The sequence below is a fragment of the Nesoenas mayeri genome (genome assembly GCF_963082525.1).
Source record: "Nesoenas mayeri genome assembly, chromosome: 21".
In the NCBI taxonomy this organism is placed as follows: Eukaryota; Metazoa; Chordata; class Aves; order Columbiformes; family Columbidae; genus Nesoenas; species Nesoenas mayeri.
In genome coordinates, this window is record NC_137571.1 from 3257061 (window position 1) to 3325495 (window position 68435).

Below are 68435 nucleotides of genomic sequence, written 5' to 3' on the forward strand. Positions count from 1 at the left end.
TGGAGCATCTCCCGTGTGAGGAAAGGCTGAGGGAGCTGGGGCTCTGGAGCTGGACAAGAGGACACTGAGAGGGGACTCATTCCTGGGGATCAATATGGAAAGGGGCAGTGTCAGGAGGATGGAGCCAGGCTCTGCTGGTGACAACCAGGGACAGGACAAGGGGCAATGGGTGCAAACTGGAACACAGGAGGTTCCACTTGAATATGAGAAGCAACTTGTTGGGGTGAGGGTGGCAGAGCCTGGCCCAGGCTGCCCAGGGGGTTGTGGAGTCTCCTTCTGTGCAGACATTCCAACCCGCCTGGACACCTTCCTGTGTAACCTCATCTGGGTGTTCCTGCTCCATGGGGGGATTGCGCTGGATGAGCTTTCCAGGTCCCTTCCAACACCTGACATTGTGTGACTCTGTGAAGCGGAACCTCAACACAAAAAGGCAGTTACAGTATCTTGTGTTCTACAGAAAGATGGAAAACCTCTGACATTTCTGAGTGACACTTTCATGGTGATAATTACACAAGGTGATGCAAAAACGCAAATGACAGCAACGTGCACACCTGGCGAAAGCGAGAAGTTTCATCCCAAAAGAATATCTGTGATTCAAGCGATGAAACTTTAATACTTCTATTGATTTATGTGTCCTACTTGTTTTTTTAAATGAGGCACACATGCCAATTAACACGAAACTTAAAATCTTTTCAGAACAACTTTGTCCTTCCAGAGTCCCAAACCATAACGGTGGGTTTATCATTCTGCTGGTTTCCAATATTATTTTGCTTCCCGCCCTCCAAAAATCGTAATGCTCCAGGAGCTGCAAGTGCAAACACTTTCTACCAATGTATAATATACATTTGAACATAAACCTTTGTGCAATTTCGGAGTTTCCTTTCAAACTCCTTGTGGCGACAGCTGAAAGATCTTCAGCTCAGCTTGTGGAACACGAGGTGATGTTGAGGGTATCACACTCGAATAAAATAATAATAATAATAAAAGAAAAACAACCCAGAACTGCAGCTTTTATTAGCCAGCTTTACAGTCTCTTGTATACAGTACATTGCACAGTTCCGCCTTCACAATAACGCTTCCTGCGGGAATATTGTGCCTTCCACGATGCAGTATAATCAAGGCAAGTTACAGAACACTGCGGAGTTTCTATCGAAATAAACAGAAGATGTAACCCTGGTTTATAATGAACATCCAAATTACCATGTACAATTTGCAGTAGACTCTGTAATGAGCTTGATATAGAAGCTAGATGACAGTGAAGGGGGAAAAAATAGTTTAAACTATCAAGTTTCCTCTTGAAATTGTCTTTTCCCAAGGCACTGTGAACGAGACTGTCAGCAATTCTCAAGGACTAAAACACCAATGGGAATATAAATATTTCACACAACAACCACCGTCACATCATCAGCTATTCGCTTATTTTGTCCCTTAAACGACGCCCCTGAAATTTGTTTGGTCCTTTGAGGGGTGATCAAATTATTTCCTGCGACATCACATATTTGTATTGAATACATCTATAAATCAAAGCTTTGTTGGATTATTTAACCCTTTCGCTGTAAAAACTCAAGGTGGTTTTTTTCCTCACCATTTCTCAAGGAATCTGTAAATTCAACTTGATTATTAAAATAAGAAAACAAAGGAAAGAAAGGGTTCAAAATCAAGCAAAGCCCTGTGTTTTTCAAGAGGAAACCATGCAAGAGTACATAAAAAGGCAAAATTGGCTACTTGAAAACCAAGAATTGTTTTGAATGCGTTGGCCAAGGAAAATAAATCGCAAAGTTCTGTGAGGTTTTCTCTAAAAATTTACAAGAAAAACGGATGGGCAGTTCTAGTCAATCCAGATGTTCTTTTTTGATCCTGTTTTAAATGACAATGAGGACGGTCTCACACGATACGACTTCATCTCGACTGCAAGAGACACTCTGGTGCGGCGCCTTCGGCAGGACGACATTACTGGGCAAAAAGAGAAAAGAACCTTGGCATTCATTTCTTCAAGGGCTGATAAACGGAGGCGTTGGGATCGAGTCCGGAAGGGCTGGTCTCCACAAATTTGGAAGAGTAATGTGGGGAAACGGGACTCAGAGTGCTGGTGGCCGCAGTGTACGTGATGCTGGGCATGACTGCCATGACTTCTGCAATCTTCTGTTTTAGGTCCTTGATTTCCTGATCTTTCTGAATGATTTGCCCTGGAAACAGCAAAGGAGAGCGCTCAGAACCAGTTTTCAAGCAAAACAGCCTAAGACAGCATCGGTAAGAACACAACTCGCAGAATCCCAGAATGTCAGGGGTTGAAGGGCCCTGGAAAGCTCATCCAGTGCAATCCCCCCATGGAGCAGGAACACCCAGATGAGGTTACACAGGAAGGTGTCCAGGCGGGTTGGAATGTCTGCACAGAAGGAGACTCCACAACCCCCCTGGGCAGCCTGGGCCAGGCTCTGCCACCCTCACCCCAAACAAGTTTCTTCTCATATTCAAGTGGAACCTCCTGTGTTCCAGTTTGCACCCATTGCCCCTTGTCCTGTCCCTGGTTGTCACCAGCAGAGCCTGGCTCCATCCTCCTGACACTCCCCCTTTCCATATTGATCCCCAGGAATGAGTCCCCCCTCAGTGTCCTCTTGTCCAGCTCCAGAGCCCCAGCTCCCTCAGCCTTTCCTCACACGGGAGATGCTCCACTCCCTGCAGCATCTTGGTGGCTGCGCTGGACTCTCTGCAGCAGTTCCCTGTCCTGCTGGAACTGAGGGGCCACAACTGGACACAAGATTCCAGGTGTGGTCTCCCCAGGGCAGAGCAGAGGGGCAGGAGAACCTCTCTGACCTACTGACCACCCCCTTCTAACCCACCCCAGGTCCCATTGGCTTCCTGGCCACAAGGGCCCAGTGCTGGCTCATGGTCACCCTGCTGTCCCCAGGACCCCCACGTCCCTTTCCCCTACGCTGCTCTCTAATAGGTCATTCCCCAACTTAGACTGGAACCTGGGGTTGTTCCTGCCCAGATTCAAGACTTGCCCTTGTTCTATTTCATTCAATTTTCCCTGCCCAGCTCTCCAGCCTGTCCAGGTCTCTGATGGCAGCACAGCTTCCAGTGTCACCACTGCTCCCAGCTTGCTGTCATCAGCAAACTTGCTGACAGTCACTCTATTCCCTCGTCCAAATCATTGATGAATATATTGAATAATATCGGCCCCAGCACTGACCCCTGGGGCACTGCACTGGATACAGGCCCCAACTGGACTCCTCCCATTGACCACAACTCACTGGCAGAGCTGAACGAAGGACAGACTGGGCAGGGTTTATACTGGTTTCATGCTCCCTCTGGTGGCTGCAGCACCAGTACCACACTTATCAGTGTCAAGTTTACAACAGGCTGGGTTATTATTTTCCCCCACATTTAGGTTGTATTTACTTCAGGAGCATCAAAATATTACTAGGATTCAAGGACAGAGGCTTAATAGATGGCAAATGTTATTTTATCTTCTAGTTGTTTAAAAGAAGTTCTCCAGCTTTAAGGTAATGGTTTACAGAAATGTAGAAAAACATGATAAATTAATTTAAATGCCCATCTTGACATTTATTGCCTTCAGTTCAATAGCTTGGGGGAATCAGGTCAGCTGAGGAGCCAGACTCTGAGGTTCACTCAGAAAGCTGGAATAGCCAAAAACACACTAGAAGCTGAAATGCTAAACGGGCACCATAGCCCACCCCGCAATATAACGCCAGGACATCCTTTCCATCATAATTTTGCAATTTCAGTCAGCGCTACATGTCGAATTAACCCCCCCCGTGTTACCTTGGGCAATCTCAAGCTGCCGTTTTGCGTCTCCCAAGGCGGAGAACAGATCCAGCTTGATCCTGGTCTCTGCGCTCAGGCTGTTCTCTAAGTGCTGGGTTTTATCCTGCATGGCTGACAGTGCTGACATCAACACCTCCGTATCCTTCTCGTTCTCCTTGTACTTCCGCAGCTCCTGCAGGAGTGATTAGGACAAATGTTTTATTCTCATCGACTTTACATGTGAGATACAGCGCGAAGTCTTTCCCTTCCCCACAGCACACCGCCGAGCCTGGAATTAATACTGGAAAATTAAAATGATGGTTAATTAAGGACACTGTAATACTACCTCCAGTAATTATACAAGACCATCATACAAGTGATTAAAGCCATATTGTACAATACATAATTACAGCGCGGTGAGCAAGTACCATTTACTCTGCTCCTCGCCCTCTCCCATCCGTACCAAGACCCCCCCGCCCTCCTTTATCTTGGAATATTTCCCACATTGAACCTAAATATGCTGCAAAGCCAGAAATCTGGAAAACAGAAAAGGGGGAGCAAGTACCCTGCACATAAGAGACAGTTGCCTTGTGGCTGGGAAGAATGCATGAACATTTCAGCTAATAAATAAAAATACTATTAAAAAACCCTATAATTTTAAATGTAGCAACAATAATACACCAGGGGAAATATTAATGCCCGCACAAAAAGCTTCTCTAATGGTTTGAAGGTGATAATAAAATTTTTAAAGCTTGATTGTAGTTGGGTTTAACACATGCTCGTGTTCTTAACGGGAAAACGACACTTGTCAAGGGCTCGGTAAAGCCAGGAACAACAAGACTGCATATGTTATTTGAAAACAAGTTCACAATGGCACCAGGTGGATTTTGAAGAGTCTATTAAAAAAACCTCAAGACATTAAAAACACATTAATGCAAACTGTCAGTTGACAGTCCAAGCACATCTTTAGTAGCACAGATTTTAAAGGAATAAAGTCAACTTGGACTCGCACATCACAGCGCTTAAACTAACATGCCAGACGCCGTGTCTGCTACAAGTCTACCGCAAGGGTGTGGAGCTGAGCCTATTAATCCTCCTCATCCCCACGTCCTTACAAAGCCTGATGCAAGACAGACATCTGAGCGTAACTCCTGAAGGTGCCGATTGCCTCGTATGTAGATCCGCCAGCTTCAGAGGGCTGAATGTGCTCGTTGGGATGCTGATCTAAGGCCCTGGCGCTTTCTCCTTACCTGAACTTTCATTTCTAGTTCTCGTATCTGATCTTCTTTCAGCTTGATGTCGATTGTTAGCTTCTTGCACTCTGTCTCCAGCTCTCGGATACGATTTCGTAAAGTTTCGGTACATTCTCCTCTGCATAAAGAAAAAGAAGATGAAATAAGAATGAGGTTGTCATTCCTGGCCTGTTTAACACGTGAAAATTAATACAAATATTGAAGGATAAAAGAAGGAAGATAACTTTGTTCTTTTCAGCAAGACAATTTCCCTTATGGCAACGTTATGTCTCAAGTATTAGGAAACGTGGAATAGTTATGAAATATGGAGAACACAAAAGCAGAAAGAATTCTTTTTAGCCATTAGGAGCGCTGCAGATTGAAGTCATCCGCATTGGTGCCACGCTTTCATCTTGGAGAACTCCCATCTCTACACGTGTTAGTGCTGAGACAGCCCTGTGGTGACCCAGTGATCACTGCCCGGAGCAGAGAACGCTCCAGACGTGAGATAACAACAATTTTGGCCAGTGTTGCTGCATGAATCCCTAACCACAGTTCCCACAGGGAAAGGGACGATCCTTTTTTGACAGCAGACTGACCCACACCGGGCACAGCGCCTCTGTCAGCACAATCGAGGTACAGCGCATTACTTAGAGCATGTCCATCTTTCCATCCTGTAAATGTCATTTGTATCAGTACTGAGATGCAGCTGCATGGAAGGAGATGTCCCACTCCCACCCAGGGAACAAAGTACCTTGTAGCAGCAGCGAACGCCACAGCACGTGCGGCAGTTGCTTCTTCCAACTTCTTCCTTTTCTTTTCTTCCATTAATTGCTTTTCTACAAAGGCTCGTGCCTCCTGCTCTGCCTTTAGCTTCTTCTCCAACTGGCTGATCATTTGTTTGTCTTTTTGCTTCATTTGTACAGCGTTGTGTAACCTGGAAGGCAACAGGTACGGGATTTAACGAGGGATTTGATTGACTAAAAATAAATGGCTGTCAGCGCTCCCAAACGAGCGTTGCTGGGTTCACGGACAAATGCCTCAGATTTTGTAGTCTTAAAGTAACACTTTTCCTTCCCCAGACTATCGGCAATGAATTGTCAGAGCTGCAGGAACACGTACTTGTTCTGGAGCAGTTCGTTTTCTTGGCGGAGCTGCCCGATCTCGGATCGAATTCCCCGCTCTGTGTTAGTCAGCGAGCTGATCTGACTCCGCAGCTCCTGTTCGATCTGCCTGCTCGCTTGCAGGTCGGCCTTTAACTTTTTAATGTCTTGTTCCAACCTAAGAAAAGACAATTGGAAAAGATCGTTTCAACTCTGTTGCCCGAAGGCTCAAGCGCATCACATCAAAATAGGCAGAGGAAACATCGCACCATCTGCCACCCCCAAACCCTTCATACTTATCACAGAATCCACTGGGTTGGAAAAGACCTCAGAGATCATCCAGTCCAACCCTTGGTCCAACTCCAGTCCGTTTACTAGATCATGGCACTAAGTGCCATGGCCAATCTCAGTTTAAAACCCTCCAGGGCCGGTGAGTCCAGCACCTCCCTGGGCAGCCACTCCAATGCCTGACCACTCTCTCTGCACAGAATTGCTTTCTCATCTCCAGCCTCAATTTCCCCGGGCAGAGTTGAAGCCCGTGCCCCCTTGTCCTATTGCTGATGCCTGGGAGAAGAGCCCAATCCCCACCTGGCCAGAACTGCCCTTCAGGTAGTTCTAGAGAGTGCTGAGCTCAGCTCTGAGCCTCCTCTTCTCCAGACTGAACAAGCCCAGCTCCCTCAGCCTCTCCCCATAGGGCTTGTGTTCCAGTTCCTTCCCCAGTCTTGTTACTCTTCTCTGGACCCTCCAGCACTTCAATCTCTTTCCTGAGCTGAGGGGCCCAGAACCGAACACAACACTCTAGGTGTGGCCTCCCCAATGCAGAGCACAGAGGAAGGATCACTGCCCTTGTCCTGCTGACCACGCCAGTTTGGATACAGGACAGGACACCACTGGCCTTCTTGGCCACCTGGGCACACTGTTGGCTCATGTTGAGCTTCCTGTCCATTAGTCCCCCAGGTCCCTTTCTGCCTGGCTGCTCTCCAGCCACCCTGTGCCCAGCCTGGAGCGCTGCAGGGGGTTGTTGTGGCCAAAGTGCATGACCCAGCACTTGGCCTCGTTGAACTTCATCCCATTGGAATCAGCCCATTTTTCCAGTCTCTCTAGATCCCTCTGCAGAGTCCTCCTGCCTTCCAGCAGGTCGACACTCGCTCCCAACTTGGTGTCATCAGCAAATTTGCTGATGATGGTCTCAATCCCCTCATCTAAATCATCAATGAAGATGTTAAACAGGACTGGACCCAATACTGACTCCTGGGGACACCACTAGTGACTGGCCGCCAGCTGGATGCAGCCCCATCCACCAGCACTCTATGGGCCCAGCCCTCCAGCCAGTTCTTAACCCACTTGTCCAAGCCATGGGCTCCCAGCTTTTGCAGCAGTATATTATGGGAGACAGTGTCAAAGGCTTTGCTGAAGTCTAGATAGACCACATCTATAGCTTTTCCCTCATCCACATGATCATAAAGGAGATCAAGTTGGTCAGACAGCACCTGCCCCTCCTAAACCCATGCTGGCTGGGTCTGATCCCTTGTCCATCCCGAAGGAATCTCAGAAGTTACCACTATCCTTGCTAAATAATGTTTAATACAGCCATACATATCTAGCTCTATGTATAGCTACACACACTTAATAACCTCTCACCAGAATTCGTTTCCTTCCATGTACTGCAGAGTTGTAAACCACATCCTATGGAATTAGATTTTGCCTTTAAGTCTGCGAAATTGTCAACAAGAACAGTTGCATATATGAACAAATGTCACTTTTCGCAACAAATTACAAGCTCCATTTGTTCGTTATAACCGAGCCACAGAACACACTGCTGAATTCTCACCTAAAAGTACTTTTTCTTGAAGTACACGATGTGCATGTTGAATAAAGATTATGCGTTAAGTCATCCACAGTTCAGGAGTCAGTAAACTCGGTTTTAATTGCTCCTGAACAGAGACCATCTGCTATACACTTAACTGTAGCTTCACAAAGTTCTTGATGACTCGTGCAAGCTTCTAATTGACATATTTTCAAGCAAAACTGGTGAAAGAAAACACATCTAAAGAGGGGCACCCTGCTCACCTTATTTCAAAATGCAGGGAAAAATATTAAAGATTGATTTTTAGAAGCAAAACACATCCCAGGGGAACAATCCACCATTTTTATGGGCACTTATTTAAAGCAAATACGTCTCTCGTCATTCACACATAATCCCCATTTGCTCTATCCATTATTGTTTATAAGTGTTCATAAAGGAGATAAAGATGTGTTTATTTCCTAAAGTTCCATACAGAATTAGCAGTAGGCGAACCTGGAGACTTAGGGAAAATAGTCACAAAAGCCCAAATGAACTGTCCTTGAACAGTCGCAGCATTTTCCTTGTAATGAAAACACTTATTGCAGGAAAACCTCAAATGCCAGTGAGAGATGGAATGATATGAGGGATGAGAACACCCCGCGTGAATGAATCAAGAGGTTAAATGTGGAATCAAGCATGTGGAAAGCCATAACATTCCATCTGTAATAGGCTAAACCTGCACCAAAGACGTCTGCTGGGCAGATCAATTCCTTTTGATACAGTCTAAATTGTGCTCAAATGTATCTTTAAGAAGAAAAAGAAAATACACTTAGCACTATTATTATTTCCCTTCTAAGCAAACGCACATTTTACAGTGAAGACCACAAATCATTTCAACCCCTTGTTCTCTGTTGTAGGAGAAAAAGGATTTGCAAACCTGACCAAATAGTCATTCAATCATAGCACAAAACCCCATGGGCAGACGTTATTCCGGGTGCATTTTCGGCACATTAAGTGATGGAGCTGAAGAGTTGTTGGGTGATGATACAATGATCCAATTTCACCTTCCAATACGCAGTAAATAAGCATTTTAGAAAGAGCAAACTTTGAATTGAAGAGAGTAAAGCGCTATAGGAAGCACTATCAGCCTGTTCATGCCAACAGCTCGCTGGTTTTAATAGAGGTTTCCATAAATAGCTGAAAAAAGTGGCTGGGAGGACAATGTAAAGGAACATACATAAAATCATACACACTTTACATTGACAAACACCCATAAATAATTTCAACGTACATGTTTACAATCAAGTGATAAGAGTGAAAATAAGACAGTTCCAGGGAAAAGGCTGGGTCAAGTTTGCTCAAATAACATAACCCAGGAAGCCTTGAGCAGGTAAAGCCCAACTGAACCCGAGCTGCTGGCACAGGACAAGCCCAGTTGGCGTTTTTGGCAATAGAGCATTGACATGAATTGAAGCTCCTTGAGCCATCTGGTGTGCGCTTCTCCTGCCGTGTCCACGGGCTCCGTCCCTGCGGGAAAACTGAACCGTGAACCCACTTGCTAAAATGAAACCTCATAATCGAGGAAAACCAATATAATGTCATAAAAGAAACGTCGCTGCAATGAGCACAGATAGCACGGGGCGCTCTCCCTCCTCAACAGTCCCCACTTCTATTACAATGACAAATGACCCAATAAGCCAGCACTTCTTTTTTTTGCACTATTATTATTCTTTCTACCGTTTCATTTTCTGCTAAAGTCTCTTATTTCTAGGCTTATTGGAAAAAGTTATTTGCAAGAGATGAAGAAAACTGGAGTTCTAGAAGATGCTTTTCGCTATTGCTGCACAAACTACAAGTCGTTTTGCCACGCAACTGTTTTTAAAATGAGGATTTAGTTGCAGATTATTACTTTGTGCTGTTTATACAACCAAGGCCAATTTCTTTCCGTCATTACTTCAAACACAGATTTACCCATTTTCCTTTCTCAGCACGACAACGTATCATTCCTGACCTCGCTGATGAAGAGAATTAATCACTAATCACCTCTGAGACAGAGTATTTTTCCAAATGCTTCAGGGAAGATTGATGGATCAACTTAAAACCAACTCACTTCAGCTTAATCCTCCTAAGTATCGATAACGGGTGAAAAATTTATCCTTGTTGCTCGCTTTCCTCGGTGAACGCAATTCTACGATCACCTCGCAATTACACACAAATTAAACACAATTGATGGAAAAATTAAAGTTTTCAAGGCCGCACAAGGCACTCGGATGCTTTTCTGAGACCCATTTTTCCCCTTTGTTCTGTTCTGGCACAATCTATTGCCACAAGCATCCCCACAGTGAACCCATTTCTCTAAAGTAGCCAAAGCGGCATCGACGTTCTGCTGGAACTAATATGCTGTTACGAGCGGCTCCTCGGAGCATTTTTCATTACCAAAAGGACAGTAATCCAGAGAAAAAGCCGAGTTACTACTTCTTCTCCTGCACAGAATTGATCTAAGGAGACGGCGTTTCAAACGTTGTTCTGCTCCTGAACAGGCCAAGCACTATGTTGACAGAGAACAAGGTGCTGGAAGGATCCTCTCCCAGCTTTCTGATCTGTCCTGTCCTACCCTACCCTATTCTATTCTATCCTATCCTAACCTACCCTACCCTAGCCTAACCAACCCTGTTCTACCCTATCCTACCCTATTCTACCCTATCCTACCCTATTCTACCCTATTCTACCCTATCCTACCCTATCCTACCCTATTCTACCCTATCCTACCCTATTCTACCCTATCCTACCCTATCCTACCCTATCCTACCCTATCCTACCCTATCCTACCCTATTCTACCCTATCCTACCCTATTCTACCCTATCCTACCCTATTCTACCCTATCCTACCCTATTCTACCCTATCCTACCCTAGCCTAACCTGCCCTATTCTACCCTATTCTAACTTGTTCTACCCTACCCTAAACTATTCTACCCTAACCTGTCCTAACCTACCCTAACCTGTCCTACCCTACCCTAACCTGTTCTACCCTACCCTAACCTGTTCTACCCTACCCTAACCTAACCTATTCTACCCTACCCTAACCTAACCTATTCTACCCTACCCTAACCTATTCTACCCTACCCTAAACTATTCTACCCTATCCTAACCTATCCTACCCTACCCTAACTTATCCTAACCTACCCTACTCTAACCTATCCTACCCTACCGTACCCTACCCTACCCTATTCTAGTTTTCCTTCATTTCCATCACATTGGATGAAACACAGACCATCTCAGCTGACAGCAGAACCTTCTGGCACAGTGATGCCACCCAGGCAGGAGGGATCAGGAACAAACAGCAAGTGCTCTTCGCACATCAACGGTACCACAGAAAACGTACAATAATCAGCACCAAACACACAGAAATTTACATTAAAACCTTCAAGCCTGGCTCTACAGGTACCGTCAAATCTCAGGAAAGCCAAATAAGACGTGGTAGACCAGCTCTTGCTTTGCAAGTGTTTTGCTTAGTCCAATTGCCAGAAGATGTCATCGTTATCTCTGAGAATAATTAGTACATAAGACAGCTTGTTTCAACACCTCACATGGCAAAGTCAAGACCTCTCTGGGTACAAACAGTATTGCCAAGCTGCACTGCCAGCTTTTCTGCATGCTTTTTTTGTAAGGGTTCAAACAGCTAGAGGCAGGACATGATGATTACCATGTAATCTGCAATTAAAAAAAAGCCCACAGCAATTACAGCTTGGACTCGTTCCATGCATTGAGCCCCCAAAACATGAACAGAACACGCTGCACCTCAGGAGTCACAGGGAAATGGTAGCAAGAAGTCAACCTGTTCTGTACCTACTGACGACAATTTTAATTGTAGGAGGTGAAAAGCCCCGAGGACAGAGATTTCTTTCCAGGCTGGTCGGCAGGGACGGAGCCCCTGGAATCCCTGTCGAGGTGACAATAACAAATATTCACGGCCATCCCCAGAGATGGGGATCAGTAAACTAAACACACGTGCACAAACCGTTTTACCAGACAAAGATTCAAACCTGCCGTTTCCAATAAGAATCATATTGCATATATAAGATATAAACTTCACGAGCAGTAGCCTTTCAGATGGAAATGTCACATCAAGTATTGAAGAGAAAAAGTTAACAAGCTCACAAGAGTGTCTTGTTCTCAAAAAACCTCAATTTTACTGTCTCGAATAACCCCTGTTAATCCCGAGTCCCCAGGAGTCATAAGACATACTTTACATTTAATACTGGTTAGTCAGCTCAGGGAAATCATTTGTGAGCACAAAAGGAAAGCAGCTTGGCTCTGACATCCTGCTGGGAGGCTGCTGGACAGGACCTTAGGAAAAGCGTCTTTATTTGGAAGCAGATCTGATCTGAGAGTTGGACACGAAGGCAGGATTTCAGGGAGCCCTTTTCAGCACTGATGCAGACTCCGGCTTTAATAGCGGGAATGAGTAACAGCGCTGGAAGTGGAAAAGATGACGAATAAACGCCTCGCACTCCAGGGACAGGATAACTGACAAGGTAAAACAATAAACAGGAATTTTTGAATTTAAGTGCATTCCACCCCAAGCAATTTGTCAGGTAAGTTTATGCTTCTCTGGGCGTGGGAGTTACATACTCGAGCTGCACTGAAACAAGATTTCATGAATGATTTCAGTCATCTACAGCTGTGAGGAACCGTAAACAACAACACACAGGCTGTTGGTGTTTTAAGTGCTCCTGGCTCGTCTGCACTGGGAAATCGGTGCTCAATAAGCAGCGATGTGAATTTGTAGCACAACAACCGCATTACGCCCACGCGTCACATCGAAACACTCGACAAACAAAAGACTGAAGTAGCTTAATTCACTTTGAGGGCAGAGTAAATGTGCGTCGCACAAAGGCGCTGTCAGAGCACGGCAATCGTGTGCTTGGCCCTACCAGTGAATTAGTGGAGCTGGAGTCCTGTAAGGGCACAGTCTGGTTTATCAAACACTCACTTTGGCATTAGAAAACCCGCTTTGGGCAATTCCAATGACCACCCAGTTTCAGCAATGCGGAATTTACAATTTAAAACATACAAGGTTTAAATCTCATTCCTCGTCATAGCTACACAGGACAAAATTCTTAGTTGGGCTGGTAATTCTATAAAGCTCTTCCCTTCTCTTTTCTCAAGACTTGTGAGCAATATTTGGACCATCAGCAAAGCTTAACTGCCCTGTTCTCTTCTTCAGCGAGCAACTAAGCCACATAACGAGTAAAGTTTGATGAAGACAAAGCCGTCTACATCCCATTAATCTTGGCTGAATGCAATTCACAGACTAGACTGATTATCTGGTTTCTTATTTGCTTCATACAAGCTCTCTACAGACATTAGGCATCAATTAGTCTGGATATTTAATTGGCAGAGGAGAAAATAATATTTTCATGGAAGTCACTGTATTCACACAGCACAGACCCCAGGGACAGACCGGAATCAAAGTCCAATTAGCGAAGGCACCTGAGTGTTCAGCACATGGGGAAAGGAAACAGAGACGGGGGCCAGGAATGGCAGGAAAGCACGACATTGCGCAACCATTTTGTTCTATATGTATCTCCATCCCCAGTGGAACAGTTGCGTGCTACCTCCTTCTTATATTAATATTTGTTTTGATAACATCCGACAGCACCATATGTCTCCTGGTTTATACTCTGTAAGTACGCAGCTGCATTTCATAAACACACCTTTACTTCAACTTCAGATAAGTGTATGTAAAGATGTGACCTTCTCAATCTTTACAGTTTACAAGACAGCTAAATTAACCCCCTGTGACCTGTATTTAAACCAACAAGGTATGCAGGTGGGAATCTGAACCTGTCACTTGAGGGAGTTACATCACAGTCGCTGCTGCTTCGCACCTACGCTTGTCAATTGGGGATTAAAACAAAAGGCAAACATTTCAAGGGGAAAAAAAATAAAACTAAACAAAAAATGAAGACAAACCAGCTGTTTGGGCACCACCAAACCCCACTGAGCTCCCTGCGGGTGTGAAGGTGACCCCACGGGAGGTTTGTCAGGAGCACACGCATTCAGCTCTGTAATAACAACCGTTGCATTTCTCTCGTGCCGGCTATCAAACGACTGGCCCAGCTATTAACTGCGCCTCACAACACCCCTGTGAGGTAGGTAACCATCATGTTCTGATGTAGAAAGGACACAATTTGCCCCAGGCTGTATAGCAAACCAGAGGCAAAAACCAAACCAGAACCCAAAAGGCCCAGTTCCCAATGATCTCCTTCCATCACTAGGACAATTCTGTTTTCTTTATGGGACCATAAGTTACATTTTCCTAAGACAAAACCAAAAGATGCGATGTACTGGAACAAAGGGAGGATAAGACGGGCTGTTACACAATGCTCAGATCAAACTTACCTTACCAGTGCATCTGGTTTGCTCAGCTGGTTATTAGGAATACAGTTTTCCATTAAGTCCTTATGTGTGCTGGGGCTCTTGCTCGCACACTTCTGTTTCTTCTCGTTTTTAGCGGATGAGGAAGGGATGCTCCCGTTAGTCGCACTGTGACTGCGAGGCGACGAGTTCACAACCCCACTGACGTTTTTGTAGTTTTTGGCCGAGGCAGTGCATGAGTCCTCTTTTAAGAGGTTTTCTGTACTTCCTACAAGATCATTATTTAATCTTTTACTATTGATATGGTTTTCCATATATTCAATTTCTTGTATTTTAGAGTCTACGGGTTGTAAAATGTTGTTGTTTATTCCAAGGTTGTGTTTCTTAGCATCCTTGTCCTTTTCTTTCCCTTTTTCTCTATATTCTAGCTCCGGCAACGTCGTGGATATTTTTTTGTTGGCTGGAATGCCTCCATTGTGCTGCAGAAGTATTGAGGAATCCATATCCGATAATCCTTTGGCTGCTGCAATACCAAAATAAAAGCATACTTAGTTCATTAAATCAATCAGTAGTGACACACAAAGAAAAATCATTAAGTACACATCAAGCATTTCTGCAGCAAACAATCATTATTAGGGCCAATCTAGAGAAGAAAATCGGAAGTCACGTGATATTTTGGGACTTTTTTCTCATTACAGGCAGGAAACGGTAACCTAGAGATTTAATAATAAATACTAGTGTTTCACAGAGCACTGACCAACCAGATTGATGCAGTTGCTAATAAAGAACTAAACAGAGAGGACATAATTCACTGCTACCGTCACACTAACCATGGCCAAACAGTTTTATTTCTGGCTCCTCTAAGTTCACTGCAGTTCCATCAAAACAACGTGGACTGAAGTAGTTCTTCCTTAGCTGGTTGGTTTTTAAATAGCAGATAGCAGCAAACACGTAAGTAACAAGCAGAACTTGCCTTCCTCTGCCTCCCTCTCTTGCCGCTGTAGCATCTGCTGTTCTGGGGGCAGCGCTTGCTGGAGAAGCTGCATGTAGAATTCATTTTCCTTCTGCACTTCTTTCTGTTTTCTTAAACGCATCTTGTAGCTGACGTAACTTTTAAAGCCAAAGCCCAAAGTCACAACAGGGTAGCCAATACTAAAAAAAAAAAAAAAGAAGGTGATATTATTATTCAAAATGTAACCATAACAGCAAATTAATACTTGGAATAAATGATATCGCTGTGAATACATGTGGATTACAACTTCTCATAGAAAATTATATAGTAAACTTTTTTGCTGTACTCAAATAAAGCTACAGTTACAAAATGCAGGCACTTCTTTATCAAGATCGGGGAAAGGAACCTGGGGGTCCTGGGGACAGCAGGGTGACCATGAGCCAGCACTGGGCCCTTGTGGCCAGGAAGCCAATGGGACCTGGGGTGGGTTAGAAGGGGGTGGTCAGTAGGTCAGAGAGGTTCTCCTGCCCCTCTGCTCTGCCCTGGGGAGACCACACCTGGAATCTTGTGTCCAGTTGTGGCCCCTCAGTTCCAGCAGGACAGGGAACTGCTGGAGAGAGTCCAGCGCAGCCACCAAGATGCTGAAGGGAGTGGAGCATCTCCCGTGTGAGGAAAGGCTGAGGGAGCTGGGGCTCTGGAGCTGGACAAGAGGACACTGAGGGGGGACTCATTCATGGGGATCAGTATGGAAAGGGGCAGTGTCAGGAGGATGGAGCCAGGCTCTGCTGGTGACAACCAGTGACAGGACAAGGGGCAATGGGTGCAAACTGGAACACAGGAGGTTCCACTTAAAGATGAGAAGAAACTTGTTGGAGGTGAGGGTGGCAGAGCCTGGCCCAGGCTGCCCAGGGGGGTTGTGGAGTCTCCTTCTGTGCAGACATTCCAACCCGCCTGGACACCTTCCTGTGTAACCTCATCTGGGTGTTCCTGCTCCATGGAGGGATTGCACTGGATGAGCTTTCCAGGTCCCTTCCAACCCCTGACATTCTGTGATGATCAAATTATAGCTCATTACATACAGCAATTATCTGTAGCATAGATTAAAGGATTACAACAACACAATTGCACCACGCATGGCACAAGCAGCTTTAGACAAGCACCAGGGCAGGAACTGTGCATCTTTTAAGGAGAAAACAGCCAAATACAGCTGAAACTCCCAAGTTTCGCTCCTAAAGGGCCATGTGATGTGCAATTAAGCTGGGAGATGTGTTAACAAATGTCGCAACGAACAGGCTTTGGAAATTCCTTGATTAGGAGACTGACCTTGTAGCTGTAAGCAAAAACCATCTGATCTCTAAACTTAGTTCTTCCACTTCTCTTACTGACAGATAAGATATGAAGAATTTCACTTCCAGCCAGAATCTGCTGTTCCATTTATTGACGGAGCTGACAGAATTTTGCAACTATTTTTTTGGGTATCAGCTTCATCATGCAGAATTTCGGTATTCTTATTAGCTTGTGACAACTGCACCGACACAGAACGCTAACAAATCGTGCCAGTGCGTTTATTAACAAGGACACTCAACCAATGAGCAAACATCCCTGCATAAAAATAAATATATCTTTGACAAGTTGTGGCAGAATGCAACCCCCACCTCTCTCCTTCGATACGGAAGGAGTAGACACATCTCCCTTTCTCTCTGCTGCTTGAGGCCAACAGCTTCTTTGGTTTGGCCTCAGAGCCCCTGGCCAGGGCCGTTAATAGAGAGGAGACGGGAGCGCCGAGGCGCCAGGGAGCCGCTGGGCACCCGCAGCCAGTGTGGGGATGTTTGGAGGCTTCAGGGGCAGCCACAGCCAGTGTGGGGGTGCAGAGAAGCTTCTGGAATGCCCACAGTCAGATCTGATCAGGCTATAAAAATGGGATTCTCATCAAGACTCTGCCCCTTGTGCGGATCTCTTGGAGTTACGAGCTGAGCCACTGCTGTCAGGAGCCACTGCCCGCACTCCTGCGATGGAGACTCCGCTTGCCTTGTGCCACCTGTGTGAGTAAATTAACCCTCGCAGGATTGTGAGTGTATCTACTTTCCGTGCACATTTGCACGTGTATTTATACTTTCCGTGCACATTTGCACGCGTACTTCCCGTGCTCAATATGAGCATGTGTATAAATTATTTCCTCACATAATCGCAGGTGTATTTTCCTCCCGTGCTTCCACATAAGCACGTGTAATATTCCATGCACATTTGCACGTGTATTTCTCCTCGCAGGATTGCGAGTGTATTATAAATTTACCCTCGCAGGATTGCGAGTGTACACTTTCCGTACTCAATATGAGTACGTGTATCCCTTTAAAATAACCCCACACCGTGTTCAGGCCAGTGTGGGCTCTTCCCAGACTCAGGGATGGCTCCAATATTGTTTTGGTGAAGCCACGTGCATGCACACTGTGGACCTCCTGTTGTATTAGTTGCTGCCCCTTGATAATTTACCTCGACTGATATCCGAGCCTGCATTCAAGTCACTTTTGGAGTGCTAAAACCCTGTTTCTCACTGGTTTAATACAAGTTGGTTTGGACCCTGTTGTCCCTTAGACTAACCCCAGGGTGCCTCCATGACACAGGTATTTTAACAACGCACAGCGAAGTCACATTTTAAACACTGAAGGTGTCCTCGATCGGGGAAAACTCAGGTGCAAATGATGATTAACCATTAAAACCTTCTCATTCTTTGCTCAATAATAGCACTGTGCAAACTGCATTTCTAAGGAAGCTGCCAGAACGCGGGACCCATTTGCACATGCACCTGATGTTATCTGTGCCAATGTTGCTTTTGTGACCCCGTGCGCAACCAGCTGCAGTTACAGTTCTAGAGCTCGGGTGACGAGCTGAAACGTTTGAATCCAATTCAGCTCCTAAAGTGCTTTTGTAACCTATTCTAGAATTTAATTGGTGTTTCAGAGATTTATTGGACAATGTAGACGATGTACATTAAAATGACACATGGCTAATTTATTGGAGAGTGGATCACATGGAACTGGACCAAATGACTCCAGGGAAACAGGACACGTTTTAAACGTAGCCTGATCAACACATACTAAAACACTAAAAACTTGCAGTGTATTTCTTCCAGAGATGGATACTCTACAGATGAGTATTTTGCCTGAAGTCAGTCTTGTAACTTTCAAAGTAGTGCAATAAGTACTGTTTGATTTGTATTTTTTGTCTCAATTTGCCACCTGAAGTTTATTCCCTTCCTCTGGGAATTATGAAATCAGATGCTCATGAGAACCCTTCTCATTGGAGGGGAAAGAGAGGAATGCTTTGTTACAGAAACATAAAATTGGAACAGGATACATAAATTATCAAATATTTTGAATATCCACGCTGCAAATTATCTCACACCTTCAGAAAGGCTGCCCTTAGTTTATGTTTCGCATCCATTTCTCATGGAATATTTAATGACGGATGTGTGATGGGAGAACCGAACAGCCAAACTCTGAACCAAAATAAAAAGCCCTGAATATTAATTTCCCTGGTGAAATAAATGTTAATAAGAAAAGGAGGAAGAAAACCACACTTACCAGTGTGCTGCAAATGGACGACAAAGGTCTACATGGAAGTTTTTTAGATCTTTAAATCTAATGGCTGCTTCAATATAAACGAAAAGTATCCACAGTGATACTGTTGGTAAGCACACGCCCCTCTCTATTGAGAGAAGAGAAAAACAAACACCTTACTTACATATTACAAGCAGCAAATACTTTCAAGTTATTTTTAAAACATTCCAAAAGCGAAGGGAAATTGTCAGACACTTAGAGAATTGGAAGAGGTTTTTTTTCAGAATAAGTAAGGCATTTGACACAGTCTCCCACAGCATCCTCACAGCTGAACTGAGGGAGTGTGCTCTGGATGAGCGGGTAGGGAGGTGACTGCGAACCGGCTGAAGGGAAGAAGCCAGAGAGTCGTGGTCAATGGGGCAGAGTCCAGTTGAGGCCTGTATCCAGTGCAGTGCCTCAGGGGGCAGTGCTGGGGCCGGTATTATTCACTATATTCATCAATGATTTGGACAAGGGAATAGAGTGACTGTCAGCAAGTTTGCTGATGACACCAAGCTGGGAGGAGTGGTGACACTGGAAGCTGTGCTGCCATCAGAGACCTGGACTGGCTGGAGAGCTGGGCAGGGAGAAATTGAATGAAATAGAACAAGGGCAAGTGTAGAGTCTTGAATCTGGGCAGGAACAACCCCAGGTTCCAGTCTAAGTTGGAGAAGGACCTATTAGAGAGCAGCGTAGGGGAAAGGGACCTGGGGGTCCTGGGGACAGCAGGGTGACCATGAGCCAGCACTGGGCCCTTGTGGCCAGGAAGCCAATGGGACCTGGGGTGGGTTAGAAGGGGGTGGTCAGTAGGTCAGAGAGGTTCTCCTGCCCCTCTGCTCTGCCCTGGGGAGACCACACCTGGAATCTTGTGTCCAGTTGTGGCCCCTCAGTTCCAGCAGGACAGGGAACTGCTGGAGAGAGTCCAGCGCAGCCACCAAGATGCTGCAGGGAGTGGAGCATCTCCCGTGTGAGGAAAGGCTGAGGGAGCTGGGGCTCTGGAGCTGGACAAGAGGACACTGAGGGGGGACTCATTGCTGGAGATCAATATGGAAAGGGGCAGTGTCAGGAGGATGGAGCCAGGCTCTGCTGGTGACAACCAGGGACAGGACAAGGGGCAGTGGGTGCAAACTGCAACACAGGAGGTTCCACTTAAAGATGAGAAGCAACTTGTTGGGGTGAGGGTGGCAGAGCCTGGCCCAGGCTGCCCAGGGGGGTTGTGGAGTCTCCTTCTCTGCAGACATTCCAACCCGCCTGGACACCTTCCTGTGTAACCTCATCTGGGTGTTCCTGCTCCATGGGGGGATTGCACTGGATGAGCTTTCCAGGGCCCTTCAACCCCTGACATTCTGGGATCCTGTGAAAGTGCCTGTGATGTGTTTATTTTAAACCAACTCTAAACTTTTGTCTCCTTATCTTGCTTTATTACTTTTATAAGGCACCAGTGAAAAATAACAGATGCACAGCTAATGAAATAGCTTGGCACAAAACCCTACCCGGAGAAGGAACACAAAGGGAAAGAAACAGCAGATGAGGTAATGTTAGAGCTTGTGATGTTTGAGTCAGAAGTGCTAAGCTGGGACTAAGTTTTCACTCCAAGTTGGGTCTGTCTTGGTAGCAGCAGCGAACAAATCCGCTGGGAAACCAGAATGAGCGAGCCCAGCGCTGGTTACTCCAGATACAGCAACAAAGAAAGGAGTGAGACTCAAAACTCCGCACCGGGGAACGTGTGAGACATGGAACTGATTCCTCTCCCCAGCATCACTGGTGAGAATGTAAAATAGTGGCCAAGCAAAACGAACGTCTTAATCCTTGGCTGATGGAAACGCTGCTGCTGCACGTGATACAGCCACAAATTTCCACAAATCAACTCCAGTTACATGCCACAAGCTTCATACAAATCTAAGTTCTTGATTACGTACTGATATCAACATATTGTGTGATGGTTTGGAAACGGGCCTTAAGTTTGAGACTAAAAGAGCATTATTCTGAGGGCCTCATGTTCCTGCCTGTGGTCTCTGCTGTGGTTTTTCTAGACTAGTTGCACTCTGTGTCAATGAGAAACCTACACAACATAAAGGGACTCAACATTTCAGCTATGTAGATAAATCATCTAAAAAGATCAGAACTGCCCTACGAAATACAGAGCAAGTTCCCATTGACTTAAGCGAACATTTAAAAAGAAGAATCCTGAAGGTTGCAGTGAATTAAAATATTAAACAAGCCAGAGTTAATACTGGCCCACAGGGTTTTTCTTTTAGAGCTTCTAAACATCAGCTCTGAGAACAACTTCAGATAACACTTTAACATCTGAATACAATCCTAAAAATAACTCCAGGTTTTGTATGTGTTTTAAATTGGGCAGCACCTGCTTCTCAGCAGCTCCCATTAGCTCCCACATTGTCATTATGATAAATGACTAATTTGTCAGAACGCTGCCTGCGTTCACCAGCAATCAGAGGAACGATCCACGCCATCCTGTGCGTTCTCGTGATCTGACAGCAAGTCTAATGTGAAATATTCCAAAAGCCCCAAATCCCAGGGACTTGGGTAGAGAAAAGTACCCAAAAAATCAAGTTTTATTCCTAATTTTTTTTGATTCAGAAAGACATACATAACCCATGTCAACTATCAGTGCTCGTGCAAACTAAACCACCTCCCAACAACCAAATGCTGCCCTAAACCCCAAGGATTTATTATAAAAGCCCCCAAACAACTACATATTAAAAAAAGAGGGATGGGAGGAAGGGAAAAGATTTCTCCATATATGTCCCAAGCTGTTGGGGCAGCCGCTGGCATTACCAGCCTTTTCACTCACAAACTGAACCCCATTGACACAAAGTTGACTCATAAGAATTTAAACTATGACAATAGTTAAAACAAACGTGGTAACAAATAAAAGAGAGTTTCTGCATGCTACTAAGAGCTGTAACATAGAGATTCAAATCAATATGTCGTAAGTAAAAAATAGGGACCTACCTGTGTGCCAGACGTACTGTACCCAGACATAGGTGCTGGCAGCAAAAAACAGCCATTGGATTGGGATGAAGAGCAGACATATGATATTGGATGTGAATGCTACACAAACAAAAAATACTGAAAAGGCCTAAAAAGAAAGGAGGGGTAGGGGGGAAAAGAAGGGTGGTTTGGTTTATTCCAGCAAATATTACCAGTTTGCTTATTAATGGTGACACCACAATGATTTCAATATTGAAAGGTTAGTGTTGTTTGTAATCAGAGCAAAGAAATGGAGCGGTCCAGCCAATGAAAGCAGAAAACTCAGCGAATTGCGGGAGAATGGGTGCAATGCGAGAAACTGTGCCCATCCACTCTCCCAACAAGGCTCCACACAGCTGTATTTATTCCTCATTACTCTGTTTGAGCACTTGCATTTTCCCTATTGATACAGTATTACCATTACTACATTCTCCTTCTGGAAAAGAAATGCAAACAGCAGCATCATTTACTCTCTGAAAGAGCCGTAAATCACTGAACAGGCAGGGGCTTCTGGTTTATTTTAAAGAAAATCCTGTTATCTCAGGAATTCAAACAATATTTTCCTAGAATAAAAATGCGATAGCTGTATGTTTCACTTCCACTTGCCACAGACAAAATAGGCAGAGCAAAGAGACTTAAGCCCAGCTCAGTCACTTGAAAATTCCTCCTCTTGTGAAAATCATCATTGGCACCACTAAGTTAGTCGAATAATGTTGAATATGCCCTGAAACATGGCAGGATTTCCCTGCAAAGGGACAGTGAGTTGGGGTTGTACTTACCAAACCCTGGTATCTGAAGGAATCGTAAACGCTCCTGATGAAGAGCCAGAACGGCCACAAATACTCAAATCGGAACTCCAGGACAAAATCCGCCAGCAGCACCAGGGCCCACACCACCAGGAACTTCAGATACAGAAACGTGCTGGGAAGAAAGAAAGAAAATCATTAAAAAAAGGTAATTTCACATCAGTATTTCCAATAGAGATGCTTACTTTTTAATTAAAAGTTGAGGAACGAAAGCCATAGACAACTATAATATAGCTAAGAAAACTTTATCCAAAATAATTTCACAAAATAAGTAGTTTTATTATGACGTTGTTACATGAAAATCAGACCTAGGGTAATGAAGTTAATGATCTTCAACTGCCTTTGTTTTTAAAGCAGCAAAGAACCAGAAGGGTCACTGCTCGTTCAGCATCAACCTCCCTTCACTGTGTGGGGTATTTTTATAAGGAGAGGCCTCGCCAAAGGGCCATGGGCCCAGCTCAAATGCTTCTCCTCCAGTCTGCACCCCTGGAGCTCAGACATGTCCGTGTTCCCTCTCACCACGCTGCAGATGTTCACTCATTTTCCACATTTAACACAAACGACAACACCAATAAACGGAGATACATTTTAAGCCTACAACTACAGCAATTAGGAAGACTGGTTGGATACTCAGCTGTCAAGAGTTAGATTTGAAAACATCCACATTCACGTACATCCACCCCTAAAAATAAAAAGAACACCCAACCACGCAACAGAAAAATGGAAGCACATGAGACTTGAGACCAGGTAGTTCAGCTTCTATTTTTCAATCATTTCAAAGCCACGTTCCCTTATTCTTAATCCTGCATTTTGAACCACTGATGATCCTTCTTGCCTGCAGAGCTCAGTAGATGTGGAGATCACGCCTGCCAAACACAGGAGCACTGGAGGGATCAGCCCAACCCATTCTGCCAAAGAGGAGGAAGCAAAACCCTTTTTCCTCACAAACCCAGCACCCAGAAACCTACTTAGTTACTCCAGTTCCCCAAAACACAATCACCTTCTTGCACTGTGTTATCACAAAGGTAGGATTTTAAAGATATATATATAGATCTTTAATTAAGGGGAGCTTTTCCTTTTGGTAACTGATTTTCCCCCCTGTATCACCCTGCCAACAGAACCAGCAGAACTTTGCCCTGGAATGTTTGCTGAGGAGTTGCCAAGAGTTTTCACACGCAGTGCCAGGTAGGGCCAAGTTTCCACAGCGCTCACGGGGCTTTTTTAGGAAGTTGTTCGCAGCTTCAGAGCAGATACAAAATAGAAAACTCCACCAGAAGTGTCAGGTACTGAGAAGCAACTGAAAAATCAGGGCAAGCTGAAGACAGACTTCATAGAAAATACATTTATCAAGTCTGAGATAAACAAGAAACTATTCCTACATTTAACCCACCTCGGCCTCCCCACACACACACCTTTTGGAACATTCTTTAACTTAATGGGACTGAAAAAAACACGTCAACATAGAGGCTACATGAAGGACTTGAATTTAATGGAAACAAAGTTAGTGACGCACACGCTTGAAGAGTTAAGGTCCTGCTGTTTGCAGGTTTTACAGAACCATCCCCAGCCACTTAATCAAAAACCAACCAAACGCATTGAACAGACACATTTCTCCTGGCAGATTGTGCTTGTTGTTCTCTGTTTATTTAAAGTTTAGATCTTCCCCAGAAATCTGTAAAAAGCAGCTGCCTGCAGAGAATAGAGATAAAAGGTGAGACACAGCGGCTGCTCCTTTGGACCGTGCTCCTGAATGGTACATGTGCAGCTCTCAGGAGCTGAGAAAACATCTCAAGGCATCACACCTACGTGATCATTATTCTGTCTGCTTAGCTTGAAAAGCAGCTGTGTTGTGGAGGCACTTTCTGCTGGGTTAAAGATACAGTTATTGTTTCTTTTTCTACCCCTGGAATCCATAAAGACACCACATTTTTCCTAGCGAATCAGCTTTATCAGAACGAATGCTTTTCAAGTGTTAAGTGCCACTCCAAGTTAAAGCATTTGCTGCATAAGAGTTCTGTAACACAGCCGTTGAAGTGATTTCTAATATTAAATTATACCAATCCAAAGGCCATGGTGACATTTACCACCTTTTAAAGTAGAACCATAACAATACAACATTTGTCTTAAGCTTTGCCTATTTCTAAAGCATCTGAAGGACTCAAAAGCAATTAAGAATTTAACGAGTATAGGACTAAGACACAAAAAGACGTTTCCATTTATAAAGGACCTCATCCACTTATCTTGGCATCAGTAACCAAGTTCATGGTTCTGTAATGTGTTCCACACATTTATTCAACAGCATGAATCCAGACGCATACCTGCACTTTGAGGACACATTTTAAAGCTACCATACTCCATCAGTTATTAGTGCGGGGGGGTTTATTGTTGGTTGGTATGTTTTTTCACATCAGAACCCGCTGCCCCCCAATCAAAGCATGCAGGACTGCAGGCTCTGACTCTGCACTCCATAACTAAACGCTCCATCCCAGCTTTAAAACTTGATATTAGCAGCAGCCTAAAGATACCAGGTCCCTCCTCGACAGGGCTGGTTTTACAAACTGTGCTGAGCTTCCACAGCCCCCCAGAGTGGGGCAGGAGTAGCTTGGGTGCTGTGCTGCAGTCTGCTGATGGCAACCAGGGTTTGCAGGAGGAAGAAAGGAACCCAAATCTCAGCTTCGCTTCTTGCACCAGGGTAAGTAAACTGCACAGCCAGAGGTGCTGCTCCCGGCCAGCACCCAGCGCAGCAGGTCGGGTACCAGTGCTGAGTGAACAGTCACCTCTGCAGGGAACACTTACACCAGTGACGGCTGAAAAATGCAAGAATTAAACCCCAAAGACATGGAGGAGAACAGACCTCTGGTTTTGACAGACTCTTCCGCCGTTCTGTTTCCTACGACAGCCTGTTCAAATAAGAATCCCAGAATGTCAGGGGTTGGAAGGGACCTGGAAAGCTCATCCAGTGCAATCCCCTCATGGAGCAGGAACACCCAGATGAGGTTACACAGGAAGGTGTCCAGGCGGGTTGGAATGTCTGCACAGAAGGAGACTCCACAACCCCCCTGGGCAGCCTGGGCCAGGCTCTGCCACCCTCACCCCCAACAAGTTTCTGCTCATATTCAAGTGGAACCTCCTGTGTTCCAGTTTGCACCCATTGCCCCTTGTCCTGTCCCTGGTTGTCACCAGAAGAGTCTGGCTCCATCCTCCTGACACTGCCCCTTTCCATATTGATCCCCAGGAATGAGTCCCCCCTCAGTGTCCTCTTGTCCAGCTCCAGAGCCCCAGCTCCCTCAGCCTTTCCTCATACGGGAGATGCTCCACTCCCTGCAGCATCTTGGTGGCTGCGCTGGACTCTCTCCAGCAGTTCCCTGTCCTGCTGGAACTGAGGGGCCACAGCTGGACACAATATTCCAGGTGTGGTCTCCCCAGGGCAGAGCAGAGGGGCAGGAGAACCTCTCTGACCTACTGACCACCCCCTTCTAACCCAGCCCAGGTCCCATTGGCTTCCTGGCCACAAGGGCCCAGTGCTGGCTCATGGTCACCCTGCTGTCCCCAGGACCCCCAGCAGGAATTAAATGACTAACAAAATTCAGCAGCAGTCCTCTTCCTTTTCTCTGCTTTGTACTTGCCACTCTTACTCCATCCTTTGCCCTCTCAATCCCTCGACTCCTCACAGACTCCTCTTCCCTTCCACACGTTGCTATTGTGATCAGGTCTGTGTGTCCCCTCGCCCTGCACTCCTTGGGAATCCAGCACCAGTTTGTGTCTGCGACTCTCGGCCACTCATTGATCCTTCTGGGCACATCCACACACTTCCCCAATTTTGACAGCTGCTGCATCAGTATCCTCACTTAAAAGAACACTCGCTAGGGCAGAAGGCCTTTCTAACCTCTGTAGCCCTTATAAAAGGCTCAAATATATTCCATTATGCCAATTATAATTCTGAGTTTGTTCTCTATACAGAGGAAGATTGCTGCAGATAAATACTTAAAATCTGGGTTATCCAATTTTCTGACACGTGTCAAAAAATCTGACTTCAGCGATGTGGTGGGGCTTTAAGAAGGACAAGGCTTTCGCTGGAAAACTGGCATATGGTGTCTAATCCGGGAGGGTAACTCAAGAGGAGGGGGAAGGATGGACACGTTCCCGAGAAGAGCAGGGTGCCCAAAGGGAAGGAGCAGCGATGACAGTGCTGCAAACTCTGTCAAATGTCATTTGATTGCTAACGTATACTGAACAGAAAAATTTATTCATAATCCAACAGTGGCTGTGCTCCCGCTTTGAATTTTCAAACAAATAATTTTCTTACTTACTCTTCCTCCCCACTCAAGTGACAGATGCCATTCCCTTTGTTCTCTTTTTAGCACCCCACAGAAATACATTGTGCTTGCTGTAAGGTAACAACATTCATAAAAAGACCCACAAAACAATAATGCACCCCAAATCCAAACAGATAGCAAATTAAGCTTCTATCCTATTCCACTGTTATCAGCAAGTCTCAAAGGCTGGAAAGTGAATCTTGGCAGGTTTTGTTTCGTAGCCCAGCTCACACAGGATGGTAGTGGAAGGAGGGGAAGGCACCTGGAGGCTGGCAGGGCACCAAAGGCACAAGTGGGTGTTAGAAAAGTGCAGTTTAACATCCATGTGAAATTATCAGAGTCCCCAAGCACCATCTCAGGGTTACTCGTCCAACAGCAGACAAAACATCAGAGATGCTGATTGAATATCATTGGAGATTTTCCAATAAAAAAGGTTTATATATGGAAACACACAAACAAATATATATATATATATATATGTAAGAGCATTATTAGTGGACAAAAACAGTAGTACAGAATGAGCACAGCAAGTATGCAAGAGAGAACACAGGATCGCTGGGATGTGGTATGCGTGTTGGAAACTATTATGTGAAATACTTGCCAACTACATTTTTGAAAAGGAAAAGACACGTAAAGAATCCCAGGAAACCTCCCTGACTACTTATTCAGTGCCTTGATACGGCATCTATCAGTCACTGGACTATGGAAACGTAAGTAAAGGAAGACAAACCAGAAAACTCTCCCAGTATTCTGCTGAAGCACGGGCACAATCAGCATTGTAGCGCTGAACAAGAGGAACTGTTACCCCACTCGGCTGAAAACACCGGGGTCCAGAACACGCCAAATAGAGCCAGAGAACTGCAGTGTGCAAAGCAGGAAAGTCACTGGCAGAGAGAAGCAATATTACATGTACTATCGGGGCTGACACAGTAGAACACATTCAAATGTAAGCTAAATTAGATTTGAGACTTGAATTTAAGTTAAAGGCATCAAAGGTAGCACTGTTGGTTTGTCACAGACCTCCAGGGCAGGCTGAGAAGAAAATCTTTTGCCATGTATAGGAAGCATATAAAAAATGTGCCAGAATAAATCAGTAGGAAGAATCATTATGGATTAAACAAAAAAAAAGCCCCCCAAAAGGCCACATTCCTGGAGTTAGCAATGAACTGTTTTTCCTTACAGTTTATTTGGCTGTCAACAGAGTCAAAAATCAAGTCGTGGGCAATCAGCAGTATCAGGATTTGGTGGCGCACAGAACCACAGGGGTGTCTGAGCAAAGCCATCGTGGTATCAAGAAATGCTACCCGGACCGCGGTGCCCAGGGGCACAAATCAATTTAGTGCCCACAGTGGGTACCCAGTAACCACTGGGGATCCCAGACACATCCTTGGCCACCAGCCCCGGCACCGCCTGCGACAAAGGGCAATACACCCATAGGGCTAAAATAAAACCCTAATTCTAAAGGAATATGCAGTGTTTAAGGAGTATGATCAGGAAATCCAGGATCCATAGCATGTCAGCTGAAGGGACAGCGTAAATTAAGCCAATAACATGTGGAATTCATCTTGAAACTTAACCAGCTACAAAATTAGTAGCAAGTGCCAATATGACTCAGGAGAGCCCAAACAAGCAGTATCAGCAATAAAGCTGAAGGACTTTAAATAGATCAAGGATGAGGACTGGGAAGAGTTAGAAACAAGCAGGAACAAGAAAACTTTAATTGCTTAACTGATGACAAGCTACAATGAATACTTTAATTAACAACTAAGGTTTTAATGCCTCCATGGTGTCAAAGGTATAAGATGTTAATCACTGAAGCAATGTAAAACAATAGCAACAGATAGCTTAAAAAGTGAAAAGGCAGAAAGAAGAAGGAAGGAAAAGCAGCAAATGGAAAAAGCAGCCTGAAGAATAGGGAGGGCAGGTGTTGAAAATGGGGTGGGAAGGGGCAGGGAAGGTTGGTCAGGAGGCATTTTCAAAGTGTTTATGAAGGGCTGAGGCCACACAGACTGGTTAACCTAAGTGTAGAGAACCCCACCAGCAGAGTCTCACTGCAGGACGGATCTTTCATTGCTTCACCCGCCCCAAAACTCTTCAGCTTTGCAGCTTTTAACTATGCTCACTGTCTCCCCATATGAAAAGATGGGAGGGGGAACGAGGATGGCAAGATGGGTCTTAATTTAAAAAGCAAACAAAAGTCCTCCAGGAGTTAAGTATCTCAATCACGCTGTTTATTCAGCCTTGCTGTTTTGCTTGTAATACTGTGATGCTGTCTACTGATAACTGTATTTAATGGCTTTGTGTAAGCTGATGGTGACAATTAAGATAAGTTGAATAAAGGACCATAGTAATTACAAAAATGTATAAATCTATAGTTATACCAGAAGCTACCTGTTTATAATTGCTCTGAATTATAGGGGAAAAAAAAAAGAAGGAGGAGAACAAAAGAAACAAGAGGCACAATCCACTAGAAGCACCTCCTGGTTGCATTTCCCAAGGAAAAAGCCTTCAAGATCCTCTTTTTTTTCCAAGGGACAATACTGTGAAGTCACTGACTGCTTCTGTTTGTCAAAATGCTGCATGAAACAAAGGCTAAAACTCCTATTTCTGAACTAAAGCATTCCAGGAGAAGGCAGTTCCAGCAGCCAGATGTCTCTCTCAGCTCTTGCCACAACTCTGTATGCTGAACACACATCGCAGCTGCTGCTTTTCTCATCTGTTTCTGGTTTTCCCTCCTTCTCTCACCTCAAAGGTAATGGAGAGCATGTGATTCTGAATTACTTTTGAAAACTAAGTAATTATCTAAGAAATTGCTTACACTGGAATTATTTCCCCAAGACTAGTCATCTTTAAATATTAACTTCTAAGCAATGGGTGTTTTTCTTTAACATTCCAAGCACCGTTTTCTCAACACCTGGGAGTCCAAAGCAACAAGTTACTCTCTGCTCTCACATGGGGATTCACTACAACTAGGATAAACAGTATATTGTGACAATTTTATTACAGTGAGAGCTCTTTATCAACTGTTTCCTTTATGCAAAGCCAGCATCTGCATTGTGTAAGTTTGCACAAGTTTCCAACCGCTGCACAAATAAACCTCGACTGGACTAGAAAGAGAAATGGGGCATAACGCGCACTGTAACTCTCAAAAGCCAGCTTTCCAGCCTCTACAGAAACTCCCCTTTATTCCGAAATACGTAATAATTATATTTCATAGAAAATTTGGCACACTTATGAGGAGGGCAGAGCTTTAAAATACTTTTAAAAACACACTTACAAGCAGCAAATACTTAGGAATCTGTGCTTTGGTGCGTTCTGCATGTAAACACCTGGAAATCAGGCTTTTGTTCCAGGACACCGACGAGGTCCATCCTGTGCCTACGAACGTGGATCTCACTTCACTAGAGTTTCCTTCCCCGTTTCGCGGGTTCAGTCAGGAACCCGCCGTGTGTTCGCCACCGTCCACCCCTGCTCCAGGTGTCACCACACGAGTCCTCGCTCGCACCCCTCGCTGCTACACCCACATCTCCCGTGGGCTCCGCTGCAGAGGCCCCAGCACAAGCTCCTTCACCACCACGTGAAAGCCAAGTTTCTCAAGCCCAGCACAGGGGGCTGCCGCTCGCCCAGATCCGCAGCGCAGAGCCAGCCCGCCCACCGAGTTTAGCCCCTCGGGGAAAGCCCAGCTGTGAGGAAACCTCCCCCGGGAACCAGGGCTGCACCGCAGGGTGCGAAGCCCGGGGGACGCTCCCACCGGCTCCCGGCGGCAGCGCCGACAGGACCTTGGCCAGCAGCTCCCCCCGCACCCCGCGCTCTCCCCTCCCGGAGCCGGGCGCGGGGGGCGGCGGCGGGGCCGCTGCGGCCTAACGGCGGCGCGCAGGCCGCGGGGCGGGGCAGCGCCTGAGGGAGCCGGGGCGCCATGGCGCGCACGGCCCCGCTGACAGGGGCGGGGGAGGCGGGGCGGCGGGAGCCGCTGAGGAGCCGGGGGTGCGAGGGGACCGGGGCGGCGCGTCCCCCTCCACCCTCCCCACCGTCCCGACGGCCGCTCGGTACCTGCCGTAGATGCCCTCGGTGATGCGGTTCCGCTTGAGCGGCCGCCGCAGTTTGCTGCAGTCCGCGCTCCGCCGCTTCATCCTCCCGGCCGCCTCCGGCCCGGCCCAGCCCGGCCGGCCCCGCCGCGCGTCCCGGCCCCCGCGCTGCCCCGGCCCGCCCGGTCACGGCAGCACCATCCGCCCCCGCGGGGGGTTCCCTCGCGACGGCCTTTGTTTTTTTATTATTTTTTTTTTTCCCCGGGAAACAAAGAAATAAAAATAATTCCTGGTCCGTCCCTCCCCGCCGCGTCCCCCCGCGCAGCCGCCGCGCAGAGCCCCACCTCCCCCGGCGCTGCCCAATCAAGTGGCTGACCCTGCCGGAATGACGGCAAGTCCAACCAATCGGCGGCGGGGAAAGGCAGATGGACGGCCGAGGAGGCCCATCATAGTATCAGAAAGTTGGCCCCGCCCCACGCTAGTGTGTTGCCCGCCCGCGCCCTTGATTGATGGTCCCAAGGGCCCGTCACAGAGAAGGATTCGTGAATTGATGTCTTGTGGGCCAATCCCTGAGTAGATTTTCTTCTCCTCCCACCTACTGTCCTTCTGGGCTGGCTCCCGCCCCGTGTTGTTATCGACAGAAACACTGCCCAATAGGACAGACTAATAAAAATAAAAGGACAGCTCAGCTATCCATTCGGAAACGGAAGAAGGAGGGCTCAATTTCCTCTGTCACCTTAGCACTGACGTACCGCCCCTCAGCCTTGACTGACAACCTCGCTGACAAATAGACTGTTGGGAAAGCTCAGTCTCGGGGTGCAAAGGTAGGAGGAGGCAGCTCGGCGCGCCCCCGTGGTGATGGCTCACCGAAGAGAGGAGGAAAGAACGCCTCAGCTTGACTGACGGACTCCTCCAGCCAATAAAGAACGCATAAAACAGAGTGACAAGCGATCGCCCCAATCGCGAGGCATGAAGACGGGGGGGCGGGGCGACTAAGACTCTCTTTCCCCGATCGGCCCAAAGACGGACGGTGGCTGGAAATGGGCCAATCAGAGGCCATGAGGGAAGCCAGCCTTCGGCCAATGGGAGGCTCGTCCCTAAGGTAGGCATGTTGGGTGGGGCGGGCGTTCAGCCAATGGGAGTCAAGGGGCGGGGATTCCACCGCCCCAGGCCGGGGCTGCCCAGTCACGGCCGTGCGCGCCTCCTGCCTGCGACGCGGGTGGCGGTTCGGGGCTTGGGGTCGGGCCTTTGGGCCTTCACACCACAGGGGCCGCTCGTAGAGTCCCCGTCCCAAGGCCTGTCACCCCCCCACTGTGGACTATGGAAACCTATAGCGGCCCCCGAACCTGAGGCAGGCCGCCAGCGCGGCCTGGCCCGCCCCGGCCCCCCGCCCGCCCTTTGGCTGACTGGAAATTGGTGGTGCTCGGGGCTCCCTGCACCGGTCCCTGTTACCTTGTCCCCTTCAGCCTCACCCGGAGCTGGGCTGGGGGCCGTGGGCCTGCCTTGCGTCTCGGGGGGATAATGGGCTTCCCTGAACCAGGGTCACGTCATGCAGGCCTGAGTGTGGGTCCTGAAATGGCATTAAAACGGGAACAGAGGAATATATGTGAGGCTTCCAGTTCTCTTGGCTGAGCACATGGGGACGTTTGGCTGGTAGCAGAGCTCTCATTTGAAAGTTATTTTGTACTTCGCCCTGTCTAGTTTAGCTTGGAGAAGAGGAGACTGAGGGGTGACTCGTTCATGGTGATCAATATGGAAAGGGGCAGTGTCAGGAGGATGGAGCCAGGCTCTGCTGGTGACAACCAGGGACAGGACAAGGGGCAATGGGTGCAAACTGGAACACAGGAGGTTCCACTTAAAGATGAGAAGCAACTTGTTGGGGTGAGGGCGGCAGAGCCTGGCCCAGGCTGCCCAGGGGGTTGTGGAGTCTCCTTCTGTGCAGACATTCCAACCCGCCTGGACACCTTCCTGTGTAACCTCATCTGGGTGTTCCTGCTCCATGGGGGGATTGCACTGGATGAGCTTTGCAGGGCCTTTCAACCCCTCACATTCTGTGGTTCTGTCTGAGGTCTTTCTGTTCGTGAGGAAATGCGAGCATCAGCATTTAGTGCAGTGTGTCATCCTGAGGGAAAACCAAGATTCCTGGCCTTTGGTGTGTTTTCCCCCAGTATTAACACTGACAGGGGATTTGGTAGCAGCTGTCAAAAGAGCTAATTGTGTTCACTTGACCAAGACAAAGTGGCGGAAGGAGTTTTGGGTCATTCTGCTTGTCACTCTGAGTCCAAAGTGTTTGTCTTGTCAGGAAACAGACTAATGAGATATATTGAATTCATAAACCACACAAAGACAGCATCAATTAGCTGAATCAATTTCTAAATTGCTGTTTCAGTTGTTACCTTTTTCTTGCCTAGAGAAAGTTCCTCAGGCATTCTGGTTCTGCCAGAAATGCTGTTTGAATGCTGTTCAGGAGTTTCCGAAATGGGGGTGAGGACACTTAACTTATGGTTTTATTAGGCCTAAGTAAAAGCTGGTAAAGCGATTTGATTTTGCATGTGAGGAAGGTGCAAGTTACCATAAATGCAAACCTTTCCCAGATGGCTTGAGAACTGTTGGGTTGGCAGGAGGAAAGTCACTTCTTCCACTCCTGAGCTGGGAGATGTTTCAGCAAATTGCTGATTTACATTTAAACAGTACCTTCAAATATGTATTGAGTGCAACACCCTATTCTTACAAGTTGTTGTGTTTTACTCGCCATTTCGCGGATCCGTAAGGCTCAGCAGCAGCTGGAGCGCTGTAGGGATGAGATCCTGGCGCATCGCAGTATTGACAGCTTGATGTGTCTATGCTCATTGGGACTTTCTGAGTTCAGTCCTTGGCAGCTGTGGTGGCTCCTGACGTGGCACAGATAAGGATTCTATGAACTGTTCCTTGCCGACGCCTCTTGGGCTTTTTATCTCTGAGTTTTTATTCCTGCCCCCCACAACTCCTCTTCTATTGGTTTGAGGTTATTGGAACATTTTAATAGAAAAAGCATTGATGTGTTTGTGCTGAATGTAATCAAGTACACAATGTCTTCTAATTACCGCAACTTCCGAAACAACGTGCCATGGCTAATCCTTTTTCTGCAAGCCGTTTTCATCGTCCTCTTTTACTTTTTGTCCTCAGATGGTGGTACAGCCCAATCAACGAGCTACCCAGGTAAGATCGGCAGCCTTGCTGTGAAAGGAAAGGTTAATGCCTGCTTTTATTTTACAGTGCAATAGAGATGGGATTCTGCAGCTTTGTGTGTTTGTTAGTGAGAAGTAGAATGTTTTTACTGCCCTTTAAGTACCCTACCTTGCTGGGTATGGTGTGTATTTATTTACATCAAAGCCAAGACAGTGAAGGAGGATATAAGTGATACAAAATTGTGTTGCTGGTCTGTTTGTCGCGGCCTGTTTGTGGTAATCTTGACTCCTATGAACACAATAAACTTCTGCGGGCAGGCACCGCACTGTGTTAAGTGCCCAACCCTGGGGTCTTGGCATCCATTCTGATCACTTTGTGGAATTAAATTCAAAGTCAAGGCTATTGTTTTTCTGATTACTTAAGGATAACAAAGCGAGCTCTGGAATTCTTTACAAGTAGTAAATAATAATGGCACCTGAACTTTTATCTGAAGTCTTCTTATTTAATTGCGATTTTTTTACAATCTATTTTTAACCCAAAATCTGGTCTGCATAACTTCACTGCTGTTTTGGTCTTTTCTGTCATGCAGCTTTTCAAGATGTCAACCACATGGTGATTTTTGGATTGGGCTTTTTCCTGACATTTCTGAAGAGATATGGCTTTAGTGGCACTGGATTCAACCTCCTGATCATTGCACTTGGTGTCCAATGCTTCGTGCTGATAGAAGGTTTATTAGTTTTCTTGCTTCTAAGTCAAGACGAAGGTAGTCTGACAAGGTAATTAGTTTGTGTTAGAGGTGGAATCTTCTAGAACTGCTCATTGCTCTTTGTGAAGGATGATGCCTTGTTATATGGACCTATTTGCAAATTAGCACAGTCATATTTGCAGATGTTTTAGAAGGCTTTGGGTTTTTAAGTACATTTTACTATCTGTCTGTCTTTCTTTCTTGACCCTGTTGTGGTCTTGGAACAGATTTTTGTTTCTTTTATTGCAGAATAACAAAGGCTACTATGAGCATGACTGCTGTGGTCATCTCCACTGGAGCTGTTCTCGGGAAGGCTAATCCTGTGCAATTAATTCTGATGACAATTGTGGAGATAATAGTTTTCCGTATGAGCAGATGGATCAACACCACGTTCCTGAAGGTTCTCTAGTTTAATTTCCAGGCACACAGGGGGGAAGTTTCACTGAGACTTTGGAATGTTGCCTTTTGGTGGTTTGTTAGTGCTCTGCTGACGGAACAGCAGAGTGTTTTATCTCATCTCAGTTCACTGTGGCTGTTTTTATTAAGAGATGGAGTCTGACTTTGGAACTGTACTTCAGGATGTTGAACTCCAAACCCTGCATACTCTAGGTCTATATGATGGGCTCTATCTGTATTCTTGGCCTTAAAGGTTGAGTTGATTTAGTGGGTTGGGATGTCGTATATTTGGCCTTGCCCATGCCGTGACCATCCCCAACACATCAATTAAAGACTCGACTTACGCTGAGACACTAATTGCCTTTAAACTTTATCCCCTCCCCGTGTCAGTTCAGGCTGGAAGATTCCCAGTGTGGCTGGTGGACCAGCCCAGTCCGGACAGCAGAGCCAGACCTGCATTTAACTGGCACTGTAAACATACCCCAGAATGTCTGTATATGAACTGTGTGTTTATGAGCCACACCGATAAGTTAATAACTCCTGCATAAACTGAAGGACTGTGAAAATAAATTTCTCATAGGGAGGTTACATGAACAACTTTATCAGGAGCTGCACCAAAGGCTTCCTGTGGGATGAAAGAAACAACAAATCAGGTTATTCTATTGATACAGGTTCCAGACAGTGTTGGCATGATGCACGTTCACCTGTTTGGAGCCTACTTTGGTCTGGCAGTCTCCTCACGCTTCTCTGAGCCGTCACCAAGGTCTGAGAAGAACACGAGTACCCCTAAGTCGGATTTATTGTCAATGTTGGGTAAGGCACTTGCTTTAATGCCTCGGTTGGAAGAAGAGGTTGCAGTGAGGCCGTAAGGAATGTTTCAGGGGGCTGGGGTCGGCATACTGAAGCTTTTGCAGCCAGAGTGCAGGTCTGAACGCAGCCATGCACAGAAAACGGCTGTTGCTGTGGTCTGTGGTTTCTGCCAGTGAGTTGGTGAGTCTCGAGGTGTTTCCTGCAACGGCTGTGGCCAAGTTTGCTGTTGTCTGTCTCAGCATAAAGGCTCTGCCAGGTTAACCATTCCCTCTCCTAGCTGAGTCGTCCCCTTTGGGCTTGCGTAGGCCCATTGCTGAGTGACTGTGCACCAAAGCTGAGGTCGTTACTTGTGTTCCAGTAGTGCTTACGGTTCCCAGCCGGGGCCCAGGCTCGGTTCCGTTTTGCAAGGTGCTGTACAGAGATATAAAGAGGCAGTCCCTGCCCAGCCATGTAAATAAAAAGATAAAAGCCTGATGAAGGGTGGGGAAATACGATGCAGACAGACACATGAGAAAGGATCCGAGTGAGGATAGCCTGAGCTTGTGGGATTTCCATTATTTTTCTTAAAGAAGCAATTTTGTTTCTTTATTATCATCATGACTTCTGTTATGTAAGTGCCACCAGCTGATCTTTGTGTGAAGGCCCATAGAGTCCGATTCTCAGTCAGTCTTTGCCCAGTTTAGGGAAAGAGAAATTCAAATGTTGCTCTTTTTAGTGCCTGGAGTTCTTGCTATGCTGGAAAATTCAAGATCAGGACAATTCAGGAGATTTTCAAAACGTTTTTTTCTGTTCAGCAGCGCTCAGTATTCCTGCCTGTCATTGGTTTCAGTGCTATGGAAAACCGGTTTTCAAATGCCTGTGCAGAACAGACAGGATGCTGATTGTTTGGAAATCAGCTGTGGAATTCCCACTTGTATCCAAGCCAGTGTTTAAGGGGCTGACAGAGAGGGCAACGCTGATGATGGAGGCGTTTTTGAAAAGAGAATCAATCGTACCTTCAGCCCTGGGAAGGCTCAGCCAGATGCCAGCAGGGCTATGCTTTGGCATGACAGCAGTTCTGGGAAGATGCTGGTGTAGCAGGGAACCCTCAGGGCTGTCATTGTGAATTGTTGTCCGTTGTGTACAACGTGGGAGTTGTAGTGAATACCCAACGTGGGCTGGAGCCCTCCAGAGACAGCCGGTGATGGATTCACCGTGTTTTAGAGCAGGTAATGATGGTTGCTTGTCTTTGTCTCCAAGGTACTCTCTTTCTCTGGGTCTTCTGGCCAAGCTTCAATTCTGTACTAGTTGTGCAGGAGAAGAGCAAAGCAATCTGCAACACCTACTTTGCCCTTGCCGTGAGTGCTGTAACCGCCTTCGTGTTGTCTGTTCTGACCACCAAGGATGGGAAATTCAGAATGGTAAGACATGAGGGACGAGCACTGCATGGAGGAGACATTTTTCTGTTACTCTCAGTAATATACTGAAAGTATAATAGCTATTAAGTGAAAAACAAGTCTAGGTTTTCAGCCTGACAGTCATCACTAGCTTCTTGAGCAGAACACTAAGCTATAACTTTGAAATAATGTTCTCAAACTGTAATTCACCCTAAAGAGATTGCATTTGCATGAAAATAGCAATCTATGGTGCTGGGCTCCTAAAGATAAGTGATGACTGGATTCTCACTCCGTGTTTTTGTTGTTTTATTTCACAGACTCATATCCACAGTGCAGTACTAGCTGGTGGGGTCGCTATTGGTTATACAGCGAGCAGTATCGAGTATCCTTGGATTGCCATGATTTTGGGTCTGCTGGCCAGTGTGATAACCATATTAGGATCTTACTGTATACAGGTAACGCTCAAAACCTGAAATTGAGTTTTGTATAAGCTGTATAATCTTTTCCAGTGTTGGTTACCTCAAGGGAAACCTCCTTTTCAAAGAGATTAACCTGGGAAACCTGAACTGGTTTGAGCAGGTTTGCAACTTCTGAGACCAAAGTTCATCTTCTAGGTCTGTGGTAGACAATACATGATTATCAGCTTGTGTTTCCGTGTATCACTTAAACCTTTTCTTCTTCCAGAGGTGCTTCAATCCTGCTCTCAAGATTCATGATACCTCTGGAGTTCATTTCATTTTTGGCTTGCCTGGTGTTCTGGGAGCTCTTTCCCAGGTCATCCTCTTCCTAATAAACAACTGGTCTACTTTACCAGGGTACGTAAATTCTTGCTGTAAAGTAATAAGCTCAGCTGATCATTGTAGTGTGACAAGACTCATTTTGGCTTTTGTGATGTGTTTTGGGGAGCTTTGTATGCTAATATGGGGGGACAGAAATCAGCATTTCTCTTCGATTGAGGCTTTAACTCTGAGTCAGGGGCAACAATGCCGGTTTGGATTAAAGCCAGTCCGGACACTGACCTGGAAAATGTATTTGGGGAGATATTCTGCAAAAGCTGAAGGGCTCCGTTGAGGATATTCTCCATTGGTTATTTTGATCTGGCGCTGGCATCTCATTTTCGCAAATGAAGTTCATATTGTGTCGCACAACTAATTCTGATTTTCTCAGTTTACACAAGAATGAATCACAGTGATGCCTTAATGCTTCTTGTCACATTCTGATTGAAACAAACAAATCTAATGAAGTTTTAGTAGCACAGTGATGGTTTCTAAGGGCAAAATACATCCCCTGAAGTCTGTACTAAGCTTCTGATAGGATCTCTTAAAACCTCTAACTGCAACTGCAGAGTGATTAAAGAATAACAATTTTTTATGAGGAGTTTTTTGATGTAAAATTCTATGTAGCTATGGATTCATTCACAGTCTTAATGCTCAATTCAGCAACTGTTAAAGGTGAAACTCTTGCTTTGCTTTTCAGTCTGGGTGATTTGGTCACAATGTGCATCGGTGCCTTCTGCCTGACCATCAGTGCTGCCTTGATAACGGGTTTGATTACAGGTCAGTATTGAAAAACACATTTCAGCGATATCTTCCTCATCTCCTCGGTGCAGGGGGTTCGTCATCCTGTTGTCACATCAGTGTAACCCTTTGCACAAAGAGGCCAATTTAACTGGGGCTCTGAAGTGTGTTTCTATGGGGAAAGAATTCGTAGAAGAAGCCATGAGAAACATGAACGTCCTGGCTTTGAAAGAAGAGATGTGTTCAAGAGAAATAACCCAGTAGCACCATTCTCTCAGTGGGGAAGTTTGTTTTCGCAGATGCTTGAGAGCTGCCTTCCAATTTCAGACAGGAGATGTGTGAGGATGAAAACACTTTTACATTTGGGTGTTGTAAATCTGCAAAGTTTCACTAACATCAGGAGCTCGGCCTTTGATCACCAGTGGTTTGGGCTCGTGTGTTTCTCATGTGACATTTAGTCTGGTTTATGGCAGCTGCTGTTAATTCTGACTTGAATAAAAGAGAAACGGCAGATGGAACTTGGTGTGAAATATATTCTAAAGATGATTTTTTTGGTGCTTTAATTGATCTGAAACCTTTGCGTTACCCTAAGTGTAATTAAAAAGTTGACCTAATCAAGCAGATTTTTACAGCTAAAATAATCAAACATCCCATGTTCAACCAATTGTTTAAAAATCTAGATGTTTCCATCTGAAACCCCAAGCTACCAGTGCTGATAAGCCCGATTGCTTTAAAAACACAGGCATTTTTTGTGCGAGAAGTGAATGATTTTGGATGTATTTTTAGCTTCTGGCGAGCTGTTTAATGGGGTTTTACCTAGTGTAATTAATTTTTAATAATGAGCCTTGATCCTGGCAAGCTTCTCTTTTTGTATTTAATGTCAGCTTGAGTCAAGGGTCTCATTTAGTTCTGCATTTGTATTTTGATCTATGTTGCATTTGGATGTGTTACTAAGAAACCTCCAGTTACAGACAGTAATATGATATATGTATTTATATTGGATATATGTGTTTTTACAAATAGGTTTCATTTTAAACCTCAAGCTGTTTAAGACCACGCCTGTATCAAAGTACTTTGAAGATCAGTTTTATTGGGAGGTAAGTTGCAATGTAAAATTAACTGTATGGGAGTATATGTAGCACTTTGACCTTGATGAAGAACTTTAGGTATTTGAATTAATAAAAGAAAAAAAGGAGATGAGAATAAGCTTCTAAGAATGTTTTCCATTGGGGTTTTTATATGATGACTTGATGCATAAAATGTTCTGATATGAGAACGTTTGTCTTCACAGTTTCCACATATGGCTGTTGGATTTTGAACGGAGGAACCCGGATGACAGATGTGATCAAGATAAGCTTTTCATGTTTGTCACTAGATGAAATTAATAACTATGATAAGTTGAAAGACCACTTAAATATCAGTTCTCAGGGGCAAAAAAGCCATCCCAATGGACATACAAAAAATTAGTAATCAAGCTGAATTAGTTCTGGTGAAGGCCTCATTAAGGAAGGATTTGATGAGGGAGCTGGATCAGGGCCGGAACTCTGCGCCTTGCCAGGCTGAACCCCGACTTATCTGACTGCTTAAAGAAAAACCTATCGTTACATGGCTCGGGTTCGCTCTTTGGAAGTTCAAAATGCAAGAAGTTAAAATTGTTCTTCCTATGGATGGTGCCCCTGAAGTAGAATCATAGAATTGTTTAGTTGGAAAAGACCTTTAAGATGATTGAGTCCAACTGTTATGTTAACCCAACACCGCCAAGTCCAGCTCTAACCCATGTCCCTGAGAACCTCATCTCCGCAGCTTTTAAAACCCTCCAGGGCAGAGGATTCTGTGATCCTCAGTGTTTCTTCTTTGTTTCCAAATAGTTGACATAGAAAAGCTCTTGCAAAAATGCTTGCATAATAAATAAGTTAAAATGTGATTGTTTTTGTTTATTCAGCACACTTGCTTAAAAATGAAGTAATGAGGAAAAATGTATTATTGAAGACGAGACATGAGTTCTTTGATGCTCACTGCAGGAACACCTGCTGCCCTCAATTCATTCCTCAGGGATTAAACAAAGTCAATCACAGTCACAGTTCTCCCTTGTAGTGCCTGTCCCCGGTCTGACAAGTACTCTTCAAATCACGGAATCATTTTACAGAACCCCAGAATGTCAGGGGTTGAAGGGCCCTGGAAAGCTCATCCAGTGCAATCCCCCCGTGGAGCAGGAACACCCAGATGAGGTTACACAGGAAGGTGTCCAGGCGGGTTGGAATGTCTGCACAGAAGGAGACTCCACAACCCCCTGGGCAGCCTGGGCCAGGCTCTGACACCCTCACCATTAAGAAGTTCCTTCTCATATTCAAGTGGAACCTCCTGTGTTCCATTTTGCACCCATTGCCCCTTGTCCTGTCACTGGTTGTCACCCAGAAGAGCCTGGCTCCATCCTCCTGACACTCCCCCTTTCCATATTGATCCCCAGGAATGAGTCCCCCCTCAGTGTCCTCTTGTCCAGCTAAAGAGCCCCAGCTCCCTCAGCCTTTCCTCACACGGGAGATGCTCCACTCCCTTCAGCATCTTGGTGGCTGCGCTGGACTCTCTCCAGCAGTTCCCTGTCCTGCTGGAACTGAGGGGCCACAGCTGGACACAATATTCCAGGTGTGGTCTCCCCAGGGCAGAGCAGAGGGGCAGGAGAACCTCTCTGACCTACTGACCACCCCCTTCTAACCCAGCCCAGGTACCATTGGCTTCCTGGCCACAAGGGCCCAGTGCTGGCTCATGGTCACCCTGCTGTCCCCAGGACCCCCAGGTCCCTTTCCCCTACACTGCTTTTTTTTAGTTGGAAAAGACCTTTAAGATCATCAAGTCCAACTGCTAACCTCACACTGAAGACAGAATTCTGAAGAGCACTCTCAATTTCTTTTACAGGCGTTAAAAAATAGTTGACAAGCTTAGTGGATGAACTGCTTCCCCTAGAGCCCCTGCAGAATTGGTACCTGTGCCTCTGCACTGTCATCCACAACACCTTGTTACTCGATAAATTAAAAATTCAGGGAGGGAGAAAAAAAAATCCCAAAGCAGCATAGTTCTATATTGTGCAAGAAAAGCCACATACCACTAAGTTTTGAAATTGAAGAGATGGTTATATTGTCCAGATATCAGAAATATTTAATAAATATATGTTAAAAAGTAGGTTTAAAGCATTTTTAGTAAGTCTGGGATTGTAAATACCATCATAGAAACAGGTGGTTAAATACATCCATTTTCCACTATACTATGTACTTGTAGCAAACATTGTATCATAAAAGTGACTGCCATTGTTACTTGTAGCAATTTTACAGTTCTCAAAAACATGACAACGTTTAAATTGACATACAAGAGTAAAAAAAAATGAAACAGAACCAGAATTTGTAATGCTGTGATTTAAGTTGGTTTCTCTTTAGACATAATTGAAGGTCACTGTTTACAAAACGCTTTTACAAAACATGGGGAGCGTGCAGTTAAAAACCCAGCGTGGCCAACGCGCTTCCACAGGCGTGGTCATTGCCACAGATCTTCCGTGCGACCGAACTTGAAGACCAGTCCTCTGTTTAAAGCAGAATAAAGGGACGTGAGTACGTAACACAGCAAATCAAATAAATACCTTGTGTTTTAAATACATTATTTCAGCGAGCAAGTTCTAGGATTTGTAAATCCAGTTCCTGGTCCTGCAACAAAACCTCTGGAGAGCCCAGAGATCTGCTGCGTTTACCAGCAGTTTATTCACCCAGGTCTAGTTATAAATCAGAGCTTCAGAAAAAAAAGATTACAGCAAGTTTCAGTTGTCATCATTATAAACAAATAAGATAAGAAACAAACAAAGGAAGACAGTCTTACCCAAAAAAGATGAACGCGTTCTGGAAAAACACAGCTATTCCTGGGTATACCACCGGTTTTTCTAACAGAAGAAAGAAATCTCTGTCAACTTTCTGGAAGTCATTTGTGAGAATATCACAATCTGTGCTGTATCTTACCCTTAACAACGTAGCCTCCAAAAAGGATCCACATAGAAGCAATCAGTGACCCAAAAGCCATCATAAAACCGATGAACAGCCAGATCCGAGCACCTGGAAAAACACATTGGGATGGTTTGTGTCCGAGGACAGACACTTGTGACGCTCAGCGTGCTTTTGTTTCACAGCTCCTGTCACACACCAGAGCTGCGCTCAGATACACCACGTGTACACTGGGACGGTTCTTACAGCTCTTCTGAGTCTACAGCTTCACAGATCGATTGTTCCACAACAGCCCAGGCCCCTGTACCTGTTTGTCCCAGGCAGCCTTCGCTGTAACTGTCACCCCGCACCTGCCCGTTGGACACTGCATTGATCCTGCAAACAAATATAAGACAGACATGAAAGATCCTCAAATAGTAACCTTTTATTCTTAGCAGCCTCTCCATGTAATGACTATGCGTTCTTTTATTAATTGTTCTGGAAGTGTGTAGCTCTGATGGAATAATTACACTTACATTAGGAACGCAATAGTGGCTATAACCCCGCAGGCATGGTATGAGTGGTTGAAATCTTCCATTTTAGGGTATTTTACAGCTGCATCTATGATTATCCACCAACCTGTAAAAAACTGTTAAAAACAAAGAGCACAACAGCTGTAAATACAGACACAAGCCTTTGAACAATATAGAAGATTTCTATAGGAAAAGTGACAATATATAATTAGTTCTTATAGTCTCCAACCTAGAGTCAACTAACAGCATGACTAGTTTTGCTCTCAACTTTGGAACAGAGTTAAAAAGCCAGAGATTTACCTACTCTGATAGTTATTACATGGGGTAGAAGCTGCAAAACTTTAGTAACGTGGAACCTGGAACAGATTCTGTCCTTAACTCTGTTGCCTACAAGGACAGCGTATCCCTGTTCTTCTTTTTACTTCAAATGATGAATAATTTTTAGCTCGTTGATGGCTGACGACATCTAAAAGAGAAGAAACCGTACGTACCAGCACTCCTGCGGCGACAGAAGCGATCGTGTTCCGTTTCTCCCCCCAGTCAACGCACTCCGAGCACCTCAGGCTCTCCAGAAAACCTGACATTTTTCTGAAGAACAGAAGAAAAAGGGACATTGGTTTCCAAGAGGAAACCCATCACCCACCAAGGGCCGGCGTGCAGCATCGCGCAAGGCGGGTTAGAACTGCCGCACGCTACCTGAACGCCCCACAGCCCCAGGGGCGGCTGAGGGCGCCTGCCCACCGGCATCCCCCGGGACACGGCCGGGCAGCGCTCCCGGCCCCGCCGGCCTCCCGCACACGAGCCTGGCGACATCCGGCGGGGCTGCGACCACCCGGGAGAGGAATAAGGCGCCGGCCGAGCGCCCCGCCCCGTCCGTCCCGTCCCGTCTGTCCGTCCCGATCCCGCTCACCTGAGGGCGGGAACGGCAGCAGCCCCCCCTCCCACCGCCGCCAACCGAGCCCCGCACACTGCGCATGCGCCGCGCTCAGCTGATGCGCTCCGGGAGCGTCACGAGACGCGGCGGCAGCGCGCAGGCGCACTGGGTGAAGACGCGAGCGGCGACAGGGGAGGGGCAAAGCCGGGGGGGGGGTGGGGTGTTCCCGCGCATGCGCGCTGGCCCGCGTTACGTAACCAGGGAGGGGAAGTTCTGGAAGGTTCTGGGTTCGCCTCAGTCGCTGCTGGGCGGCGGGAGCGAGCGGAGGCGGTTGGCAGCGCTGCGTCTGTCGGGACTCTATCGCGACTCGTTTCCTTGGCCGGTCGCTATGGGGGTGACTCACGAAGCGGGGCTGTCTCCTCAGGCGTCGCCGCAGGAGCAGGATCCGTGCGCGGGAAGCCCGGCGGGCTGGAGCCGGTGAGTCGGCGGGGCGGGGGTTTATAGCAGGCGGTTATTTGGGGCGGGGGGTTATAGCAGGCGGTTATTTGGGGCGGGGGGTTATAGCAGGCGGTTATTTGGGGCGGGGGGTTATAGCAGGCGGTTATTTGGGGCGGGGGGTTATAGCAGGCGGTTATTTGGGGCGGCGGGGAGGAAAGGGCTGTTATTTGCTTTCTGTCGAACAGTTGCGGGTTGATGGCGGGGTAGAGGGGGGACACACACGTTGTTCACTTTTTAATTATAGTTTTTTGTTTAAATTGCAGAAGCGCCCTGGCGTCTCAGGGGACCCAGCCCCGGGGCTGCCCGGCGGCTCCGAGCGGTGAGTGCCTGGGAGGAGCTTCTGAGGCGGGGGGGAGTGGGACCCTGCGCGGGGCAGCAGGTCGGAGCCGGTTGTGTGAGGAAAAGTGAGATTTGTGAGAAACAAAAGCGCGAAAAGTGAGAAACAGTCGTATGTAGGTGTCCTAGCGGTGTGGGGGGGGTCAGAATTAAGCAGTTGGTCCGGCTTAGTTGAGCCACGTATAGCGCTTTTTGACCTTGGCCCTTTTTTAGAGGTGAAACTTGAGCGAGGAGAGTGTTGTTTACAAATTCGTGTAGGGCTTAAATTACACATTTCAGTAAGGCTTTGAGATTTATTTGGTAACTTGGGTTAACAGGCGGCACTGAAGAGAAATTTTATGATAAAAGCAAGATTCTAAAAAGTGTAAAGTGGTGATGTAACTCGGGGTTTAAGTCGTGGTGCTGAGCCGGTCACACCCTGGAGCGCAGTGACCTTTGTAGACACAAAATGGCTGCTGGTGAGGGACGGCCATTTTAATTATTAATATAGCAACAAGTCTTAAAGCCTTTACATTCAAACCCATTAACTGTATTCTCCACTAGTTATGTAGAATGTTTTCAGTAGCACTTTGCTACATACGCTGCTGGAATGTGTATTCTGTGTAGATATTTTAATGGTGTACAGTTAAGATCTTGAAGTGACTTCTTTGTGCCTTAAGTGTGATGTATTATTATTTTTTCCTCTCCTGCTGGAGGAAAACAGTAAAACTTAACGTCCATAGGACTGCAGAAAAAAAACTATTAAGTTTGTACTGACATGGAAGGCAAATGGTTGTTTTGTGTTGTGGATGCAATAGACTGCATTTAGACTAGAATGGAGATAAAATACCTTGACAATTCTGTTTGGCGGGGGGGGGGGGGAAGGTTAACAACTTCTATGTTTTCCATAGAGGTGTGTGTTTACCTGGCAAACAAAGGGTATTAAATTGAAAACCCACACAAACCTCTATTCAAAATTCCACACTGAACTACTCATGGCGTAAACTGAAACCCTTTTTTATTTCATGTGGGACCCTTGACTACAGGAGAGGAAATGATGAAGCTTTAAATTGGCATGTGCAAAATATGCGGATAAACTGGATGAGAATTGGTGGTGTGTTTAATTATCCTTAAACTTCTGGCCTGTGTGTCATAATGGTGTTGTACAAATGACTTGCTGCATATACATGATGAGCATCCCACTTCCCACCCACAACAGGAACAGAGACCGGGGGTTGCAGAACAACAATGAAAATTGAACCAGCTTCTGAAAGTACCTGTGCGGAGAAAACAGTGGTTAGGAAGACTGAGGACATGACAGGCTTCATGGATGACTTAACCCTCAGCTCGCCGAAGAAAAGAGAATCATCTTTGAGATCCAGGAGAAGTTGTGACAGGTCCTCAACCAGGTCATCCAGCAGATCCTCCTGCAGCTCACGATCCAGTTCAAGTAGTTCCTCTTCAGCTTCCTCCAGGAGTTGGAGCCGGTCCAGATCAAGATCAAGGTCACGGGCCAGACGAAATGGTTCCCGGAGGTACAGGAGATACTCTCGGTCCTATTCCAGAAGCCGGTCCAGGTCGCGTGGGTACAGGAGGTACCGGGGGAGGTACCACGCCAGGCACTACAGGAGGTACCGGCGCTCCCCGCCCCGGTACCGGTCACGCAGCAGGTCCTGGTCCCGTGGAAGATCCTATTACAGAAGGTCCTACTCAAGGAGCCGATCGCGTTCGAGAGGCCGAAGATATTATGGATTTGGGCGAACAATATATCCTGAGATTTACAGGAGCTGGAGAAGCAGATCACGAACAAGATCTCGGAGTAGGTCACCTCTCCATTTGAGTGAAAAAGGTACTTCTGTTTTTTTCAACTTGTGTTAGAACCTTAAAACATACAATTTATTTTTACCAGCTAAATTCTTATCTGTTTACGTGTAGAGCATAACTGGTAATGGTGAAGTGGAAGAAAATCTCTGCACGGCTATAAAAATGTATTAAAAAATAGTTCAGAGTGTAGTATTTGCACGTCAACTGAAGCTGAATGTCCCAGTTTCTGAGGAAAATTCATCACAGTTTATGCACAGTGACCTGCAGGTTTTAGGCTTGTATGAGTAGGCACATGTTGATTACAAAATCAGAGAATGACAGCTTTTTTCTGTTGTAGACAAGAGGGAACTCCTGGAAATTGCAAAAGCTAATGCAGCAAAAGCTCTGGGAACAGATAACATCGTCCTGCCAGCGAGCTTGAAGATCCTTCCTCCTTCCAGGGAGATAAAGAAAGAAAAGCAAGAGCATGAAGATGCTGGAGAGTCAGCTGAGGTAAGTATGGCCTGAAGTATTCTCAATGAAAAGGTAAACACTTCTTCAAACTTGTCATCTGCATGGATGCGTTATAGTTTTTAACTGGAGTTTGGGATTATGAATTCAAAGCCTTGAACAAAAACTTGTGGTTTTTGTTCAAACCAAAAACCTTTAAACAAAAAACTTCACTGGAATGCTAAAAACCACTCTAGAAACCACCACGGGCTCTGCCTTAAGCCAAAAGTCCTGTGGGCTCCTTGGCCGCGTCTGACACAGAGCAGGTGCAGGTTCTGCAGCAGGGGTAGCTGGGGAAGGAGACATCAGTGTAGGTTTTTTCTTCTGAGTTGTTGTTCTTGCCCATGACTTAGACTAGTTCATGCGTTTCTGACCTAAACCAAGGAGTCTCCTTACCAAACCTAGTGACTAGTGTGGGTTTTTTTCTTTAAACAAGCTTCCATCATCCTACCCTTTTTAACTGTTAAAAGCTTTTCATGTGCAACAAACTGTTTCCCAGAAATTCCATACCCAAGCACACAATGCATTTTACATACTCTATTTCTGTCTTATAGAAATCATGCCTATGGTTCCAGACATGATGAAGAAAATCTGTTGGTAATTAAGGGACTTGTGGGCTGTAGCTGCTGCGCATTCAAGGGAGGGAGAAACTTGAGCAGCTTAAACTGAATTTTAGTTTGGCTCTGTTGTAGTGTGTTAACGTGATTCATGGTAAATACAAAACTGCAATAACTGCTACGTCAATGAGATACTGAAGTAAATTTATTAAGGGTTTTAGACAAATGGTACAGGCATCCCTTTCATAATATATGCAATATATTCCAGATGTTGAGAGAGTACAGAAGAAGAGGCCTGCTTCACTTGCAGATAAGTTTATTGTCATTATCCAAAGCTCTGCAGGATGGATGTGCAGAACTTAATGCAACTTACTCTATCACTACACCTTGTTGTTTGGCTGTCCATGCTTTGAAGCCTTTTTAAAACTGTAACTGGGGCATGGATATCAGGTCACGTGTGAATTGGCTCAGTGACATTGATATAAACATGGAATGCTTTTCCAATTGAGTTCACCATTGATCTGTTTGCCTTCTTAGTAGCTTACAGCTACTTTTGATGTTAAATATCTGAAACAACTCTACCAGAAAGTTCGTAGTCACTAGTAACTGCCTTGACTTGAATGGGTGATGTTCCCCTGCTGAAGCTGCGTGTGCTCTTCTCTAGCAACCCAAAGGAGAGGCAGAAGACATGACCAGGAGCGGGGTGGAGAGAGCAGCCATACCCAGGAGCATCTCTTTCAGTCCTAATGTAAGTGACTGCCCAAGATGGAATTGCAGTACTTCCTCCCTCCTCTGTTAGGCTTTTCCCACCATTGGGTACCAGATATAAATCTCTTCTTAATAGTAATGAGTGTAATGGTTGCGTAATGACTCTCCTGGAGAAGTTAGAGTAGATGTTTAACTTTGAACACCTAGTATAGACTGGAAAGTATATACAGAACTAGTTTACGCCAGAACTTAGTTTAAGTTCCATATTTTGCTTAATGCAAACTGAGGAAAAAGCAACTTCCCTGACCTGTTTTATGCAGTTTATACTCAGTAGGTATCAGGTCTCCTGTGAGCTGGAAATATGTCTTAGAGCACAGACAAACCCTTTGAAGCTGACAACTGTTAGTATGTTCCTTCCTATTCTTGCATGTTTAAAGGTAGTTTCTTCTTGCAGAACACAATGGCAAAGCCAGCGCTGCAGAAGCCAGTGAGCCATGTTGTTAAAGAACCGGCAGCGTCTCCGGCCAGAGAAGAGGACAAAAAGGGAAGTCCCTATGGGCAGTGGGTTCCTGTCAAGAAGGAGAAGAAAACATTTTTAAACTTCTCACCTAAAAGTGCACCATTCCGGGCACGCTGAAGTATTTTTCTTGCTATTTCTTGACTGCAGCATTACACATATTTCAGTAGTGAGAGCTGAAATGTTCTGGTCAGGTTGAAGACTTGTTTAATACTGAGTATTTATTTTGAAATCTTAATTTTGGAATCTTAGGTTTCTCTTTCAGATGTGTAGAGCACAGTGATCCAGAAGCCACAGAGGGGAATCTTGTGTATATTTGTAAATATTTTTGTATTGCTTTAATGGACTAGAACTTCCCAGGTGGGTAACCTTTTCTAAACAATAGTTCAGTAGCTGTTATATTGAACACTTGATTTACATTGTGTAACTGTTTACTAAAGTAAATAAACTTTAGTTTTGCACTGGCTTCTCTGTGTGTCACGTGTTAGACCTTGCTGGGTACTAAGTTAACTGTGTCAGTGGTTATTTCCAGGTTTAGTGTTGCTCACCCTACTGTTGGCATCAAGTGCAACAGAAGGTAAACTTTGCATCATTAGAGTTGTTCCTGCCCAGGCTGGGCCTAGTTTGGGGCTTCCAGATCAACTTCCCTTGATACCCCTGTGGAAGTGAAGTGTCCCCAAGTGAGTTGCATGGTTTGGGGAGCAGTTAAACTCATTTTCTTTGTAAAAATAAATGGTTAGTAAAATAAACTGACTTTGTGTGCAGTCTGGAACTTTTTTTGAGAAGGTATTGAACTGCCAAGACAAGGCTGGCAAATGTACTAAGGGTTACTTAACAGCAACATGTTTGTTCTGTGCAAGAACTGCAAATGGGTAGAGGTGACAGGCAGCTGGAGCAGCTTCTGTCACAGAGAAGGCTCACGCGTGTTCCTTATTCTTTTGCTAAACAACAGTTTTCAGGGGCTCTACCAGGAAACACGCTTTATTTTAAATTGAGCACAAAGAGTTTGTGTTTATTTAGAACAGGATATTGCCCAAGCTGGTTATTCCTGCAAGTCAAGGCCATATACAGCTGAAGCTGGTAAGCAAATTACTTCTATTAAATACACTATTGATTTAACAAATTAGTGAGTTCTACAAACTAGTTTATTGATAAAATTGCCTGCAAAATATACCAAATGTTGACAGATACAGGGCTGGTAGGAGCTCTGAAGGAGCCAAGGGCTCAGACGGCCGTTCCTCTCTCCAGGTTCTGTTTGATCTCAGCCGTGTACTTCCCGTAGAACCTCTCCGCCTTCTTGTTGAACTTGGCGTTGCGCTCGTTGATGTAGTCAATGTCCGCATCGTCGTTGTAAGGACGTCGGCGACTGTATTTTTCACGCTTTTCAATCCTGTAAGACAAACAGCAGTGGCTTAAAACCCAAGGGTGAATCCTGTGGGTCCGTTAACACCAGGCTGCTCTGCCACACACTTTTTTGGTTTATCTTGGTATTTACTCACTGTTTCTCGAGATCTGCAACCATTCTATCGATCCCTTCCTTAGATGGCACGTGACTCCCGTGGATGAGGCTGTTGGAGGTGGGATAAAGCGCTTCTCCGCTGGACAGAGGGACAGGGCAGCAGTTAAACAAGGGCAGCAATTGCTTTGAGATTTCACTGCTCCTGCCTCATGTTTAACATACACTTAACTCATACTGAGCTGCAGGAGGCCAAGATTCAGGTGAGAATGTGTTAATGCTACAAACGAGCTATTAATTCGTTAGAGAAACCCTTGCACAGGCCTCTGAAAGATACAGAAACCCTCTGAGAGCCTAAATCCAACTGATTGCAAACTTGGCAAGTTCTCATCTGCTGCTCAGGCCACCTAAAAAACCCCAAATGTATGCTGACAAATGACCAATTTACTCACACAATTTAAATATGATCTAATTGACAAAATACTTATTCAAACTCAGAAATACAAAGTTTAAAGAAATAAACCTCAATTACACCACTGCCCTGCAGAATTGCAGAGCAGATTATCAGGGAGGCCACATTTTAAGATCATGTTAATAGACTAATTAATATCGCAGTGTATATGACAATAGTCATATGCTGAAAGGATTAGTTTAAGTCATTAGTGTTTGCTAATAAGGTAGAAATAAATACCGCAGGCAATCTGAAATGATAACTCACTATTGCTCCTTCATCTGCTCGTACTGCTCCAGGTCAGGTTTGATCTGCCGGGTCAGCCGCTGGTACTGGCGCAGCTGAGCGGCCGCATAATCTTTGGGGAAAAGAAATGGGTGTTAAGGCAAAGGGCAAGTTTATTTCCTGACTTTACAGCTGAGATACAGAGGTGTTCGTCACGAACATTACCTGAAAATCCTAGATCTGGGTTTTTCTTCTTCTTTTTCCTTTCCCACCTCTCGGCCTCCTCAGCGCTGATCTCCAGCAGTTTCACCCGCTCGTAGTCTTCTCCTCTCGCCGCACATTCCTGGCGCAGCACAAAGAACTCTTCAGTTTTAACAACAAAATTGTGACCAGGCACCAAACTTAGAACTACCCAGATCAGTCCAGTCATTGGACGATAATACAGATAATCAGGAGCCTAATTAGATGGATTTTGGGGAAATAATGTCTGTACAAGCTCCCAAGACCCTCCAGCCACCACAATGGGGGCTCAGCCTCACCACAGGGAGCTGGATCTGTCCATTTACCTTCTTCTTTTCCTCCACCTGCAGCTGCCACTCCAGACGAGCTTTCTTGGCTTCCCAGTTCGCTGGCAATTTCAGTCTTTTATCTTCTTCCACCACTTCCTGGTGGTTCAGCTTGCGAGCCTCATTCTGGGAACAAAACCGATTTGTTATATGTTGAAACAAGAAAAGGCAGAACCCCAGGGATCACAGGGACACAGCCTGGGAGGGGACAGGCCGCCAGTCACTGATCGTGGCATTTAGAATGTGAAGGGCTAAAGAAACCATCACCTGTGTGTGCAGGGTGTGGGGTGGATATCACGGAATGTCAGGGGTTGAAGGGCCCTGGAAAGCTCATCCAGTGCAATCCCCCCATGGAGCAGGAACACCCAGATGAGGTTACACAGGAAGGTGTCCAGGCGGGTTGGAATGTCTGCACAGAAGGAGACTCCACAACCCCCTGGGCAGCCTGGGCCAGGCTCTGCCACCCTCACCCCAACAAGTTGCTTCTCATGTTTAAGTGGAACCTCCTGTGTTCCAGTTTGCACCCACTGCCCCTTGTCCTGTCCCTGGTTGTCACCAGCAGAGCCTGGCTCCATCCTCCTGACACTGTCCCTTTCCATATTGATCCCCAGGAATGAGTCCCCCCTCAGTGTCCTCTTGTCCAGCTCCAGAGCCCCAGCTCCCTCAGCCTTTCCTCACACGGGACATACTCCACAGATACGACAGGGAACCGGCGGCTCGGCCTCCCCGGGAGCATCGGGAACCCCCCACCGCCCCTCGGGCTCCGCTTCCCCGCCACCAGCACAACAGGAACCGTTCCTGGCGCGGCCGCCCCGCGTACCCGCTTCATGTGGAGCTCACGGAACCTGCGCAGCCGCTCCTCCCGCTTCTGCGCTGCCGCCGCTGCCGCCGCCGCCGCTTCAGGCCTCGCCTCGTCCTCCGAGCCCGAGGAGCCCTGAAACAACCCACACTCAGCCACCGGCGCTGGGGAGGAGTCGGGAAACCCCTCGCTGCCCCTTTGCCGCCTCCCTTCGCCGCCTCACCCCGCCGTCCGCATCGGGAGCGCCCAGACCGCCGAGCGCCGACACCTCCGCCGCCGCCATCCCGGACGGTAAACACTTCCGCTTCCGGCTCCGCGCAGCTCCTGGCGGAGCGCTGCCGCCGCCGCGCTCGGGCGCCACCCAACGGGCGGGAGGTGTCACCGCCCCCTGCTGCCTCCCCTTTAAGACCGGCCCGGCGTCGCTCGTTATCCTCCGGGACTGTTCGTTGTTCCCCGGGGCCGGAGAGGGTTCGAGCTGCGGTCCCCGCCAGCATCTGGCTCCTGGGGTTGCCGCGATGGACCCTGGTTGTCGTCTCCCCGTTCCGCTGTCCGGTTAAAACGCCCCCGGGCTGACAAGGGGCTGTTGTGAGGCGGATGCAGCCTCGTCCGGATCCTCCGTTGCTGTCGCTCCTTCTGCACCAACGGTTTGGGCTTTAGGGGCTTGTGTGCCGAGGAGAAGCAGATTAAAAGCAGTAATTCTCCTTTTTCTCTCTGGAGGCAGATTTAAAGCCTCGTTGCTGCGTCTCGGAGCCGTCTGGAGAGCGATCTTTAAATTACCCCCGTGTTCCAGACGCAAACGTCTGGGCCGGCAACCGCAGTGGGTCCAGGGCTTGGTAAACGCTGTTAATCAACCTGTTCTTTCTTCTTCCGAGGAATCCACGGGGTGCCGCAAACTTTCTAGTCAAATCACAGAAGCAGGACGTGAGGGAGATGAGGTTCTGCTGCCCCTCTGCTCTGCCCTGGGGAGACCACACCTGGAATCTTGTGTCCAGCTGTGGCCCCTCAGTTCCAGCAGGACAGGGAACTGCTGGAGAGAGTCCAGCGCAGCCACCAAGATGCTGAAGGGAGTGGAGCATCTCCCGGGTGAGGAAAGGCTGAGGGAGCTGGGGCTCTGGAGCTGGACAAGAGGACACTGAGGGGGGACTCATTGCTGGGGATCAATATGGAAAGGGGCAGTGTCAGGAGGATGGAGCCAGGCTCTGCTGGTGACAACCAGGGACAGGACAAGGGGGCGATGGGTGCAAACTGGAACACAGGAGGTTCCACTTGAATATGAGAAGAAACTTGTTGGGGTGAGGGTGGCAGAGCCTGGCCCAGGCTGCCCAGGGGGTTGTGGAGTCTCCTTCTGTGCAGACATTCCAACCCGCCTGGACACCTTCCTGTGTAACCTCATCTGGGTGTTCCTGCTCCATGGGGGGATTGCACTGGATGAGCTTTCCAGGGCCCTTCCAGCCCCTGACATTCTGTGACTCTGTGAGATGAGCTCAGCTGTGGAACCATCGACAAGGACCAGGGTAGAGCCCGGTGTGGATGACAACCCAAGGGACACTATCACCCTGCGCCGTCCAGCCCTGCAGCGCCAGTGGGAACCGCTTGGGTTACTCACAGCAGGGAGAAAAGTGCAGCTCTCCAAGAGATGAAACGTTTTGCTGCAACTTCTGAGAAAGAAATAAAATTTTGCATAATATTGCTGGGGTTACCAGGATCTTCCAGCAGCACAAAGCCACATGTACATTTATTATAAGTGTTTATCAGTGATACTGATCCACACATCTGTGTGTGTGTATGTAAAATGTCTTCATACTTGCACAGTAAAGGTAGAAGTGCTCCAGACTTCTGTTTTTTCTTTGAAGAAACGATCCAAACCCTGTAAGTTTAAGAACGAAACGGTTTTTAAATTGACCTTTTCAGCTGCGGCTCATGATTTTCCAGCAGAGGGAAACGCAGCACAAGCGATGAGGCGCTGCGGCAATGGCAGGCGGCCCTGGCAACCGCCAGCTCTCTCTGTTCTCTTTCAACTCCACTTTCTTCCGCTGCCAAACTCTGATGCATGCTGAGTGATTAAAAATATCAAATACAGCGCTACCCAGCGAGGAGGCAAGTCAGAGGAAAGAAAGAAACCCAACCTAGTGAAGGCAGTGCTGTAAAACAGAGCAGAGTGGGGCGAGGAATGGAGGTGGAAGGGTTTTATTTAGCCCTGGTGACAATGTCTTAAGAGAGAGGGGAGGATTGTCCTGACATGGTTTGGTTTTTGGGTGTCCCCCCTCACCTGCTGTGTCCGTATCCCCGCGGCTCAGCTGGGAGTCATTGGATTTCTGAGCCCCCACCACACTGAGCACTGGTGTCGTGTACTCGTTACCTTTGATTTAACCACGGGAAGCTGATTTTTTGGGGGTTTGTGCATTGTGTTGGCCCAGCCGAGCGCTGAGCTCGGTGGAGCCTCTTTTCCCGTCTTGCTGCCGTAACGCGGTTATGGAATTAAACCAAGAGGTTTCCCCGGCTTTTGTGGATTCACCGCCGGGTCCGATGCCAATTCATGTTCCTGGTGCAGGTGCTGAGAGCCGTGCTGGTGCAGCTGCAAATCCCAACCCGGCCTGGAAAAGCAGGGAATTCACCCAAACCCGCCTTGCGCCAAGGAGCAGGGGCTGACAGCGAGTAGACGCGGAGCTGCTCATGCTGTCACTTACAGTTAATGTATTTTTAGATTAAAAAATGTTTCTATTTCTCATGCGCACAGAGCTGGCGCTGCTTTTTTGGGCCGTCGCTGACTCCATTGTCTTCTCCAGCTCTGCCTCCCCTGCAGTGCTGCGATGAAAAATTCCAGTTACACATTGTACAGGGGCTGGGAGCTCGGAGGAACTGACTCATCTCGTTATATTTGTCCTTTTCAAAGGGGAAGATCCTGGTGGAGGGTTGCAGGGGGAGCAGCCGCGGTCGGCTCCCACGCACCGCAGCGAACGTGATGCTTCGATCGGGGTGCGCGGGGTCCCCGCGGTGCCACTCAGGTGTCCTCGCAGCATGAGGCTCCTCGGGCTGCGCAGGTGCGGGAAGGGAGGGCTTTGTGTGCTTTCGCAGGGAAATAATTGTGGCTGCAGTGTGACAGAGGGGACAGCGCGTGCTGGGTGTGCAATGCCATGGTTTGGGTGTGCAATGCCATGGTTTGGGTGTGTAATGCCATGGTTTGGGTGTGCAATGGCGTGGTTTGGGTGTGTATTGCCATGGTTTGGGTGTGTATTGCCATGGTTTGGGCGTGCAATGTTGTGGTTTGGGTGTGTAAAGCTGTGGTTTGAGTCTGCAATGCCATAGTTTGGGTGTGCAATGCCAGGGTTTGGGTGTGTAATGCCATGGTTTGGGTGTGCAATGTTGTGGTTTGGGTGTGCAATGCTGTGGTTTGTGCAATGCAGTGGTTTGGGTGTGCAAAGCCATGGTTTGGGTGTGCAATGCCGTGGTTTGGGTGTGTATTGCCATGGTTTGAGCATGCAATGCCGTGGTTTGGGTGTGTAAAGCTGTGGTTTGAGTCTGCAATGCCCTGGTTTGGGTGTGCAATGCCATGGTTTGGGTGTGCAAAGCTGTGGTTTGAGTCTGCAGTGCCATGGTTTGGGTGTGCAAAGCCATGGTTTGAGTGTGCAAAGCCATGGTTTGGGTGTGCAATGCCGTGGTTTGAGTGTGTATTGCCATGGTTTGGGCGTGCAATGCCGTGGTTTGGGTGTGTAAAGCTGTGGTTTGAGTCTGCAATGCCCTGGTTTGAGTGTGCAATGCCATGGTTTGGGTGTGCAAAGCTGTGGTTTGAGTCTGCAATGCCATGGTTTGGGTGTGCAATGCCATGGTTTGTGCAATGCCATGGTTTGGGTGTGTAAAGCTGTGGTTTGGGTGTGCAATGCCATGGTTTGGGTGTGCAATGCCATGGTTTGTGCAATGCCATGGTTTGGGTGTGTAAAGCTGTGGTTTGGGTGTGCAATGCCATGGTTTGGGTGTGCAATGCCATGGTTTGTGCAATGCAGTGGTTTGGGTGTGCAAAGCCATGGTTTGAGTGTGCAATGCCATGGTTTGGGTGTGCAATGCCATGGCTTGGGTGTGCAATGCCGTGGTTTGTGCAATGCAGTGGTTTGTGCAACGCTGTGGTTTGGGTGTACAAAGCCACAGTTTGGGTGTGCAAGGCCATGGTTTGTGCAAAGCCAGGTTTGGGTGTGTAAGGCCATGGTTCGGGCGTGCCAGGCATTGGTTTGACTGCGCAACGCCACAATCCCACCCTGCAACGCCACAACTCATCCCCGCACCCTGCGGGTGTCAGTGCCGCTGTCACCAACAGGACAGCGCGGTGTCCCCTGCGCCCCCTTCCCCCGCTCCCTCCCACCCTCTGCGTGTCACGTCGCTGCCGTCACACGCGACCCGCCACATGGGGCTTTGGCGTGTGAGCCGCGAGCCGGGAGCGTGAGTGCGGCTCCCGCGCCGGCCCCGCAGCTGCAGGAGCCGCTTCCACTTCCTGCCCGTCCCTGCTCAGCAGCTGCCGCGCTCCATCCTGCTTCGTGATGAAAGGTGCTTTAGGAGCGGAAGAGCCTTGCGATGAGGAGGAGAAATGATGTTCAGGCAGGGCTGCAGACAAGGCGAGCCTGCGCTCCGCTGCTCCCCGCCCGCAGGGCGGCTGGTGCTTTGGGGACCGGTGTCATGGGGACCCTTCCCCATCGTGGATTTTGGGGGAGAACACAGGGGTGAGCGAGCGGCACGTAGCGGGCTGGTTCACCGCGCTCCCTGCAGTGCCATCCCATGAAATCGGAGAGTCTGTGGAATTAACAGAGCCTGGCCCAGGCTGCCCAGGGGGTTGTGGAGTCTCCTTCTGTGCAGACATTCCAACCCGCCTGGACACCTTCCTGTGTAACCTCATCTGGGTGTTCCTGCTCCATGGAGGGGTTGCACTGGGTGAGCTTTCCAGGGCCCTTCAACCCCTGACACTCTGGGATTCTGTGATCTCACACCTGTGGCAAAACCCCCTTTGTCAACAAAAATTATGGGGCGGGAATGAGGCAGCACCCAGGATGCCCAACATGGAACCGTCCCACCCATGGGTGCTGGGATCCATCGCCCTTTGCAAACAGAAGTGCTGGTTTGGCTAAAGAGAAGGAAAACGAGACCTAAAACTTGCACAGGACCCAATCAAACTTGCAATAACTGCATTAATCCAGCAAGATGGGCAACATACTAGTCTGCTGGAAGTTAATTAGAGCATATTTACTTATTGGAACAGATCTAATATACAGCTTTATTGCTTGCACTCATCAACCATTAAGAAAAGCGTGAAGATTGTTTGGGGTTTAGGTAGAAGAGAAGCTGTTGGCTTGGTGTTTTTTTCAGTCTGGTTCCTTTCAATCACAGATTACTGTTGGTGTCCTGTTGGGTTGCAATTATAATCTTTCAGATCAGACACATAATCATTGGGCTGAAGAGCAAAAAGTACCTGGGTAATGCGCTTAACAGAAATTAACCCGGTTACGTTCGTACTCTATTGAAAATGAGAAAGTGCTGATGGTCAAAATCAATTCCTCCCCAGCCAAATTACTGCAGGGCCGGCTTAGGGTTTCAGCTAAATGCTCAACCCTCAAACAATGAGCCTGATTGGATTGAATTAGGCTCCTGATCATATAGTTCAGAGGATGGTGATGGTTCGCCTTTAATGGGCAGAATGGGAAACCCACCTCGGTGTCCCCCCGGGACCGTGCGGAGGGTCCTGCTGGGTGTCACTGGTGCTTTGCTCAAGAATTTCCCATCCGTGTCACACTCAGATCGGGACGATGGGCTGTGGGATGTTTGGGATTCGCAGCCCCAAGGGCGGATAAATCACGGCTGTCCTGGGGGGAAGATGTTTCTCTTGGAGAATTCTGCCCCTGGAGAGCGGGGCAGCTCTGCGCAGCGCTTCTCAACTCCAGCCTGGTTACATCTTTTCCCTTAAAAGCCGGAACCTCGCGGAGTTTCCTGGATGAGAGCACCTCAGTCATTAACCATGAATTTCAAATGAAGCAGATTTACAGTACAGATCACAGAAATATGCCCGTGTGAGGCGGCAGGAGGGCAGCCCGGGGCTCTGCCCGGGAATTGGACCATGTGCCACCCTTGAGCATCACCCCATCTGTGCACAGTCATTTTGGGGGTGCCAGCCTGGTCCCCCACCGGGATGGGGACGCCTCTGAGGTTCCCAAAACTCAGCAGCAAGGACTGATGGCAGGGGTTGGACACATCCCGGGGGGAATGTGACAAGCGGCAATTAATTAGCTGTCAATAACGGGGAAAGATGGGACCCATGGTCCTGCTGTTGCAATTAGGGGAGAAGGAGATGGGAGGGGGGGATGCTGCGAGCTGGGCACCTGTCCCCTCCTGCTGTGGGTCTCAGCATCACTACTATTGACTCCACAGCACCATGGGGGTTCCAGGAGCTGCCCTGGACATGGGGGGTTTGTTCCCCCTGTGCTGTGGGACACGGGACATCCCAGCGGGTGCACCCAGTGATGTGCCGGGAGGGACGGGGTGGCTGTTGGGAGCAGCTTCTCCGGGCGCAGAGGGAGGATAACGTAACATTTCCCCTGATCAATGAAGATTTTGGTTTGTGAGTTATTAGCCCGGTGTCATAAACTATCTCAGAACCGCAAAAGTAAAATAATAAATCTCCCTGTTTACCTCCTGTGTGTTGTTTTTTAAGTACCAACGTCCCTCCAGGCATCTGTTCAATATCGCATCGGCCGAACGCGAGCACAAATCATACAGACAAAGCTGGATTTTTAGGGAGGTTTTGCTGTTTTCCAGCTCTTGTGCGGGGCTGGAGGGGGTTGAGAGATGCGTAGATGAGGTTCTCAGCACATGGGGCAGTGCTGGGGCTGGGGGGTGGTTGAACTCGATGGTCTTGAGGGTCTTTTCCAACCCAAATGTGCTGTCAATGGAGCGGGAGCGACGGTGATGTGGAGCATTGGGCACATCACTGCGTGGACACGGCTGCACCCCGTGTCTGCTGACGAGCAATGAGAGCGGACCAGGGTCCAGGATGCTTCCCAGGACCCCCACAGCCCCCCCAGGACCCCCCAGGCTCCCCCTTCACAGACCCGCGCAGGGAAACGCCGCATTTCCCGTCCCAACACCTGGATCTCAGGAACCCCCACGCTGTTCAAAGGCGGAGGGGAGGAAACCATCCCATTCCCCCCCACAGGGAGCAGAGCAGGGTCTGTCCCCCCTCCCAAAGTCACCCCGGCCAGTGCAGGACTCAGGGTCACAGGGCTGGAAAAGCAAAAAGAGCCAAGCGGGAGCGTTTTGGGGGCGCAGAGCTGAGCTCCCCGCGCACCCCCCAACCGCTGCTCCCCAACCGGCTCGTGTCCCACACACCGCAGCAGAACCCAAAGCTTGGCTTTGTTTTTTGTGGTCTTTAAGTCAGGTTCTGCTGGGCTGTAAACAGGTGCAGCTCATTGCTTTGCTTTGCTTTGCTTTTTTCTGAGGCCCGAATTTGGCCCCTAAAGTGTTAAGTGAGTGCTAAACCCTATAAAATTACCCTTTCAGCTACTATTTCTGCACAAAAGGCTTTCGGCGACAAGATATGCCAAAGCATCTGATGAAGTAATATGTCTATTCTCATTTGTGACATTTATTATTAACAGGGAAAAGAAGAAAAAAATAAATTAAAAAGAAAAAAAGCAAACAACCAGAAAGAACTCTTAATTGAAGGACTATTGTGCCGTGGTAACTGCTATTAAATTAATCTGCTGCATTCCTTTCCACCCACACACTTTAAAACTTCCTGGTTATAATTAGAACCATTTAAAACCAATTTGACACTCCTTGGATGATGCAGTTCAGCTGCTTAATATGGTGAAACCTTGGTGAAAGGAGCAGAGAGGGGCTGCGAGCAAGCTGGGTTTGCTGGGCTCTTGTGCAGGATCAAACCCTGGAGCTGATGCTGGGACATGGGGATGTTCGGTCCTGTGGGGAGATGCAAGCTCAGGACCCTCTGGTGACATGAGCCCCTTTGAGCTGTGACCCGGCTCGTTCCTCTGCAGTTGTCCCATGGGGGATGCTCCCGCAAGAGCTGCCCGGAGCATCTTCCCCCAGGGACACCCGTGGGTGCAAGGGGATAAACGCACAAAATGCACCGATGCAGAAGCGTTTGGGTGCTCGGATCTGATAAAAAGGCGTTTAACCGCAGGACTGAGAGGTGATTTTTCAGCAAGGGGTGGACTTAGAGCTGTGCAGATGCTCCGCACCCCTGCACTGACGCTTTGTGCCTCGGAACGTCAGTGTGGTCGGGAAACCCACGCAGGGCTGGATTTGGGAAGAGGTCTCCGACAGGGTTGTGTAGCTGTTTGCTGGGAGAATAAACACTGAGAATAAACACTGAAACCACCGGGCCCGGCCGAGAACCGGTGCTGAGCCCCGGCGGGTGTCACTTCTGCAAACGTGTTCCTGCTCGGCCGCCTTTATCTGTCACTTTGGTCACCACCTGGGTGGCATTTCGATGGTATCTGCGGGGCCGCTCTCCAGCACATCCCCGACCACCTCGAGGCAAAGCCAGTTCCTCTAACGGGCCGGGGAAGATCCCGTTAGTCACGGTATCTCGACTGTCACCTTCTGTTTCCTTCTCCATTTGGCTTTCAGTTTTGCAACATGTGTTAACCAGGACTGAGCGCCGGATCCAGCGCCGGCCCCGCAGCTTCCGCACCCGCCGCTGGGATGATTTCCTCCCCGCGCCCACCTTGCACCCATCAACTCATCAGCTGGGGCTGCCATGGCTTCAACTTTTAGGGGTTTTGGGGGGAAACGTGGTGGTTTGTGCTCCATACCCTCTGTTTCCATGTGTTTGTTCCTTCGGGGAAGGGCTGCAATGAAAAATGGAGGGTTCCAATGTTGCCCTTGGTTCCCTCTGCTGCAGCTCAGCTTTCGGATCGAGCGATCGTGTGTTTTCTTAGATTAGTAATTATCTTGTGTGTTATTTCTTATACCTCGTGACATGCGGCTTCACTTCAGTTGTAGAGTTTGTAAAGCAAAGAACCTTAGATCACACCGTTATTGGAACAGTCGCCGTGCAGTGCTAGTGGAAAATAATCAATCCTAGCGAGAACTTCCCGGCTTTATTGTTAAATAGATGGCAAGTCAGAACTCACCTTTGGAATGCTCAGAACTACAATGGGGACTTCAAACCAAAAGTGGCTTCGCTGTTTTGAGCTGTGCTGCAGCACATACGCAAACCTCAGGTGGATGCTCGTGTCACGTTGCTCCAGCGTTGTCCCCATTTCGCTCCATTTCGGGGTCCTGCTTGGGGCTGTGGTGCTTCAGACCTCTCACTGACATTCTATATGTGTCCCGGATGCTCTTCATCACCCTCAGCTCATCCTCATCTCTTTCACTCTGGAGCACGATCAGCCCTCAAAGACCAGAGGTTATAGATGTGTTTGTCTAAGCTGTGCTGGCTGGCTGTGTTTATTTTTATTATTATTATTATTTCCCCCCCCCTTTCTTGCTACTTTGTCATTTTTTCCCAACTCTGGAAGCCCGACAGAGCGGAAAACAAAACAAAACAAGACAAGGATATTTCTGCTACCCTGTAAGTCTGCAGGAATGCAGCGTGGCTGCGCCGGCGCGCACCGGGGGGTAACGAGAACCAGGGGCTGCGGGCTCCGGCCAGACGGAGCAGAATGAGCCCGGGAGGTGGGATATGGGGAAACATCTTCATCGCGGGCAGCCCGCACAGCCCACATGGGTTTGGATGGAGTGGGATGCTGGGCCTGTTTGTACCGAGCGTGATGGACGAGCCCCCTCTGGGTGTTTATTTCTGCTCGTCGCGGCGTCTCCATCCATCTCCTTTGCCAGCTCCTCTCCCCTCCAAACCCAACCCGGGACCGTTGTCCTTTTCTGTTCTGTCTGTGTAGAAATCCCTGCGGGTCCCTTATACCTGTGTGCGGTGCTGAGTGTTCCTGAGACACACTGTGCTGTGCTATTATTCCATGGTTATTCATATATATATATAAACCCATTAAAATTAATGTAGAGATTAGGACGTGGACAGACATGATAAGGGCATTGATGCAGCCAGATCAGAGAACTCCACTGGAATCAATTTGAGCACCACAGACGGCAAATGAATAGGAGAAAAAGTCCGAGCTTGTTAGCAGGGGGTGGTAATTAAGACACACGGTGCCCGGGTGGCACCGCGGTGCTGGGGGTGCAGCGGGTGGCACAGCAGTCGCTTCCGTCCTGGGAATGGAAAAGAGGGATCTGGTGAAATCAAGGAGGACAAGGAACAAAAAAAGCCTGTTCGGAAGCTGATTGGATCTGACACGCTCTTCTGAGCTCGCTGAGCGGCGTTTACTGCTAAAGATACAGCAAAGAAAATAAATCTCCCGGGTATGACAGCTTGCTTTAATTAATAACAGAACCCAGCGCTCGGCTGAGCGGGATGGGAGGGCTTGGGCACCGGGGGTACTGAAGCGGCTGGGCTGGGTAGCGGAGGGTTTGGCAGCCCCAAGGGGGCAAAAATAGGTAAATTATAAAAAAAATAAGGAAAAATTTTAAAAAAGAGCAACAAGTGGATGCTTGTGATGAGTGTGAAGGGGTTAAATCCAGGCCATGATGCGCAAGGTGCTGGGGAGAGTTGCCAATGCGCAGGGCTGGGGGAAGATGCTCCATCACTCCCATTCCCATGTCCACATGCGCTTCTCGGTCGCCAACACTCAGAGTGCAGAGCTGAGCATTTAAATAAAGAGCCAGTATTCTCATTTTGTCCCACGGTTCCAGCCCCACCAGGACCCTGCAGCCCTTGCGGAGCTGTGGGCAGATGCTCCTGTGCCAGCACCTTCTTGAGCTCCATGCAGCTTCAGCCCCTTGGTCCCTTTGGGGCTGATTTGCCTTTTCCATGCAGGACAGCAGGGCAGGAAGGGTGCAAAGCCAGCGGTGAGCTGCAGTCTGAGCCCTCTGGGTCCTGGGGATTTGGAATCACAGAATCCCAGAATGTCAGGGGTGGGAAGGAACCTCGAAAGCTCATCCAGTGCAATCCCCCCATGGAGCAGGAACACCCAGATGAGGTTACACAGGAAGGTGTCCAGGCGGGTTGGAATGTCTGCACAGAAGGAGACTCCACAACCCCCTGGGCAGCCTGGGCCAGGCTCTGCCACCCTCACCCCAACAAGTTTCTGCTCATCTTTCAGTGGAACCTCCTGTGTTCCAGTTTGCACCCATTGCCCCTTGTCCTGTCCCTGGTTGTCACCCAGAAGAGCCTGGCTCCATCCTCCTGACACTGCCCCTTTATATATTGATACATGACAATGAAGCCCAGAGCTGCAGTTTGGAGCTGGCACAATTCAGGGGGTGACAAGGGGCAGATTCTGGCACCTGGGCTGCCCTGTTGAGACTGGGTGGGAGCAATTAGGGATTAATTATCTGCAGGTGGTGGCTGCACTCCAGCATCTCTCTGGAGAGCTGAGGAAGGGGCTTTTGGCTGCTCCTGTGTGCAAACCCCAGGGATGTTTTGGCAAACATGTCTTGAGAAGCGGTTGCTGTTTCTTGGAGCTATCATGATGCTGGAATATCTCGTGGTGCACTGAGGGTCGCTGTGGGTCAGAGCAAGGGTGGCAAGAAGGTGAAATTGGGCCGTCCTGGCCCAGGGTGGGTGCTGGGGAGGAATTGGGTTGTCCCCCGTGCTCTCTGGATGAGGTGCCCAGCAGCTAATCCAGCATTTGGCTCCCTGGAAATAACCTGAAAAGCTTTTTGGTTAAGCAAGAGGAAAAACAAGTTCAAAGTGTTTTCTTTTGGACCAGCTGGAGAAGGTTTCTGGGCTGCTCTGTGTGGCTGCTGAGGTGCATTTCTAGGCAAAAGGAAAAGATAAAGCCTTTCCTGTCAAAAAGTGGGAGCAGTTATTTTGAAACGCTGGCGTAATGCGCTTGGTGGTTTGACTTTAGGGATAATAGACTGGGGAATGGAGAGAAGCTTGCGGAGTGTTTAGATGTCACTAAGCGTGCAGGTTCAGCCCAGCAGCTCCTGCTGGGGCATCATCTGCAGCCCTGGCTCCCCCCACCTCCAAGGGGGGGAAATACCCATGAACCCACTTATTTGCTTGAACAAGGTTCTTTTCCAGGAGGAGCTCAATGACTTGTGCTGGAGAAACCTTCCCCTCTCACCCGCAGAGCGTGGCCGGTCCCAAAGGTTGTCACCCAGCGCGGTGACACTCGAGCACTTAGCGGCCTGTTATCATCCCCCAGATGAATTCTTTCTCTTTCCTTTTCTTGGGTGGGATTCCCTCCATTTGGCCTATTGATTTGAATTTGAAGTCAGGGGGATAATGCTGTTTTTATTGTGCTGAGGACGGGGGCGCCGCAGGAATTAATTGAATGAGTGTTGCGTTATGGTGACGGTGAAGCCGCCGTGGTGGGGGGCGAAGGTGATTTGGGGTGGTGGGATGAGCTTCTCCCCACCAGCACCCTGACCCGTGCTGGATGTTCATAAATCCCCTTCATCCCACGTGAGAACCACGGGAGCGAAACCCTCACAACAAAGCCCTTCACACCTTGGGTGGCTACGGCGTTAAATATATACGGGGAGAAAATGACCTTAATCAAGTCGAAACAGTATTGATTAATATTTTAGTAAAAACGCCCAACTTGGGTTGAACAGGCTGGTTAAATCTCAGCTGGCAAAAAACCCCACTGTGGTTCTCCACTGTCTTGTCTTATTTCGGAAACCCAGGCTGGTTTCTATGGCCCCGGTTCTACCTGTGGGGGCTCTGGGGCTGCCGACCTCCATGGGCTGGAGAACATGAGCCGTTTGCCCTTTAGCTGAGCAAATAATTAGTAGCGGTTTAAAAAGGCCCTTTCTCCCCCCTCCCCGCTCCCTTTTATAGGTACCATAATCAGATAAAATATTTCTGGAAGACTATTTACAAACTTCCCCATCCCCATCAATCTTACCGTTAAGAAGGGACGGAGGAAGATATCTAACCTCAAGAAGCTGCTAATGCAACTGAGCTATTTAATGGTGGGGTGGACGTTCTTTTTTTTCCTGCTGCCATTACTATGGAATACATAATAACATCAATAATTAAATATAAATTGGATTTAATATTTTATGCTGGCGACATGTAATTTACACTCTACCCGAGAAATCAAAAGGTCACGTCTGAAGTGAAGGCAAGAAGTCGGGGGAGATGGGCTCGTGCGTGAAATGGGTCCTGCCGAGAGGGAGCCTCAAGAACTTCTCCAGGGAGGGAAATCAGAGCTTCGTTTGGGGTAGAAAAAGAGAATTAGCGGTCAGCTTGCAGGTTGTGTGATTTTTGCCATCCTGGATCTGATGGTTCTTGGTGCAGTGATGCTCGTATCTCCATTTGTAGCATCGGCTCGTGGTGGTGGGTAGGGCTGGGAGGTGAGCATGTGTTTGCGATGCGGCCCCAGTGCTGCTGTATCTGAGCATCCTCGTGCTGGCAGCGCGCTCGCCGCATTGATTTTTGCGGGATTACGGCAGATTTCGGTGGCTTGCCCAGCAAAGCAGCCTCCGCTAACGCGGTGGGAATTCAGGAACTGCCCGTGTTATTGCTGGAATGCTTCAAATATTGTCTTTTTTAATTTATTATTTTTTATTATTCCCACCCCCTCTGGCCACCGAACACCTTGTTAATTTTCACGTTTGTACGTGGGGTTTCGTACCAGCTCTGCAGCCCCGTCGCTTTTTGCCGTTCGCTGTGCATCTGTTGTTAATTAAAAATAGGACAAATCAAACATCCCTGAAGCAGATGTGGGGTCACCCAGCTTTCCAGCCCCTGTTCTGCATCTCAGCCGTTGTTCCCCGTGTTAGGAGCGAACCGGCAGCATCGTGCCCTGTTTGCAGGATGCAAAGGGCAGTGATCCTTCCCATGTGCTCTGCATTGGGGAGGCCACACCTGGAGTGTTGTGTTCAGTTCTGGGCCGCTCAGCTCAGGAAAGAGATTGAAGTGCTGGAGGGTCCAGAGAAGAGCAACAAGACTGGGGAAGGGACTGGAACACAAGCCCTATGGGGAGAGGCTGAGGGAGCTGGGCTTGTTCAGTCTGGAGAAGAGGAGGCTCAGAGCTGAGCTCAGCACTCTCTAGAACTACCTGAAGGGCAGTTCCAGCCAGGTGGGGATTGGGCTCTTCTCCCAGGCATCAGCAATAGGACAAGGGGCCATGGGCTTCAACTCTGCCCGGGGAAATTGAGGCTGGAGATTAGAAAGCAATTCTGTGCAGAGAGAGTGGTCAGGCATTGGAATGGCTGCCCAGGGAGGTGCTGGACTCACCGGCCCTGGAGGGTTTTAAACTGAGCTTGGACATGGCACTTAGTGCCATGATCTAGTAAAGGGACTGGAGTTGGACCAAGGGTTGGACTTGGTGATCACTGAGGGCTTTTCCAACCCAGTCCATTCTGTGATCAATAAGACCGTGTAGCAGCTGGATGAGGAGCAAACCTTGAGCCTTGCGCTGTGCTCATCTCACTGCAATGTGGGGAGAGCAGATCCCGTCGTGACCGGGATAAATTATTGCTCAAGACTGCGGGCAGAGAGGTTTGGGGCTTGTCTGGGCTCCCCGAAGAGCAGGTTTCTTAGCAAGTGAGGCTTCTGCTTTTTGTAAAGGTTGTGCAACGCATCTGGGCAAAAGCCATTCTTGATTCTTCTTCTTCTTCTCCTCCCTGGGGTGGGTTGAAGCGCTGAGGTCGGGTGAGATGGGGAAGTCGGGGGAAACCAGCCCAGATCGTGGTTTGTTCTTGGTGTCTCACCTGGCACGAAGGGACAGGGCTGCCGAGCGACGGGAGCTGCTTGTTTTGTGCGTGTTTTGTGCAGCTTCTGAGCCTGAATATTAAAAACCTGAAGGCTGAGAGGAAAATAAAGTCCTTTTGTGTGTTTTGGGGGCTGCCCGGAGCTGCTGGTTGGGATTTGGTGTTGCCTGGTGTGGGATGGGGTTCGACTGCCCATGGAAAGGAGGAAAGTGCTTTAGGGAGAGTGTGGACAGGCGAGAAAACACCCTGGATGCCCGGGCAGCATTGGGTGGCCCTTGGGGACGGGTGAGGGTGACCGAGGGTGACACGTCACCCACTGCCCACTCAGCTCTTTGGGGAGCCCGGGGTGCGATGGCACAAATGCTGGGATGTGCTTTTGGGCATATTTTGTCCTGATTTAGTCCTTGCCATTGGACCGAAGGGTGGAGCCCGTTCCAGGAGGGTCTGCTGCATGGAAAAGTATCCACTGATGCTTGTGTTAATTAAACGTCTATTTTGGGTTTTTTAGTCTCTGCAGCCAAGTTAAATAAAAGCCCGCGATAGCCGACTTTCCACTCCCTCCAGGAGTTATAAACCCGCTTTATAGCCGCTCAGAAGTGGGCAGAAAATGCCCTTTTTAATTTGGCAAGCCATGGATGTGGCCAAAATGGCTCCGTTTGGCTTTTTGCTGAGCCAGAACCCCCCTGTGGAAAGGACCTTGGGGACCACAGCCAGATCCTGCCTCCAAACATGGGTCCCCCCCTGGGGTTCAGCTTGGTTTGGCTTTTTGGCATCACTTTTTGGCTGTCACTTGGTGGCAAAGCTGTTCCGGGTGCGTTGTCGGATGGCGCGGGCTGAGCCGAGCTGCCCCCAAAGGCACTCGGGGCTGAGTTTTATAAGGTTATTCCACTTTTGGTGCCTTTTTATGAGGCTTTGGGGTCCACTTGGAAAAAGAGCTACTTGTTTTTGTCAGG

General features: G+C 47.7%; 5 protein-coding genes across 7 annotated transcripts; 2 read left to right on the forward strand and 3 right to left on the reverse strand.

Moving 5' to 3' along the window:
- Positions 1–981: 981 nt before the first annotated feature.
- MACO1 (macoilin 1) lies at positions 982–31573 on the reverse strand. The gene is made up of 11 exons (XM_080357562.1): positions 30986–31573; positions 22593–22734; positions 21796–21922; positions 18805–18928; positions 15245–15423; positions 14296–14794; positions 6123–6281; positions 5755–5937; positions 5019–5139; positions 3787–3961; positions 982–2186 (listed from the first exon to the last, which is right to left on the reverse strand). Exons 1-11 carry the CDS (start codon positions 31063–31065, stop codon positions 1984–1986), a joined length of 1992 nt encoding a protein of 663 aa, XP_080213688.1. The 5' UTR covers positions 31066–31573; the 3' UTR covers positions 982–1983.
- Positions 31574–33926: 2353 nt separating this feature from the next.
- Positions 33927–40896, forward strand: LOC308048472 (RH-like protein). Its single transcript, XM_080357639.1, has 10 exons — positions 33927–34158; positions 34718–34904; positions 35123–35273; positions 35941–36082; positions 37319–37479; positions 37773–37910; positions 38140–38270; positions 38932–39011; positions 39996–40069; positions 40264–40896. The coding sequence occupies exons 1-10, from the start codon at positions 34029–34031 to the stop codon at positions 40288–40290; spliced, it is 1221 nt and encodes a 406-aa protein (XP_080213765.1). The 5' UTR covers positions 33927–34028; the 3' UTR covers positions 40291–40896.
- Positions 40897–42074: 1178 nt separating this feature from the next.
- On the reverse strand, positions 42075–44432 carry TMEM50A (transmembrane protein 50A). Of its 2 annotated transcripts, none has more exons than XM_080357665.1 (7): positions 44375–44432; positions 43956–44052; positions 43468–43580; positions 43260–43327; positions 42971–43063; positions 42834–42894; positions 42075–42543 (listed from the first exon to the last, which is right to left on the reverse strand). In XM_080357665.1, exons 2-7 carry the CDS (start codon positions 44046–44048, stop codon positions 42498–42500), a joined length of 474 nt encoding a protein of 157 aa, XP_080213791.1. In that variant the 5' UTR covers positions 44049–44052; positions 44375–44432; the 3' UTR covers positions 42075–42497. The 2 variants fall into 2 exon arrangements, with proteins under 2 accessions (XP_080213791.1, XP_080213792.1); XM_080357666.1 differs by lacking the exon at positions 44375–44432 and adding an exon at positions 44161–44337.
- A 177-nt stretch (positions 44433–44609) lies between these two features.
- RSRP1 (arginine and serine rich protein 1) lies at positions 44610–49712 on the forward strand. Of its 2 annotated transcripts, XM_080357420.1 has the most exons (6): positions 44610–44815; positions 45100–45155; positions 46371–47000; positions 47313–47467; positions 48686–48769; positions 49184–49712. In XM_080357420.1, the coding sequence occupies exons 1-6, from the start codon at positions 44727–44729 to the stop codon at positions 49364–49366; spliced, it is 1197 nt and encodes a 398-aa protein (XP_080213546.1). In that variant the 5' UTR covers positions 44610–44726; the 3' UTR covers positions 49367–49712. The 2 variants fall into 2 exon arrangements, with proteins under 2 accessions (XP_080213546.1, XP_080213547.1); XM_080357421.1 differs by lacking the exon at positions 49184–49712 and having other exon boundaries at positions 48290–48700.
- A 661-nt stretch (positions 49713–50373) lies between these two features.
- On the reverse strand, positions 50374–53039 carry SYF2 (SYF2 pre-mRNA splicing factor). The gene is made up of 7 exons (XM_080357422.1): positions 52967–53039; positions 52765–52878; positions 51945–52070; positions 51604–51721; positions 51421–51511; positions 50746–50844; positions 50374–50636 (listed from the first exon to the last, which is right to left on the reverse strand). Exons 1-7 carry the CDS (start codon positions 53024–53026, stop codon positions 50471–50473), a joined length of 774 nt encoding a protein of 257 aa, XP_080213548.1. The 5' UTR covers positions 53027–53039; the 3' UTR covers positions 50374–50470.
- Between the last annotated feature and the right edge of the window lie 15396 nt (positions 53040–68435).

What these genes read in the sequence shown, in the direction of transcription:
- TMEM50A (XM_080357665.1), bottom strand. Translation starts at nt 44,048, where the DNA reads ATGTCAGGTTTTCTGGAGAGCCTGAGGTGCTCGGAGTGCGTTGACTGG. An exon ending in GCCACTATTGCGTTCCTAAT is followed by an intron (nt 43,328 to 43,467) that starts GTAAGTGTAATT and finishes ATTTGTTTGCAG; the next exon opens with GATCAATGCAGTGTCCAACG. An exon ending in AACGCGTTCATCTTTTTTGG is followed by an intron (nt 42,544 to 42,833) that starts GTAAGACTGTCT and finishes TGCTTTAAACAG; the next exon opens with AGGACTGGTCTTCAAGTTCG.
- RSRP1 (XM_080357420.1), top strand. Translation starts at nt 44,727, where the DNA reads ATGGGGGTGACTCACGAAGCGGGGCTGTCTCCTCAGGCGTCGCCGCAG. An exon ending in TCTCCATTTGAGTGAAAAAG is followed by an intron (nt 47,001 to 47,312) that starts GTACTTCTGTTT and finishes TTTCTGTTGTAG; the next exon opens with ACAAGAGGGAACTCCTGGAA. An exon ending in GCATCTCTTTCAGTCCTAAT is followed by an intron (nt 48,770 to 49,183) that starts GTAAGTGACTGC and finishes TTCTTCTTGCAG; the next exon opens with AACACAATGGCAAAGCCAGC.
- MACO1 (XM_080357562.1), bottom strand. Translation starts at nt 31,065, where the DNA reads ATGAAGCGGCGGAGCGCGGACTGCAGCAAACTGCGGCGGCCGCTCAAG. An exon ending in CGTCCATTTGCAGCACACTG is followed by an intron (nt 15,424 to 18,804) that starts GTAAGTGTGGTT and finishes TTTTTTTTTTAG; the next exon opens with TATTGGCTACCCTGTTGTGA. An exon ending in AACGAACTGCTCCAGAACAA is followed by an intron (nt 5,938 to 6,122) that starts GTACGTGTTCCT and finishes GTTGCCTTCCAG; the next exon opens with GTTACACAACGCTGTACAAA.
- LOC308048472 (XM_080357639.1), top strand. Translation starts at nt 34,029, where the DNA reads ATGTCTTCTAATTACCGCAACTTCCGAAACAACGTGCCATGGCTAATC. An exon ending in TCAACACCACGTTCCTGAAG is followed by an intron (nt 35,274 to 35,940) that starts GTTCTCTAGTTT and finishes CTATTGATACAG; the next exon opens with GTTCCAGACAGTGTTGGCAT. An exon ending in GATAACGGGTTTGATTACAG is followed by an intron (nt 39,012 to 39,995) that starts GTCAGTATTGAA and finishes TTTTACAAATAG; the next exon opens with GTTTCATTTTAAACCTCAAG.
- SYF2 (XM_080357422.1), bottom strand. Translation starts at nt 53,026, where the DNA reads ATGGCGGCGGCGGAGGTGTCGGCGCTCGGCGGTCTGGGCGCTCCCGAT. An exon ending in CCCAGATCTAGGATTTTCAG is followed by an intron (nt 51,512 to 51,603) that starts GTAATGTTCGTG and finishes TTTTCCCCAAAG; the next exon opens with ATTATGCGGCCGCTCAGCTG. An exon ending in GAGCAGATGAAGGAGCAATA is followed by an intron (nt 50,845 to 51,420) that starts GTGAGTTATCAT and finishes CCCTCTGTCCAG; the next exon opens with CGGAGAAGCGCTTTATCCCA.